This window comes from Micromys minutus, assembly GCF_963924665.1.
Source record: "Micromys minutus genome assembly, chromosome: 24".
Lineage (NCBI taxonomy): Eukaryota > Metazoa > Chordata > Mammalia > Rodentia > Muridae > Micromys > Micromys minutus.
Window position 1 is genome coordinate 42,686,531 of NC_137959.1, and position 60,948 is coordinate 42,747,478.

The 60,948-nt window shown below is 51.2% G+C and overlaps 3 protein-coding genes across 6 annotated transcripts in view; 1 reads left to right on the forward strand and 2 right to left on the reverse strand.

Moving 5' to 3' along the window:
• Positions 1 to 8,587, forward strand: part of GSE1 (Gse1 coiled-coil protein) — a gene marked incomplete at its 5' end in the record, with an annotated part of 329,537 nt that extends 320,950 nt beyond the window's left edge. For 3 of the 4 annotated variants that reach the window (XM_080936776.1, XM_080936778.1, XM_080936779.1), the window contains 7 exons: positions 1 to 57; positions 289 to 559; positions 1,785 to 1,898; positions 2,492 to 2,863; positions 3,746 to 4,012; positions 5,412 to 5,515; positions 5,808 to 8,587. The exon at positions 1 to 57 is cut by the window's left edge and continues 56 nt beyond it. In XM_080936776.1, the coding sequence (XP_080792902.1) occupies positions 1 to 57; positions 289 to 559; positions 1,785 to 1,898; positions 2,492 to 2,863; positions 3,746 to 4,012; positions 5,412 to 5,515; positions 5,808 to 5,942 (1,320 nt within the window). In that variant the 3' untranslated portion in view covers positions 5,943 to 8,587. The remainder of the gene's footprint in view (positions 58 to 288; positions 560 to 1,784; positions 1,899 to 2,491; positions 2,864 to 3,745; positions 4,013 to 5,411; positions 5,516 to 5,807) is intronic. The other variant, XM_080936777.1, reaches the window with a different exon arrangement.
• A 326-nt stretch (positions 8,588 to 8,913) lies between these two features.
• GINS2 (GINS complex subunit 2) lies at positions 8,914 to 18,969 on the reverse strand (the record flags this gene model as incomplete). Its single annotated transcript, XM_080936936.1, has 5 exons — positions 8,914 to 9,039; positions 9,338 to 9,464; positions 12,903 to 13,002; positions 18,680 to 18,794; positions 18,880 to 18,969. 5 exons carry the CDS (start codon positions 18,967 to 18,969, stop codon positions 8,914 to 8,916), a joined length of 558 nt encoding a protein of 185 aa, XP_080793062.1.
• Positions 18,970 to 34,695: 15,726 nt separating this feature from the next.
• Positions 34,696 to 59,347, reverse strand: LOC308436090 (uncharacterized protein C16orf74 homolog). Its single transcript, XM_080936883.1, has 4 exons — positions 59,197 to 59,347; positions 54,260 to 54,305; positions 37,131 to 37,271; positions 34,696 to 35,107 (listed from the first exon to the last, which is right to left on the reverse strand). Exons 1-4 carry the CDS (start codon positions 59,281 to 59,283, stop codon positions 35,049 to 35,051), a joined length of 333 nt encoding a protein of 110 aa, XP_080793009.1. The 5' UTR covers positions 59,284 to 59,347; the 3' UTR covers positions 34,696 to 35,048.
• Between the last annotated feature and the right edge of the window lie 1,601 nt (positions 59,348 to 60,948).

Sequence of the window (60,948 nt, forward strand, 5' to 3'; positions counted from 1 at the left end):
GCACACCTCCGCTGTGTGGCTGAGCAGCCACCCCTCAAACTGGACACGTCCTCCGAGGTAACAAGTCCCTCCTCAACTCTGGCATGTTCTGGGCTGGCTGGGTAGTTGGTTACCACTTTGGGTCTACTTCTTGGCTTCCAAACACTGCAGGCCATTACCTCTCCTCTATGGCCTAGCTCCAAATCGGACTGCATGGACCACGGGACCCCTGAAATAGTGGATGTGGTGTGAAGGGCCATATCGAGCCGACAGTGACTTCACACTCGTTTGTTTTCTTTCCCGATCTAGAAGCTAGAGTTCTTGCAACTTTTTGGCTTGACCACCCAACAGCAGAAGGAGGAGCTGGTGGCTCAGAAGCGCCGGAAGCGGAGGCGAATGCTGAGAGAGAGGAGCCCATCGCCACCTGCCATTCAGTGCAAGCGACAGACGCCTTCCCCCAGACTGGCTCTGTCCACCCGCTACAGCCCCGACGAGATGAACAACAGCCCTAACTTTGAAGAGAAGAGGAAGTTCCTGACCTTCTTCAACCTGACGCACATCAGTGCGGAGAAAAGAAAAGGTAGGGCCTTGCTCTGGCCTGCACACGTAGGACAGGGTGCTTCTGGGTAGCATGATCTACAGAGTTGGCCTCTTGGCTCTGACAGGCTTTTATCCCTTGGTGTTTCTGGCTCACTTGGCTCTGGCACACGTCCTGTTTGGATGTGAAGCCTGGTGTACCTGTATGTACAGCCAGTGACCCTCACAGCCCCACGTCATCCGCCTGCACTTAGAGTGCTCCCAGGACTTTACCCTGGGACTGAGAGGGTGTGCTCAAGAGGTGCATACCACAGGCCCTTCCTGTTGGGGTCACCAGTGATCTCTACTGAGCACTGTTTCTGATGCTAACAGACCCGGAGAGTGAGGGCGTGAGGAGCCTATAGGTGCCAAGCTCATAGTAAGCACAACTTGCCCAAAAAGATGCTTCCAGATCAGTCTGGTACCCTGGGGCCATGTTGGAGAAGAGACTTGGGACTGGAATCCACAGTAGAGAAGACATGGCATAACCAAGGCATGCTGAGGCTACCTTAACCTGCTCAACACCATCTTGGGCTGAGGCGTTGACGCTCCACAGCCGTGCTCCTGTGTGCCTCATGCCCCTTAAGGGCACTGGCTTCTTCTGGAAGACTCCGCAGAAAAACAGTGCCTCCAGCTCTTCGGTTGGTTTGACAAGCTTCTTTATTGGAGGTGGCCGTTTCTTTTTCCATTTTTAACAAGCGTGGTGGAGGTCTCACTTCCCAAGCAAGGGTTAGTGACGGGCTGACTGCCAGCACAAGCCCCTGGACATGTGCCTAGTTTGCAAGACTGATTTTTCACCTGGCTTTGTGTCTAAAGGACGCCGTCGGCACTGAAGCCTCTTAAGTTTCCAAGTTGGCAGGAAGATCTATGGTGTGGAACACTTGTAGGAGCTGCACTCCTTCTTGGGAAATGGCTGTGACCTTAGGCAGGGAGCACACTCCTTCCCTGGTCTCTGCTCTTATGTTGGGACCCTCCCTGGTCTTCAGATCAGGAAACCTGCTGAGAAGGAAATCACCATGGAAACTCCCAGGCAGCTCATGGCTGCAAATGTGGCTGTCTGGAGTCGCCAGGCTACTGTCACCTGCTTCTTCCTGTCTGCACAGCTGGCCGCAGTGCTTGCTTTTGGTGCCTCTTGGTGTGAAGGGTTTGTACCTGCCAGTCACGGTGGCCAGACCCCGCCTTTCCTTCCCTCTCAAAGTGCTGCTAACCTCGGGCTGCTTTCCTCACAGACAAAGAGAAGCTTGTTGAAATGCTCCGTGCCATGAAGCAGAGAGCACTGTCCGCAGCAGTAACAGACTCAGTGACAAACTCTTCGAGGGACAGTCCTACCATCTCCCTGAGTGGTAAGGGAAGGACGCCCTACCCGCCAGCATCCTGTAGCTTGGGGAGGTGGCGCTTGAAGTCTCATCTTTGCAGTGAACTTGACTTACTGGAAACAGGGCTTCTCTCCATCCTGGTTGAGCCGAGCCTTAGGACAGACTGGAAGGTGGGCGTGAAGTTCAGGGGAGGGCACTGACTTCCACCGTGCCGCCCATCAGCTGCAAGCTGTAGCCATCATTTCCCAAGAGGATGCCTGGGCTCTCCAGACCGTCTCCAGCACCTACTTTCTCTCTGCTTCTTTGCTGGTCCACCTGAAGAACGCTGAATCTTCGGGGTCCAGCCTCTTGCTAGCTCATGTCTTCACCTGCTCTCCCTGATCTGGATGAAGTTACTCCTACCTTCTCAGCGCTTCCTCCTCTCTCTCCCCTCCTATCCCTTGGGAGCTGTTCACGGTTGGACTTGCGGCCAAACAGGCCACTCCTCAAACTCTAACCTTGTGCACAGTGTTAACGTAGGGCACACGCGCTGTGCAAATGTAAGCTCTAGACACCAGCAGTGTCTGCATGCCTGTTTTTCCACAGTTCATAATGTTCCCCTCATTTTCTATCTCCCAAAGAACCAGCCACACAACCAGCTCCTCCAGAGACGGATCAGCCTGCCGGGGTCCCCGTCTCCTTGTCAGATGTCCCAAAGCCTGTGGAGACTGGAAGACTGGAACAGCTCCGGCCCCAGGAGCTCTTGAGAGTCCAGGAGCCTGCTCCTACCAGCGGTGAGAAGGCCAGGCTGAGCGAGGCCCCTGGGGGCAAGAAGAACCTGAGCATGCTTCATTACCTCCGGGGCGCTGCGCCCAAGGACATTCCTGTGCCGTTGTCCCACAGCATCAACGGGAAGAGCAAGCCTTGGGAGCCCTTCATGGCAGAAGAGTTTGCACATCAGTTCCACGAGTCCGTGCTGCAGTCCACACAGAAAGCTCTGCAGAAGCATAAAGGTAACAGACCCTATGTCCCATGTCACCTGTTAGTGCCGGGTGACACAGGCCATGTACCCAGTGGTGGGACCTCTTAACCCTTAATTTCTGTGAAGCACTTGAGAGGCAAAGCCTCGGTCGCTTCCAGACTTGTAGCTGCTCAAGAACCTCACACTTGGGATGGTTAGCCAATGACAGTTCAGTAAGGTCAAAGCAAGTGTCCTCTATGCGTGTATGGCGCACAGCATCTTCCTGGGCTCACTTGGAGGTCTGGTTCTTTGCTAAGATACTGTGTGCCTACCATCCAGGGCACAGTGAATGTGGGGACAGAGGGTTCTGCTGCCCTGCTTACCTTGGTGAAGTGTGTCTCTGTGTGTGAACCCAGCAGGGAAAATTGACTTAACATGCCCAGTCTGTCCAAGGGCTTCACACAAAGCTGTGGAAGTTGAGCTCCCAGTGTTTGTCACTGAGTTGACTTTCCTGCTGGGGTCCAGGAAGCAAAAGAGAGGGCTGGGCTGGGTGGTTGGAGGCAGAGACTGCATCCCTGAAGCTTGTAGGCCAGCCAGACTAAACAAAACAGGAAAGCAATAGAGGAAGACATCAGCGTTGACCTCTGACCTCACTGCCTAGCCTGTGAGGGAAAGCTGGAAGAGAGGTGTTAGCTGGTTTGTGAGCTTAGGCCAGACAGAAGCCATCTGCTCCCTGATCCTGCTTAGGGTAGGGGGCTCTTTCAGGTGGCATCTAAAGGATGGATATATCTCTGAGCAGCATTCAGGCGAGGCCACCAGCAGGACTTGAAGCACCTCTGCCCTCAGGAAGCAGGCTGTGCCCCATAGGATAGGAGCTGGGTAGGATAGTCTGTCGCCAAGGGTTACTTTCAGTTGAGCATTTTCTTCTCCCCAGGGAGCTCGGCTTTGCTGTCTGCAGAGCAGAACCACAAAGTCGACACATCCGTCCACTACAACATTCCTGAGCTACAATCCTCCAGCAGGGTCCCCTTGCCCCAGCACAATGGACAGCAGGAGCCCCTAACGGGGAGGAAGGGGCCTCCTATGCAGGAGGTGGACCAGGACTCTGAGGACGACAGTGAGGAGGAAGCTGAGGAAGCCCCCAGGCACCAGTGGCAAGGGATCGAGGCAATTTTTGAAGCTTACCAGGAACACATAGAAGGTAGGGGTTTGTGTAAATGGGAAATCAGCAGATCCAGTCGGTCTTCGCTAGATTTCTGCCAAGTGTCCCTGTGCTAAGACATTCTCTTGCAGGATAAGCCTATGTGTATAGCATGTACTTACTCCCTGCCCTGAGCCCTGTTGGGGTGGGACATGACCGAATGTTGCCTGGTTTCTTCTACATAAAGCTGAGCTCGGGCTGATCTTACCATGCTGTGAGCCCACACTGAAGTTTCTAGGTGTTTTTATCTAAAAGCAGCCTGAGTCACACACCCAGCCATCCCTTGCTCCTCTGCCCTCATACGAGGTCCTAGAGAAACAGTGGCACTAGTTTACAGGATACCACACTCTGGCCCATCTCCCAGTACTTGGATGTTGTTCCACCTTTGACCTAACCCTAGGCTACCTCCTCCTTCCATACCCTAGCTTTCCTTTTTTTTTTTGGCACCTAAGCCATAAATAATGCATGTGAATCCAGGCTCTCCTTGTACTTGTGGGCTCCTCCCACGTGCTGAGGTCATAGGCCTGTGCTGCTGAACCTTCAAAGGCATTTTGAACTTAGCACCAACTGACGAACTTGAAGGTCGCCAGAATGGGGAACACCTACTCGAGGTTGGCTTTCCTCAGAAGGCACCCTCCCCATTTTGGAATTGTTGGATTTACCGTTCACTGTTTCTATACCCATTTTCTGTCCTGTAGAAACGGAACCCAGTAGCATCTCAGGTGGATGGAAATGTTCCCTTCTGGGTATGGGGTCTTTTGAAGGTTGCCAGGACATATCTGTTGTATGGTAGCTCACTTTGGCTTGTTCTTAGCAGCTGTCTGAATTTCAAGATCTTGTCAAACCTTGTGAGGGTTTCCCGTCTCCTACGGTGGACACAACTGTAGCTTTTTCATGTGGTTGTGCCCAGCCCTCCCCACATGACTCAAGACCGGGACAGTTTCTCCAGTCTGCATATTTCTACCCTTGTCATTGCTACTGAGGACTTGGATGGCAAGGCTCCTGTCTTGGTTGTAAAACTTGGGGTAACTTAAAGCTTTGTCCCTCCAGGTTTATTTTACTCTGAGAGGAGTTTCATGCTTTGATTGCTCCACCGTTGGCGAGTGGCTGTCAGGATTGTCCTAGCCTTGCAATGCCAGTCCATTGTCACTGTGGTCATTAACCGAAGCACTCTGTGGTAGTGCCTTGGTGAAACCGGATTAAGGATACTTTGGCCTTTCTCTGCCTCCGCCGCTGACGTAGTTCTTCCAGGTTCTAAACTTGCCTTTTGACTCCAGAGTATCCCCAACTGTACCGAGGTAGCCAGACCTGGAAGTGTGGGTGCAACTGAGAACATGCTGCAAGGTTGAAGACACAGTCTTATACAAAGATGACACATCGCCACCTCTTGTCTTTTCAGAGCAAAACCTGGAGCGGCAGGTGCTACAGACACAGTGCCGGCGGCTGGAGGCTCAGAACTACAGCCTCAGCCTGACTGCAGAACAGCTCTCTCACAGCATGGCGGTGAGTCAGGCATGGGTTTTGTACAGACACCCCCAGGGAGGAGTCTGCTCTTTAGTGCCAGGCTTAGTAACCATTCTTTAATCCCCAGGAGACAGACAGATCTGTGAGTTTGAGGTCAGCCTGGGACATATAGTAAGATCTTGTGTTAGGAAGAGCACAGGTGCGGGGCTGATCAGACCTGGGGTTAAGAATTTGAGTGAGGCAACAGTGCACACTGGTTCTTTAGGAGCAATCTCCAGAGGCCACTCACTGCTCTATGTACAGATGGTTCTGACACGCATCTTCTCCCCAGGAGCTTCGGAGTCAGAAACAGAAGATGGTCTCTGAGCGGGAGCGGCTCCAGGCGGAGCTGGACCACTTGCGGAAGTGCCTTGCCTTGCCCACCATGCACTGGCCTAGGGGCTACTTTAAGGGATACCCGAGGTGACGGTTTCCCTTGCACTAGGCTGAACCTATAGTATAGAAATATTATCTATTTTATTACCTTGAATATTTAATATTTTTCACTGGGAGGTTTGAAGCTTACAAATTGAGAACGTGCCATGCATGAAGCGAAGGGTTCCAGGCTCCAGAGAGGAGATCACCACGACTCTAGTGTCCTCGAGGCACCGTCTCAGCTAAGACTCAGTTCCTCTTTCTGAGGTCGGTGTTATTTCCTCTCCCCCACGTCATCCTTCTCCTCGGACACTGACGCCCACTGTGCATGTGGCTGAAGGAGAGCCAGCTGGTTGTTTCTGGTGTCGCTGTGCCACAAGAGCCCAGCTTGCTGCAGCCCTGGGCGTTAAGCTCTTCCTCCCAGGAGCGGGACTGATGCGCTGGGAAGGCAGGGCGTGTGCAAGCAAAGGGCTTACCATCATCAAAGCTGCAGGCCTTGGGAGCACACAAGCTAGTCGATGCTTCTCCCTGGACAGCTCTTGGGGAAAGAGGCAAACCCACACCCAAAAGTACCTGCTTTTCCTTGGGGAAGATGCGTGGAGCTGCCCACAGAGAGCCTACCCACTGAATTGCTACCGCCGTGTGGTGTTTTCATACAAACGCACGTTTTGAGAGAAAAGTCAAAGGTGCTTCAGCCTTGTACTGTGTATATATTTAAAAAAAAAAAGTTTTGTATGTTTTTATTACTTTAATTATTGTTATAAAAAAGCCTGCCATTTTTAATATGTGGTTTGGGGAATTTTGTTTTTCCTGTTGGGGGTTTCCTTTGTTTTGTTTTTGTTTTTCTGGATTTAAAAAAAAAAAAAAAAACCTTGCTTTTAGTGTTTGTACTGCTGCTGGTCAGAATGTTAAAATGCTGAAGTCCTAGGAGAGCTCGCCTGTGCAGCATCCCACACAGCAGGGCTGGGGGGCACCTAGGGTCGGTCTGCTGTGCAGGGGGCATGATGACCCACGTGCAGCAGGGACTTGGCAAAGCTGTGGGAGCTGAGCTCCTGAGACAGGCACAGCTCTGGCAGAAAGCTCAACTCCTCAGTCAGGACTGACCAACTTGAAAGATCTTCCTGCCGGAGCCTGTGACTGTCTCCATCAGGGAGGGGAGAAGGCCAAGCCTACCCTTGGCCACCAGACTCAATGGCTGTACAGAGCAGCTGGCTGACAGTCTTGTCCCCCATCCCTGCTCCACCCTCACCCCTTGCTCTGCCTGCCAAGAATCTTCTAGTTATTAGCAAACTCAGACAAAGAAGTGCCACCAGTACGGTCAAGCAGTCAACAAAGCACCTTTCTCTGCCCCACAGCCAGTCAGAGATGATGGCCCAAAGGAGAGCGGAGGCCGCATACCCTGGGCCAAAGCATCGCCCGATTTCCCAATTAGACGCTGCTTGCGCTCAGTGCTCCTTTTCCCAGGCAAGTCCACACTGGTGGCTAGACGCTTTTGCTATTCTGCTTGGTGACAGCTTCTGGGAAAGGTAGAACCCATAACTTAAGACACACAGTCTCTTCCATCACCCCACAGGAGTTCCCCTGGCTGAGTACGTGATCCAAAGCAAGCGATGCCCTCCCAGGTCAGTCTGGGGCACAAGCTGAGCCACTGACTAGCAATGCCTATAGCCTTTCCCAATGCCCTTGCCTGCCCTAGAGTTTCTAGGGCCACCTCTAGCATCTCTGCCTGTGGAAACCGAATATCCCCATGCTCATAAGTAAAGTGACAATCAGAACCAGGTACAAGCCAGTAAAGTGGTAGGTGACTGCCACTCAGACCACATATGGCGTTTTTCCCATCCCACAGTCTCAGAGCTGGATGAGGCTAAAAAGAACACAGTAGCCCCCTTCCAGGTACCGCCACCCCGTCCCTGAGCACCCCTCCAGCACTGCCCTGCTACAGATCTGCTCTGGGCTGGACTGTGAAATTAGCATGTACATGAAAACCCAGTCCTTGACCATGTCTTCCCACTCCACCTGCAAGTGATAGCTGCCATCTGTCCTGGGTGACACACACCGAGCTTGTGACAGGTGTCCGATCAGACCCGCCACCATCACAGATGAGTGATCGAGAGAGGGCTGTCAACACTTCAGTACATGGTGATCTTAAAAACATCCAACCGCACCAGACTGTACCACTAGGGCATCAAGAACAAGCCCCACCCTAACAGTGGGGGCCATGGCCAGGCTCAGCACTGAGAGTCTCAGCCAGCTAAGCTGAATTGCAAACTAGATGCCTCCCGCCCCAGCATGGAGACGACCTGCACAGCAGGCCCAGCACCTCTGAGGTGTGCATTAGCCACTTATAGCAGCAGTCTGTACTCTTAAGTATGCAAGCTTTGACTTCACTACTTGCCGTAGCCTGTCCCCACTGTCTGATCCAGTGCTTAGCTTCAACCCTAGAGGCTGCCTTGGCCTGAGGAGGCATCTCACTGGTTTCATACTTGTGTGCCCTATGCCTCGCTGCTGGGGCCTCAGACCCGGGCAGGAGGGAGGACGGGTGCCTCGGTCGCTCTGGGGGGCAGTTTAGATGCTGTGAAATTAAACCCGTCCTAAGTGTACTTGTTTGAATTAACTGTATTGTAATATTATTTGTTGAATGTAGTAATTAGGTATTTATGAATATATTGCTGTAATTTCTGACATCCCAAAAATAAAATCTTCCTAAATCATGTTAAGTCTTTGTGTCAGCACCACCACCAGCCCCAGCTACATACAGTGTTCCACAGGTCAAGCTTGAGGACTTGAGCCGAACTGAGCTGGCCGGAACACTTGCTGTGCTTGGCCTGCAGTCCTTGGGCAGGAGAGCAATAGAGACAGAAAAGAAAAGCTGGCGGCTGCTCCATTCCATGGAGTTGAGCTTGCTGTATGGCTGGCTTCTGACAAAGACAGGTAGCAAGCTCACCGCTCCACAAATGTTCCACACACCCTTTTCCCCACACTCCATGGCACATAGCGAGAGTTTGTAGACCAGAAGCCTCTGGCTAGAAGTCTTGAGACTGGGAGCTCTCGGAGGGCTGGAGGTTTGTGCGCAGTTTGTACATGTGGTTGAGGGCCTGGGTGAGGAAGGCCCCGCTCGTGTTGATCTCCATCAAGGTCAAGTTGTCCAACTGAAACAGAAAAGCAAGTGAGCGGAGGAAATCTTGGCTTTAAGAAAAAGCTAGACTGCTGAACAGTGAGGTGTTTGTTCCTGATACTAAGGGTGAAGCCCAGCCCTGTGGACACTAGACAGGCTCTCACAAGAGCCAAATCCCCCTCCCCACAAGTCCCAATGAGCTACTATTCAAAGCACAGCTTCAAATCCCTGTTTACATGACGGAGCAGGCAGCATGCCCTGACAACTCCCTGGGAAGCAGTGGTGGTGGCTGGCGGGCACTGGGCAGGGACAAGAGAGCCAGCCATGCCTACCTTGGCATGTGCCTCTTGCTGCCGCACAAAACTGTCAGCAGACACCCGGAGCTTGGCCATGCGTGTGTCCCACAGATCTTTGATCAGTGTTCGGATGGTGTCTGCTTTGGGAATGTTGTCAGAAGCACTGAAGATACAGACAGGCAAAAATATATAGGCAATTGGTAAGCTTACTGGAGACAGGCAGAAATGGCTGCTTCAAACAGCAGCACAGGGGCAGGACAGCTCAGCAGTTAGTGCTTTGTGCTCTTCCTAAGGATACTGACCAGTTCCACTGACAACAATCAGGCAATACACAACTGCTTATACTAAGGGATACAGTGCATCCTAGCCTCTGTAGACCCTGAACACACGCAGACAGTCACAGCCACATGCACATAAACAAATCTTTACAAACAAAGCTTGAACAAGTGACTATGACCCTAGTATTCAAAAAGCTGAAGCCGGGAGAATCAGAAGTTCAAGGTTGGGATACATAGACTGTTTGGAAGGGGCTGGGGGATCCTCGCACAGACTTGAGAGAATACTGGAGCTCAGTTCTTTCCTTGGGGAATTGGGATGTCAGCAGGTAAGCTTGGCAGCCATGGACTTTTCATACCAGCCATGGCCAGTGGCTATACAGAATGACAGCGGACAGTAACATACTGAAAGCCAGAAGTGGAAACTATAATCTCAGTATGTGGGAGGCTGAGACAGGAGACTACCTGGAACATGAAGTACCGTGTAAATCTTTTAAACAAGAGCACATTAGGGGCTAGAGCCAGCTCGGCAATTAAGAGCATATGCTCTTGCAAGGACCCAAATCAGTTCCCAGAAACCTACAAGGGGCAGCTTACAACCGCCTGTAATTCCAGCTCCAGGAGATTCAATATCCCCTTGTTTCCTTGGGCACTGCACTTAGACACACATAACCACACAGACACAAACATGTAATTAAAAAGGAATAAAAATATGTCTTTAAATGAACACTAGGAAATTGGACAGAACACTCCTAACTCCCTTCAGGGTAACAACAGCCTGCGCTATATAACTTTAGCTCAACTTGGTACTGAGGCTGGCTCAGATCAGCAGATTCCTGGTTCTTACCAGTGACACAGGCTTACTACCCATCACCACCAGGAAGAGGGCGAGCTCTGAGCTGAGTCCTTCAAGTGGTATTTCTAGTCTCACAAAAGACTGAGAGACAGGACTGCCACTGTGGGGGGCACAAAACCACAAAGCCAAGGAAAGTCTCAAAGCGGGCCCCGTGTCTACAGAGCTTAAGGTCAGCAGTTAATAACACCTTTCCTCCAGGACATATGTGAAACCACCGCCCTTTGAAGGAGTTCACAGGAGACAGAGGTAGACTCACTCATACAGCCTACCGCTAGGTGCTCTGGGTAGAGCTAGAGCCTCCAGTGCCAGTCAGCTCAGGAGCAGACCTGTGGTATAGACTGTGTGCAGTGAGCTGAATTATGAGCACAGCATTTAGACCTTACGCTTTGACATAACACTCGAGATCTTCATCAAGTGAACTACAGAACAAAGGAAAATGGGTCTCTGGCCCAGTAAGACAGCTCAGCATGTGAAGGTGTTTGTGGCTAAACTTAGCCTAAATCCAGGCTCTTGGAACCACACGCCAGGAGAGCACCAACTCCCGAAAGTTGTTCCCAGACCTCCATGTGCAAGTCATGCCAACAGATGCATGCCAAAAAAAACTTTTTAAAATTTTATTTTTATTTTTTTTCCAGGCAGAGTTTCTATGTGTAGCCCTAGCTATCCTGGAACTCGAATCTGACCAGGCTAGCCTCAAGCTCAAAGATACCCTGCCTTTGCCTCCAAATGCTAGGAGATTAAAAGCTCGCACCACCACTGGCTGGCTAAAAAATTTAATGGGTTCCCCAGGCAGATAAATTACACAGTAAGGTTTTGTTTTGGTTTGTGACACGGTCTTGGGAGCTGGAAAGATGGCTCAATGGTTAGGAGCACTGGCTGTTCTTCCAGAGGTCCCAGGTTCAGTTTCCATCACCCACATGGTCATTGCCAGTGACTCCTAGTTCTAGGGGACCCGACTCCCTCACACATGCAGGCAAAATAAAGACAGGGTCTTACTACATAGCCCAAGGTAGCCTGGAACTCCTAAAGTAGACCAAACTGGTACTCAGCGATCCATCTGTCCCTATCTCCCACCTCCTCCCAGTTCTAGGATTAAAAGTGCACTACCACCCCCAACAACACAAGGTTCTTGGTAGAGTGCATAATACATACTTGTCAAAGACAGTCAGTCCTCTGTGCTAGTAGCAACAGCCTGATTCTCGGTCATGCATCAAGATTCTCTCCTTTCACAGCACTGTCCCCCACTCTGCCAGTCTCTCTCAGACCTCTGAGGACACCAGCTCCCTAGGTTTCCCCATAAGCACGGTACCATGGCCCATCATATGCCCACATTGATCCCTAACCCCTCAGGCACAGAGTCACAGTACCTTACAGCTCCTCCTATTGCTGCTCTCTCTACTCCTTGGAACATTCTGCTGTTCTGCTCACCCTTGTACTCCTTAAATGCCTTCTCTGGCTCCTCCAGGCCTTGCTGTATCCTATGGACTCCCAAGGACACTGACTGTGGCGGTTTAAAGACCAGTTCACAGGGTCACATTGTTCTCTTACCCAAATGGGAACTCAGCCCACATGACCGTGTTTACAGCTGACCTACAGCCTCCCACCCCTGAGGGGCACTCGATGGGGCAGTGTCCAGCCGGATACTAAGTAAGTTAGGTCTGAGCATCTGCTTTCACTCAACCCTGCATGAGGCTTGCTGGAGACAGTCCCTGCCCATCTAGTACAGTGGGCATAATGGCACAGTCACAAGAAGACTACGAAACTGTACTGTGGCAAATGCCAGAGCAGAGCTCTGCAGACACTAGGCCAGAAAGACCTGGAGCAAGAGGCCCACTAAAGTCCACTAAAGCTCAGTTCAGGGCCAGTGTAGGTAATATAGCGAGACACTGTATCAAATAAACCCACCAACCTGTTCTACACCAGACAGACCACTGGATCATAAAAATACGAACTGAGAGCAACGGAGAGCAGTGAGAGACGGAGGTGGGGCACCTGCTGTGAGCACTCCTAGATAAAACTAGAAAGGCTAAGGGCTTCAGTCAGGGCAGCACCAGGCAGCCTGGCCACCACATGAATAAACTAGAAGACCGAGTTGATGGACACTCAAACCCAGGGCTTGCCACACACATTTATCTCTATGGCTCAGGTCTACTGCCCACCCCTGTGAGACACAGGGAGCCCATCACTTTCAGGGAAAATTGGGTTAAGTGAAGCTTGTGCACCTAGAGAAAAGGCGGCTGCTAGATTGTCAGCGGCCACACTACCAACCAGTGACAAGTGACAGTCTGGAATATAAGAATCCAAGGAGGATCAAGAAGGAACAGGAGAGAACAAAGACAGCCTGGCCACCCTGCAGACACCTCCTCCAGGTCACCTGTATGACAGACTGGGTGTCTGAGCCACTATGAAATGGGCAGGGAAGGAGGAGGAGGACCATGGAGGGTATGTGCTGTCCCGCATGCTGACTCACTGATTCAGGAGGAGCTTTGTGATCTCCATGTAGTGTGGGCTGGGCACTGGCGTGAATGTCTCCTCCTTCCGCTCCTCATCCCGCATCTGTTCCAATTTCTCTGAAACACAGAGGTGTAAGACAATGTCATTATACAACAAGGCGGGTCCAGCCTATCATTGGATGAGAAGGAAAGGTAGGCCAGGGAAAATCTAAGGAGAAAGGAGAAGCCAGAGAATCAAAATGGAAGACAAAGATAAACCATCTCTGTCCAGGCAGCTCTGAGTAGCCATAAGTACTTACGAATATTTTCTAAGGGATAGAATTCTATAGGTAAATTTATCTTATCTAGGTGGGCAGTTTATATCTTGGTCAGCTGATTGCAAGCTTATTGTGTAGATGGATTGTAGGTTGAGAATTTAACACATAAAAATCTGTCTGACAAATTATTGATTGTTGAGTCATAAGCCAGGCTGTGGGAAATGTGAGCTAAGTTCCCGGCTGGCAGGGAGACAGCTGGGAGAGAACGGCTCGTGGACCACCTGGGTCTGAGAGTACTTGGGGGCAGCGTGGAGCCACTGAGATAGAGATACCCTTGCAGTGCCATGTGGCCCTAATGGTGCCAGCACTAGCGCGGGATAAAAGGTTACCCCATTTTTATTTACCTCAACACAGAGGTTAGTATGTTTCACCATCACAACACAGAGAAAACATTTAAATTTTTGTTTTAGTTTTTCAAGATATGGTTTCTCTGTGCATCCCTTGGCTGTCCTCTGAAACTCAGAAATCCGCCTGCTTTGGCCACCAGAGTGCTGGGATTAAAGGCATGCACCCTTCCTGAGTGAGAAAACATTTTTAATCTTACAATTTGACCAGGTGCTGATATTGCTGTCCACATGGCCAATAAGCATGTGCGTTGCATAAAAACATTCACATCATGGACTAGATGGCTCAAAGTCTTGCAAGCACATCCCAGGAAGAGCTGTCACCCATCAACTTTCTTCTGACCTCTACTCATGCCAGAAGCCAGTTCTCCAAACCTACGTGCTGGAGTCCAGAGCTTGACAGGCGAGTTCTCTCCATTCCCAAGGCTAACACTCCACCATCTATCTCATGCTGCCTAACTGGAGAGCCAACACACCAACTCCTGTGTGCCCCACTGTCCACAAGACTCCCACCTGAACAGCTATCCCACATTCTCAGCAAGGTGGGCTCCAACCATACCCTGGGCCCTCTTGCTGCCCTGCCAACCTCAGAAAAGAGTGACTCTATCCAAGAAGAGCTGAGCCTCTGGCCACAGCTGGGCATGAACCTGAGCTGCAGCTCCTCTTCCCTCCTCCACTCAGAAAGCTACTGCTCCCTTGAAAGCACAGAGGCCATCCACGAGCAGCCTTCCCCAGTTCTTGCAGCACCTCACGCTGGGGAAGAGGTCCAGCACTGAACTGGGCTCCTGCATGGGATTATTTTCTTTTCTACCATATGAATCAGATTACAGAACAGATCTGTTCTATGTCTCCAGCAATCAGAAAGACTACCAAGACCAACCCTCCGGCCAGGATGCGAGACAGTGCGATCCTATCTACAGTTCTGCGGGCTCCTGATGTTTCAACACTCAGCAAGACTTAGGGCTTAAGAATCCTCTGTCCTCTAGCCCAACAAGTCTGCAACAGGAGGCATCTGTTTACCTAAGAAAAAAAAAAAACAAGTCAGGTGCCATAGCGCAGACACCTGTAACCCAAGCAAAAGGGACTGTGGAGGCAGGAGGATCATCAGTTCAAGCCCAGGCTGAGCTACACAGCAAGTAAGCAGCAGCGCCGGCTGCATGAGGCCCTGTCTCCACAAGCCAAAGAGAAACACCTATTGCCAGAAAGATTAGGACAAGAAAATTCTAACTATCTTACTCAAAATAGTACAAAATGAGAAGTAACCTGAGGACTAGAGATGGCTCTGTAGATAAAGTTCTGTCACCAAGCCTGAGGAAGGTAGACACAGTGGAAGGCCAGAACCCGCTCCTCATCAAGTTGTCCTCTGCTCACGCGTGCACCACGGCATGTGTGCAGATACCCAAATACAAGAATAATTTGTAAGACTGGGAAGTAGGGGGCTGGACAGTTGGCTCAGCAGTTAAGAGTACTTGCCTCTCTGTCAGAGGGCCTGGATTTGGGTCCCAGCACTCACAGGGCAGCTCCTAACCCAAGTAACCCCAGTTCCGGGAGTCAGATAGTCTCTTCTGGTCTCTGTTGGCACCATATGCCACGTACGCACCCATACAGACAAAATAAAAAATAAATATTTAAAAACGGGAAGTAACCCAAATACCCACTTGCAGGATGGGTCAATAGATACAGAATATTCATGATGCAAGAGAAAACCTAGGAGAACAAGGTGATGACCACGTGGCCAGAGCCAACTGTAAACCGACAGACACACGGCACACGACAGCATTCCGTTGACCTGAGATCCCAGGACTGACAGGCCTCCTCTGTGTAGCAAAAGCACAGAACTCTGCACACCTTCTCTCTGACCTTTGCCAGCTGAAGCTGGTAAATGAGGTCAGGCTTTGGGGTCTGGAAGTGCCAAAGATGCCCCCCAAGGCACAGGAACTGGGGTCCCAGTTTCAAGACTGACAGCCATCCACCCCTTTACAAATTCCAGCACATCTCTAACTAGTCTGAGAGTGACTAGCTCAAACAGGCGGGCGGTCAAACAATTTGGGAATGAAAAGGCTTATGTGGTTTACTGATCGAAGTCCACCTTGGGAGGAAGTCAGGGCAGGGGCTCAGGCAGCAGCCACAGGGAAAGGCTGCTTATTGGCATGCTCAGCTTGTTTCCTTACACAGCCCAGGACTGCCTGTCCAGGTGGGCTGGCCCCTCCTACATATATCAATTAGCAATCAAGAAAATGCTCCACAAACATGCCCGCAGGCCAATCTAATGGAGGTGATTTCTCAGATGAGGGTCTCTGTTCCCAAGTGTGTCAAATTACCAACGAGTTAGCTGGGACTGAGCTGTAGCTTCTAGGTCTTCTCAGGTGACTCCAGCCGTACTCACTGGGGGGGATTTTCAAATTCTACGTGACGCACATACCCCCTGCCCCACAAAAAAATTAAACACTGTACAGGTCAGGACAAAGACTACACACACTTCTGACTCAAACTCTACAAAAGGCTTTTAACAAAGAGTTGTGCAACCATCAACTCAATTTCAGATCTTCATCCTCCTCGCCCTCTTAAAAGCATAATCCCTCCATCTCCTCCCAAGACCCATTACCTCAGTTGCCCCAGTTATCTGTGCCGACAGTCCTGCCCATTTCTGACAGAATCACTCAATCTCCAGGCTTTTGTGCCTGGCTTTTTAAAGGTTATTTTCAAAGCTCATCCACCTCGTCACATGTATCAGCAGCCCATTCCCTCTGAATACTACTCCACTGTAGGGTGACGGTCCTCGTTTGCTTTTCCGTTGCTATGAAAAGCACCATGACCCTAACTTGGGGAGGAAAGGGTTTATCTGGCCTGGTCACAGTCCGTCATGGACGAACCTGAGGACAGGAGCTCAAGCAGGAGCAGAGACAGGAACCAGAGACAGGAACCACAGAGTAAGGCTGCCTCTGGCTTGCCTGACTTATACTAAGCACCACCTGTCAAAGAGTGGCACCACCCAGTGGGCTGGACCCTCCCATACCAATCATTATCCAAAAGAATGCCTGTCCTAGTCAGGGTTTCTATTCCTGCACAAACATCACGACCAAGAAGCAAGTTGGGGAGGAAAGGGTTTATTCAGTTTACACTTCCACATTGCTGTTCATCGCCAAAGGAAGTCAGGACTTGAACTCAAGCAGGTCAGGAAGCAGGAGCTGATGCAGAGGCCACGGAGGGATGTTGCTTACTGACTTGCTCCCCTAGCCTTGGTCATTCTTATAGATCCCAGATCTACCAGCCCAGGGATGGCACCACCCACAACAGGCTGGGCCCTCCCCACCTTAATCACTAGTTGAGAAAATGCCTTACAAGCTGGATCTCATGGAGGTATTTCTTCAACTGAGGCTCCTTTCTGACAACTCCAGTTTGTGTCACGTTGACACAAAACCAGCCAGTACACTTGACCCCTTGTCAACTTGATACACAAACATATCACTATTAAGCCTCAACCCTTACTTTCTTGTTCATCCCCAAGATCTAAATAACCTTAAGAGTCCCACAATCTTTACAAATTCTTACATATTAAAATTGTAATACCTTTAAAATATCCAGTCACTTTTAAAAAAATCAAAGTCTTTTTACAATTCAAAGTCTCTTAACTGTGGGCTCCACTTCTTCCTTCAAGAGGGAAAAATATCAGGGCACAGTCACAATCAAAAGCAAAATCAATCTCTAACCATCCAATGTCTGGGAATCCACTTACCAACTCTGGGCTCCTCAAGGGTCACTTCTCCAGCTCTGCCCTTTGTAGCGCACACCTTGTCTTCTAGGCTCCAGCTGCCTGTTCCCCACTGCTGCTACTATTCTTGGGGTCATCTCATGGTACTGGCATCTCCAAAACACTGTCAGTCCTGGGGCACTAACTGAAACTCAGGCTGCACCTTCACCAACTGCCTTCCATGGCCTCTCACAGTGCCGAGCTTCAGCTGCTCTCCATGACCCCTTCATTCCTTAAAAACCAGTACCACCTGGGTGACTCTTACACATTACCAAGTCCAGCCACAGCATAAGGAACAACCTTGGCTATCTCTGGAACACAGCCTCTGTGCTCTCAGCAAACACTTCCCAGAAGATTTCACTTCAGTGATGCTGGTCTCTTCTTAATCACCACTAATTTCTTAGCTCCAGCTGACCAGCATCAATAGTCCCAGTAATGCAAAGGTTTTGCTTTAATAGTTCTGGTATCTTGTTAATCACAGCTGATTCATCAGCCCCAGCTAACCCAAACCACAGAATCTTCACAAACAAAACAGCAACAGCCCTGACAAGAGTCTTTAATCTTCCCTCTGAAGTTTCACAAGCCAGGCCTCCATCTTCTGCACTGTTCTCAACATTATCTTCCAAGCTCCTACAGAACATCCCACAGATCAATGTTCCAAAGTCCTTCCACAGTCCTCCCCTGTGTGACAAACATGGTCAGGTTGTCACAGAATACCCCACTATGCTGGTACCAATTTGTCCTAGTAAGGGTTTCTATTCCTGCACAATGCCCCCATAGCCATGCTGACAAGCCAGCCTAATAGAGGCAATTTCTCAGTTGAGGTTCCCTCTTCCCAAGTGATTTCACTCTGTGTCAATTTGGCAAAACTAACTAGCGGGGAGACAAACTATTTTCACACAGTCTTTGTAACAGAATTCCCAATGTGCTAGCTGATATTCAATTAAAAAAAAAAAAAAAAACCTAAGAAAAACAAAAATGCTTAAGGTTGCATCTCTGCTCCCCACCCTCAACCCCATACAGGGTTTCTCTGTGAGTCCTGGCTGTCCTGAAGTTCCTCTGTAGACCAGGCTAACCTCAAACTCAGAGATCTTCCTGCCTCTGCCTCATGAGTGCTGGGACTAAAGTTGTGCAACCTCACTACAGCCCCCTCCCAGCTCTGCTCCATTCTTAAATTAAAGTTTATTATTATCATGTGTGCTCGAGTGCATGGGGAAATCAGAGGATAACCGTGGTTAAATATCTAAAATCCAAATAAGAACTAGAAGTATCACACGCTATACACCAACAAGCCACTAGAACAGCTACGGAGGTCGGCTGTAATGAAACCCGAGTCCGAAGTCCAGGTAAAAGCCCCTCCACCCCGGCCCAGGAATGCTCACCCACATCCATCCACTCTGGAGGTAGAAGACGGCACTTCTGTCTCTGTTTCAGGTTAATGGCCAGCCACAGGGGCACGTCCACGGGTAAGCCGGGGTTGAAGGGCCCCAGGTCCCCCTGTAAGGACAACGCAGACCCCAGGTGGAAAGGAGCGGTGACCCGAGCAAAACCCGGGCCACAACCCCGTACCGCCCTGGCTCACCCCGATCAAGTAGATCTTGTCCAGACTGAAGTTCGGGATGATAGTCACCAGCTCCTTCTCGGCTAAAAACTCCACCTCGGCCGCGTCCATGATGAAGAGTTGGTGTCCCAGGTCCGTCACCACCCCTCCGAGTCTCGGAGGCTGCGCCTCAGCCGCTCCTTTCCCGCCACCGCGCGGGGCCCGCCCCCCAACCGGAAGACGGCCTGCGGCGGCCCTATGAAAATGTTGCTCTCTTCGCAGCCTCCAATTCACCGCTAGTACAATCCCGTGGATTGGTCGGTAGGTCAAGGGCTGTGCGCCGGCCCCGCCCCGAACCATAATGTGGCCCCGCCCTTCCATGGCCCTGTACGTGGGCTCAAAGCTTCCTTAATTCTCGTTCAGCAGTCTGGAGTTACTCCTCTGACGGCCCCGCCCCTGCTTCGTCGCTACCCTCTCTAGGCCCCGACCCTGGCCCGTCCCGTTTTCTTCATTGGTCTCTGGCTCTGTCTCCTGCCGCGACTCCGCCTCTTGCCCGCCTTTCACACTCACGGCCCCGCCCCACTTCCTTTAAATTTGCATGACCCCGCCTCTTGACCCGCCCCTCTTTTATTCGTCCTCTCTCCTCCTGCGCCCGCCCCCTTTCTCTATCCGCCCGCGGGGGAGGCTGTGCACTTACTGCAACTTGCTGTGGCCTGCGGCAAGCGTTCGTCTGCTTCCACTCTTTGAGGGTAGAGGTTTGGGGCCGTGTTTTCACACGCTAAGCACAAATCCAGGAATAAACTCTTGTCCGGGGAGACATGGCTGGCCGGTCCACACAGACGCCATCCTGAGGGAAGGTGTTCTCTTTGGTTTTATAGTCTTTGCCCTTTCTACAGATGGTTAAAAAGCAATGAAAATGCACCTTCCCTATCTGCTCCATTCAGATTCTTCGAGACAGAGCCCAAAATAAGAGCTTTGGCAAGCCAAATGTCAGGCGAGACCACAGGGACAAGTTTGCACAACTATTATTCTTTTATTATTGTTGTTATTGCAATTGCGCAGATGGAACACCAGTCCTCAAAAGTGATAATAAGCACGCCCTCTTGCACTGAACTATGCCTCGAACCTGATGTCATCAAGCCTTCTTTCTGTACAGAGGGTCTTGGTGAGCCAACAGCCCTTGAGTCTTTGCATTAATGCGCAGGGAAATTTTGAATCAGGAGTCTAGTGAGGGCAGCTGAACTATTAATAGGCTCTATAATCAGGGTGACTCCAGCAGGGTGCTAGCAGACGAGGGTAGCTCTGGGGAAGGAGCAGTTATTCTAAGATAAGGGAAAGAGGGGCTGGATCCAAGTTTGAAACCCTCACCATTAGGTGCTGAGGTGAAGTGTAGTCTTAGTATTCCAGAGATGGAAGCAGAAGGATCACCAGTTGGGGACAGTGAGTCATGCAGCATTTGCTATCTCAAAAAAAAGCATGCTCAAGATAGGGGTGTACTCTGTGATAGAGGTGTTACACACACACACGCGCGCGCACACACACACCATGTACACGGCCCTGCTCCAGTGGTTTGAGTGAGAATGGCATCCACAGGCTCTTAGATTTGAATCCTTGGTCCCCAGCCGGTGGAACTGTTTGGGAAGGATTAGGAGGTGTGGCCTTGTTGGAGGAGGTATGTCATTGGGGGTGAGCTTTGAGGTTTCAAAAGCCCATTCCATTCCCAGTTTGTGCTCTCTCTGCTTTAGGCTTGTGGATTGTATGTTAGCTCTCAGCTACTGCCTCAGCATCATGCCTGCCTGCCTGCTGCCATGTTCCTCACCCCAGCCCACCACTGTAATGGTCATGGACTCTAACCCTGTGGAACTGTCAACCCCAAATTAAATGCTTTCTTTTATAATTGGCTTTGTTCACAGGGTCTTATTATGGCAATAGAAAACTAAGACATCTAACCAACACACGCACACACACACACACAGAGAGAGAGAGAGAGAGAGAGAGAGAGAGAGAGAGAGCATAAAGGGTGTGCAGTCTGGGTCTTCTGTAGCCTGGCAGAAAATTTGTTCCATCTCAGCTAAGGCTCCTGACTGAGCTGTATCCTGCTCCCTGCAGGGACCCTGGAAAGCTCCACCAATCCCATGGCCTGGAAACTTGCCTGCTGCTTATCAGTGTTGGAAATTATCTTCTGCAAACCCTTCATCCTCTTCACGGGGTTATGAATCCACACAAATTTATCAAAGGAAACAAGTCAAAGGTCACTGGACGCTGAGTGGCTAGCTACTTCAAGCCTCAGTTTCTTGATCTTCTTTTGAGGATGTAGGGAAGAAGCTTGTGATACGTTCAGAGGAGCCATCAGCCACCTGGACTCTGCCAAAACAGAAGCTGCCTCCCGCTCCTACGGAGTATGTGCCAGCTTGTCTGGGTTTTGATTGACAGGGGAGTGTTTTCTTGACTGGCAAATATTTGTGTTCCCAAGTTGGCTGTGCTTCACTTCCTGGTTTGCACAGTCTAAAAGAGCAAAGGCAGAGTGCAGAGAATGGTGCTAGGAGACAGCAGCTAGCTCTTCCTCTAAGATGGGGGCAGTGTTACTAAATGGCCACTGGGCTTCTGGGGATGGATGATGAGAGTATCTGCACCCTGTGCTCTACCCGGGACAGTGGCAGGATGCCTCACCATGTCTCTCTATGGCAGTGAGTTCATAAGATCCAAAACTCGGGCGTGACCAACTTCTGGCAGCGGATACACTGAGGGAGGAACGGTGGCTAACACACAACCAGGGTGATACTCAACCCAAAGCAACTGCTCCACACTAGGACGAAGATAAAGCCCTAGACACGACGCCTGTTGGGCACATGCGTCCAGTCCGAGCACACGCTGGAGGTGCCCTGTGTGTGAGTGTGTGTGTGTGCACGCGAGTGTGCTTGCATGTTCAGTCTAGTCTTCTTCAGCCCCCACCCTTCCACCCACAGTTGGGTCCATTGTGCACCAAGCTGGGCTGGAGGGAGGGACGTTTAACCCGGTGTAGGTGGGTGCTGTGCAGGATTTCAGTGGGGGTGTCAGACCTACTGGAGGGCTGAGGTAGGACCTTATAAGGTCAAACAAGGAGAGAAGCCCAGTAACTGTCAGGGGAATAAATTCCTGTCAGGATTAGTGGTGACAGGAGCCGACTTTCTGGCACCAGGTTGGGAGGGGAAGGTAGCCAACTCCTGCCATCCATAGCTGAGGTATCTGGGGTTGAAGCTTTCAAGACTCATCTTCCATAACCCTGGGCCATTACCACAATCCCACATGGAGGCAGAGGCAGGAGGATTGTGAGCTGAAAGCTTCCGGGCTACATAGCAGGTCCCAGGCCAACCTGGGCTATGTAGTAAGACCCTATATCAAAAAGTAAAAACAAGAAGCTGGCACAGTGGTGCCCTGCTAATCTCAGCACTGGAAAGGCAGAGGCAGGCACGTCTCTGAGTTCAGGGCCAGCCTCATCTACATAGAAAGAGCCAGGAATATATCATGAGATCCTGCGAAGTCAATTTAAAGAAACAAACAAACAAAAACCAACACCAAAACGGGGGCTGGAGAGATGGCTGAAGTTAAGAGCACTTGATTTTGTAGGTGACCCTGGTTTGATTCCAGGAACCTATTGCCTTCTTCTGACCACCATGGGAACCAGGCACGCGAGTGGTACCCACACAGCAAAGTACCCATGAAAAAATATTTAAAACTAAAAACTAAAAAAATCAAACAAACAAACCTCCTTGATTCCCAGCAGAAGAGATGGCTCCACTGATACAGTGCTCACCATACAACCACCGATACAGTGCTCACCATACAACCACCGATACAGTGCTCACCATACAACCACCGATACAGTGCTCACCATACAACCACTGATACAGTGCTCACCATACAACCACTGATACAGTGCTCACCATAGAATCACCAGCAAGCCAGGTAGAATCGCTAACAGCTTTAACCTAAGCACTTGGGAGGCAGAGGCAGGTGGAACTCTGTGAGTTCAAGGCCAGCCTAGTCTACACAGTGAGTTTCAGGACAGCCAGAGCTACATAGTAGTAAGTCCCTGTCTCTCTCTCTCTCTCTCTCCTTTTTAAAGATTTGTTTTATTTATACAAGTACACTGTCACTGTCTTCAGACACACCAGAAGAGGGCATCGGATCCCATTTCAGATGGTTCTGAGCCACCATGTGGTTGCTGGGAATTGACCTCAGGACCTCTGGAAGAACAGTCAGTGCTCCTAATCACTGAGCCTGTGATATTTAAGGCAAAGTCAGGCCAATGAGAAATGCTCTCTCAAAAGCAAAGGAGCACTTGGGAAGTGACGGCTGAGGTTGTTCTTTAATCTCTACATTTATGCACACATTTACATGCACCTACACACATATAAACACATACACACCACAGAAACAAAAACAAAAATCCCTAAAACATGAGACGTTGAGTGGGGGAAAAGAAAGGAAGGAAGGAAGGAAGGAAGGAAGGAAGGAAGGAAGGAAGGAGAGAACGAATTCCAGACACAGGACTGGAGAGATGGTGCAGTGGTTACGTTCTTCCAAATGACCTGGGTTCCATTCTAGCACCCACATGGTGATTGACAGCCATCACTAGTTCCAGTTCCAGGGGAGCCGACGCCCTCTTCTGGATTCCACGGGCACCAGGCACACATGTGGTACACTGCCATATGTGCAGGCAAAACACTCATGTGCAGAAGATAAAATTATAAAAGTGGCAGCAGCCAGACTCCGAAGTCTGTGTGCTGTGATTCTCTTCAACCATGCATCCACACAGGCAAGGTCCCTAGCAACAGAAAGATTTGTAGTTACCCAGAGGGAGGAAGGAAAGACCAGAGACTGTCTTCATGGTACTTGCTCTCTCTTGGAGGTTCTGGGTGATGGTTACACAGCTCTGTACACTTACTAAAGTCACAGAATTGCACATGTTCAAAGTGCAGTGGTTTTTACTTTTAAGGGGGTTGTGTGTGTGTGTGTGTGTGTGTGTGTGTGTGTGTGTGTTTTCGAGACAGGGTTTTCTTTGTGTAGCCCTGGCTGTCCAGGAACTCACTCTATAGACCAGGCTGGTCTTGAACTCAGAGATCCTTCTGCCTCAGCCTCCCAAGTCCTGGGAGTAAAGGTGTGTGCCATCACACCATCTGATGGATTCCCAGGTTCCCTGCACACTAAGAAACTCCGAGAGCAGCCCCAGCAGCACTCCAGGGATGAACTGACAGGAAGGACAAAAAGAGGAGAGACAGGGGGGCCATCATGGGGAGGAGGGATGGAGAAGGTGGAGTCTGGGAGTTGGGAAGCTTTGTTCTAGTTTCATTTCTGTTGAGAGGAAATAACAAAAGCTGCTTGGGGGAGATGGTTATTCTGGCCCTCAGCTCCAGGTTACAACCCCTTGCTGCAGAGAAGTCAAGGCAGAAATGTAGATGGCTGATCTCATCACATCCACTGTCAAGGGCAGAGAGCAGCCCACGCAGTCTGATGAGTGCCCAGTTGGCCTTCTCCTCTTATACAGACCAAAGCAGGTGTACCCATCCCCAGGGGCGGGGCTTTGGTCTGTAGCTATTCACATCAGTGGAGACAGATTCCCACAGGCCACCTGAATCTGCCCATCTCTCAGTGAGACCGCAACATTGTGTCAAGATGACAATTTGCACAACAACCTCTGGAGCTCAGGACCACCAGACCATCATCAGCTCTGAGAAAAACAAAACCCAAAATACCAGAAATCCTGCCTACCTCAGGAAGCTAGGATGCCCTACAAAGCCAAAGGTTATAGAGGTAGAGACATTGGTGTGATTTTGTACCTAGTTAGTAGACAGGGCCTGGGGAAATGTGGCTCTGTGGCAGAGTACATGGCTAGAATTCCGGGAGCCCCAGGTTCATTACCTGCTACTGCAAAACAGAAAAAGTAAAAAAAAAAGGGGGGGGGGCTCCTGGAGAGATGGCTCGGCAGTTAAGAGACTGCTCTTCCAAAGGTCCTGAGTTCAAATCCCAGCAATCACATGGTGGGATCTGATGCCCTCTGCTGGTGTGTCTGAAGACAGTGACAGTGTACTCACAAATATAAAATAAATAATTCTTAAAAAAATGTGTGTGTGTGTGTGTGTGTGTGTGTGTGTGTTACTGTGGGTGCAGTGCTCACGGAAGCCGGGAGATGGGACTGAATCACTGGGAACTGGAGTTAGCGGTGGTTGTCAGGGGCCTGGTGTGGGTGCTGGGAGCTGAACCTGCATCAGCAGCAGGTGCTAACAGGGACAAATCCCAACAGCCTTTGTTTTGTGTTTTCTTATTCTGAGACTGCAGGTGCACACACCACAGGAAACCCAGTTTACTTTGTTTTTAACTAAAGACTAATAATGGGGAGCTGGCCAGATGGCCCAATGATTAAGAGCCCTGACTGTTCCTTCAGAAGACCTGAGTTCAAATCCTGACAACCACATGGTGGCTCACAACCATCTGTAATGAGATCGAATGTCCTCTTCTGGTGTCCGAAGACAGCTGCACTGTACTCACATAAACAAACAAACAAAAAGTTAAAAAAAAGGGGGGGGGGAGGGCTCATCCTTAACTACATAGCCAGTTTGAAGATAGCCTGCGTTACACCAGACCCAGTCTCAAAAACAAACAGTTGTACATGGTGCTACACAGTTAATCCTAGTTCTCAGGAGGCAGGGGCAGGCAGGTTTCTGAGTTTGAGGCCAGCTGGTCTACAGAGTGAGTTCCAGGACAGCCAGGACAGAGAAACCCTGACCCCAAAATCAAACCAAACTAAATCAAACAAAAATAAACAAAGCCAAAAATAAAACAAAACTAAAAAAAAAAAAAAAGACTTTTCTTATGTAGTTCTGTGTAGGGGTTTGTGCCCATGAGCGCAGTTGTCATGGAGCCCTTAAGAGGCACACAGATGTCCTTTGTCCTGGAGACGGAGCTGCGAGCAATCCTGAGCCTGTTGATATAGGTGCTAAGAACCAAACAAAATTAGAACAGGACATGCTCTCAACCACTGAGCCGCCTCTCCGGCTTCTTTGCTGCATCTTAAGGCTAGCTTGTGCAATTAGGGAGTAAGACTCCATTCCTCATTCACTGAGGGACACTGTAGCTGACTTGGCAGTTTCTAGTATGTCCACTAGAGGGCCAAGAACACCAGAGACCAGTCTTTAAGAATGGAGCTAGCTAAGGTAGTCCACACCTATTACCCCAGCACTCAGCAGGCTGAGACAGGAGGATTAATAGTTCAAGCCACACAGTAAGCCATTATCTTAGAACAAAGGTATCGGGGGGGGGGGGGTCCCACACAAGCCCCTGCTGGGCACATACCACAGGGACACAAGGCTCAACAGAATGCACTCCCAGGGGAAAGCCAGACCAACTTGAGGAGAACAGAAATCGGTGTTGGACGATAATGCCAAGTATAAGATATCCAGAACCACAGTAGCATGAAGGATAAACGAAGAAATAAATAAGGTAGTCAAGATAATCATAATTCTGAATAGGATACAAGGACCTCCTCCTCTGAGAGGTATCTCCTAACTCCTGTCCTGTCATTGTGATTGTTCTTGGGGACTTCCCTCAAAAGAGCTCAGCACCAATGGTTTGAAAGCTGTCAGTCAGCAGTGTGACCGCTTTATATCCTGTGATGAGAGGGGCGCTCTACTCCCCTTGCCTTCCTCCCGCACAGCTCACAACTTCCACAACTCTAACCTAATCTCAAGAAAACTGGGCAGGTCCCCGCTGGGACTTGCTGGGTGTGGCAGCACACACCTGTGATTCCCCAGCTCTGGAGGTACAAGGCAAGGGGATCAGAAGTGCAAAGGCATCCTCAGCTACAGAGCAAGTTTGAGGCCACCCTGAAAGAGATGTTGCCCCGTCTCAAAACAAACAGAACTTGGCACTGGTTATCCACATGGCTTAGGGGGTGGAGGGGCTGTGTGTGACCCAGGAGCCGGGGTTCAATCCCCAGAACCCATCTGATGAGAGCAGCTTCAGTCATGGCTTTCTTTCTTTCTTTCTTTCTTTCTTTCTTTCTTTCTTTCTTTCTTTCTTTCCTTCTTCCTTCCTTCCTTCTTTTCTTTCTCTTTTTCTTTCTTTTTCTGCAGCATTGACCTGTGTCTGCTTGCTGTCTTGTGTCCACAATTTGACAACCGGGCAGAAGCTCTGGCTCCTCTCCAGGTGGTCATACCTCATACCAATTTTCCCAAAGTAACCTGGCTGGTGTTTGCCAGAGTTGGTTGTGGTGATGCATGCCTCTGGCATTTTCTTGGCCTCCTGGCCGCTTGCGGTGATTTCTGCGATTGTGGCTCTTGTCGGAGTTTCCGGGTCTTCCTCAGTCTGTATGATACGGAGGGAAGACTTTTTTTTTTTTTTTTTTTTTTTTTTGACGGTGTCTGAAACCAAGGCTAGCCTGCAACTAAACTCATCCTGTAACGCAGGTCTGCCTCAAACTTGAAGCTTCTGCCTCCCAAGTGCGGAGACCAGAGGCATGAACGGCCATGCCTGGCTGCTGTCTACACTTCTGTAGAAGTTTGAGATGGATGGAGTCAGGGGTGCAACATATTGGTGTGCAGTGAGTACTGGGGGGCAGATGAACGACCATGAAGGCCTAGTCTTTGGGAGCCATGGGCACCTGAAGCCCAGTGCCACGTCTGGAAGAGCCAGAGCACAGAGTGAGCTTCCAGATCTCACCAGGTGGCCGCAGGTATTTCCCATCCACCTGTGGCTGTGAGCAGCCTGGGGGACCCGCCCCGTCCCCGCCCCGTCCCCGCCCCGTCCCCGCCCCGTCCCCGCCCCGCGGCCTGTTCTTGCCTGCAGCTGGCCCGCCTCCTGGTTTTGGCGGGGGAGCCATTGAGACAGCCCCACCGCGCACATTCTGGCTGGGCCAGGCGCTCTCGCATGGCTCCGACATGGTGTGAATACACTCTTGTGTCTTTTCACCATCTGCTGCTGTCATTAAAAAATTACATTTCCATCTGTTTTCACACTCCCCCACCCCATCTCTCTTCCTGCAGGAAAAGGCATGAATCCCAAGTGTTGAGATCAGACCGGTCCTTATTTCCTGTCGCCTGAAAACTGTCCCCAGGCGCACACGAGCGGGAGCTGAGCCTCTGGCCGGCAAGCAGCGGAACCTGTCTGAGTATCTGTTTCCTCTCTAGTAGCCCTTGGCGATGATCTCTGCTCGCCCCAGTGCTGACAGGAGCTGTTCACGATGCCTCTTTAAACTCTCCATTTTAAGCTGGGTAGGATCTTTAATCTCAGCACTCAGGATGCAGAGGCGGGTGGATCTCTGTGAAATTTGAGTCTAGCCTGGTCTACATAGAGTCGCAGGGCAGTCAGGGCTACATAGAGAGACCCTGTATAGGAACAACGAATATGCAAATGTTTTAGGTATATATGTGGGTTTGCTTACATGCACGTCCTGGTGTTCTTAGAGGCCGAATGAGGGCCTCAGATACCCTGGAACTGCAGTTACAGATGGTCGTGTGAGCTGTCAGGTGGGTGCTGAGAATTGAATTATCTGCAAAAAGTGCTCTTAACCTCTGAGCATCTCTCCAGCCCCAGCATTTTGACGTGCGAGCCTCTCTTCAGTCTCTCAGAGCACTAAGATTACAGGCCTGAACTTAGGGACCCAGGAAAAATACTCACTCTGCTTTGTTTTGTTGGTTTGTATGGAGTAGTATCACCCTATAGCCCAGGCTGGTCTTGAACCTACTCAGATACATAGGGAGACATTGTCCCCAAAAGGAGTGTGGGGTGGGGTGGGGACAGGAAAGCTGGCTCAGTAGTTAAGAGCATTGGTGGCTCTCTAAGAGGACTCAAGTTCAGTCCCACAATGGTGGCGCACAGCCAGCTGCAATCCAGTCTCAGGGGATCTGGTGCCCTCTTCTGGCTTCTGCTGGAATTGCATTTATATAGTGCACAAACATACCGTCAAAAACATCCCTATGAATTCAATAGTTGACAAAATTAAAGTTTTTAATTTTGTGAAGTTGGTTCTTTCCTTCCTACTTTATATGGGTTCCAGGGATTGAACCCAGGTTGTCAGGCTTTGCGGAAAACGCTTTTACCGACTGAGCCCTCTCTCCAGCCCCTGCATCTTCAACTTATAATCAATTAAAGGCTCATTTCGAGGCTCTCAATAGGATCTGAGTATGGTGAAGCACAGCTGTAATCTCAGAGGTTGAGAAGTTGAGGCTGAAAGATCAGAGGTTCAAAGCCAGCCTGGGTAACATGAGCCTCTGTCTCAAACACAAAACAAAAATATCAGCAATAATGGTACTTTCGTACTGTCTCAGCACTCAGGAGGCAGAGGCAGGAGGATTAGATTGGGCTACATAGCAAGATTTTGTCCCCCCCCCTAAAAAAAAAGCCAGAAGGTGGCAGCACAAAAGTTTAATCCCAGCACTTGGGAGGAGAGGCAGGCAGACCTCTGAGTTGGAGGCTAGCCTGGTCTACAGAGCAAGTTCCGGGATAGCCAGGGATATACAGAGAAACCCTGTCTCAGAGAGAGGGACAGAAACAAACAGAGACAGAAATAGACAGACAGAGCAGGGGAGGGGGAGAGAGGGCGGGCAGGCTGTTGGTATGCTCAGTGAAGGAGTTAGCATGGGCCAGGCCCTGACTTCCATCCTGTCTTAGTGAGGGTTCCTATTGCCATGAAGAGACACCATGACCACAGCAACTCTTAGAAAGGACATTTAACTGGGGCTGGCTTACAGGTTCAGAGGTTCAGTCCATTCTCATCAAGGCAGGAAGCAGGGCAGTGTGCAGGCAGGCCTGGTGCAGGAAGAGCTGAGAGTTCTACCTCTGTGTCCACAGGAGGAGAGAATGAGACACTGGGCTTGGCTTGAGCATCTGAGACCACTAAGCTCGCTCAGTGACACACTTCCTCCAACAAGGCCACACCTCCTAATAGTGCTGTTCCCTTTGAGCCCGTGGAGACAATTCCCTTTCAAACCACCACACAGCTCTAACAAACAAAGCAATTGCCCAAAGAACAAATGCTGCTCCAGGGCCTCCCAAATCAGGTTCTGCTTTGGGCTAGCTTCTGTGGCGCTCACATTACTGGCATCCTTGGAAAAACAGCCCGTTCCATGGCCGAGAAGCAGCTAGGGGTATGGGAGTCACGCACAAACCCCATCCAGGTGTTGATGCCCCTAGAGAAACATCAGGAAAGTCGCAGCCACAAGCTGGGGCGGGAAGAGGCACATGGATTCCTGCCCTTTCGAGGGAAGGCACTGCCCAGGAGGTCTGCAGCAGAGCCCCCATTCACCATCCCACAGCAATTTCAAAAGGTCCACAGGCCATGAGAATTGTTGCTACCAGAGCCAGTCATATGACTTCTTCTAACTGGTTGTTCATTCTGGGGTTCCTCATGTGTACCCTTAATCACACTCTGCTGGTGGAGAAATCCCCCCCCCCCCCGTGAGTGCAAGTGATTTTCCTAGGTTACTCAGCCCATTCCTTCTCACAGGATATCCTGGCTCTTGTGCCTCCTTGGGCAGAAGCTTGCACAAGACAATTCTGTCCTTGTGTTTCTGAAGGTAAGAGCCCTGGACATGGGAAATGTGCGGTAGAAGCAGCTCAGCCCACTATATTTGAAGGGAGGCACCACCAGGGTAACAGCTTCCAAAATTCTGACTTCTCTAGCTATGCTACCCAGCGAGGAGGCCTCAGGTGGCAGAGCCTAAGATAAAGCTTGAAGTGGATTCCCAGGCCCAGGATCTCCCTGTAAGAGCTGCAGGCAGCTCGCCCTGCCCAGCCCTCCCACCCACTCCCCTGTTCACAGTCCCAGGCCTGTTGCCATGGCACTGAGAGACTGAAGAGAGCTATTAACCAGGGCTAATGGCTGAGCAGGCTGGAGGCCTCAGAGCACTGCAGGTAGATGGGAGAGCCTCAGCCTGCAGACTCAGCCCTGAACTCCAAGGTGCCTTGCACTGCAGAGGGAGAAGGAAGAAACCTATCAGGCCTAGCTCCATGGGGATGAAGGATACTTTGAGGATCTGCCTTGGCCAGTGCACAGCATAAAGGTCAGGATGGGGGCTGGAGAGGTGGCTCAGCGGTTAAAAGCACTAACTTCTCTTCCAGAGATCCTGAGTTCAACTCCCAGCAACCACATGGTTGCCATCTGTAATGAGATCTGATGCCCTCTTCTGGTGTGTGTCTGAAGACAGTGACAGTGTACTTATATAAATAAAAATAAATATATCTTTAAAAACAAAAGGTTAGGATAAACTGGATGGACCAAGCACAGCCCTCGGCTTAAATGCCTACAGTGATGTTGGCTCAAGTTGTTCAAGTCCTCTGTCTGTGACATGAAGTCTTTGAGGATACAGACTACAGAGAAACTGTGGTCCCAAGGCATCACACCTCAATTTCTTGATCTATCCTTCTCCCCTTGGGTGGCAAACCATGAATTTGAACCCACAACCATATGAAGGCTAGGCAAATAGTCTACCACTGAGTTATACCCTAGCCCTTTTATCTGTTTATCTTGTGGTACTGGGACTTGAACCCTGGGCCTCATACATCTTAGGGAAACACTCCAACACTGAGCTAGCTTGCCAGCCTCTGTGTGTGTGTGTGCGTGCATATGTGCATGTATGTGTATATGCATGTGTGTATGTTTATTCATACCATGTATTGTGTGTATATGTATGTATGTATTTGCATGTAGATGCGTATGTCTATGTGTGTGTATTCATGCATGTGTGTATATGTGTATACATGCATGAATATGTGTACTCATGTGTCTATATGTATATGTTTATGTATACATGTGTATGTGCCTATATGCACAGGTACTGACAAGGGTGTCGGACACATGACAAGCAGTGTTTGTGTTGTGTCATTCATGTTACAAAGAGGCTGAACTAACTTGGCTCATGGTCTCTGAAGCTGGAGTACCCGGCCTTCCTGCCGTGTCACCCCACATGAGTGGAGACACCCCATGGGACAGAGCGGGGTAGCAGTAAAGCCCTTCCTCCCTGTGGCCTCCAGAGCAGCAATTCCCAACCTTCCCAGTGCTGCGACTCTTTAACACAGTCCCTCATCCTGTGCCGACCCCAAGCTTACAATTGTTTTTCCTTGCTACCTCATAACTGCAAATTTGCCACTGTTATGAATAGATTATAAATATGTGTTTTCTGATGGTCTTAGGCAACCCTTCTGACTCTCCAAAGAGGTTGTGACCCATGAGTTAAGAAACACTGACCTAGGGGCTCCACCTTCAAGACCACATTTAATTCCACCACCCTCAAAGCCTCTAATCTATCTCCCATGAATCACAGCAGCCAGATTAAATATTCCACACAGGGCCTCATCACCGGCTCACTCCTGGGATCCCGAGGCAAGAGAGCCTGTTGAAGTCCAGCCTGCCGTACCAAGTGACACCCTGTCTCAAAAGCAAACTCTTCACATTTGAGCCTCTAAGGAGTACATGCAAACCTTATGTTGATCTTGACTAGAGTAAGAGCCATCGAGGGGGCGGGGCAAGATGGGACCTGCAAGATGTCTCAGTAGTGGAGATGGAGACCCAGCTCAGTAGTTAGAGCTCTGACTGCTCTTCCAGAGGACCTAAGTTCAGTTCCCAGCACCCACATGGTTACTTACAACCATCTGTAACTCTCGTTCCAAGGGACCCGATGCCCTCTTCTAGCCTCCTTGGGCACCAGGTTTGCACATGGGACACAGCCATAGGCGCAGGCAAAACATTAATATCTATACAACTTTAAAATAATGTTAATAAAGCTCAATAAAGCAAACAAGTAAAAAGAACCAGGTATGGTAGCATACGCCTTTAATCCTAGCACTTAGGAGCTAAAGGCAGATGAATCCCTGAGTCAAAGGCCAGCTTAGCCAAGGCAGCCAGAGCTATACAGAGAAATCCTGTCTCAAAGAAAAAACATCCAAAACCAAAACCAAGAACAACAAAAACACATTTGGCTCAGTACATAAGGCTCACCCAGCTGACCAGGACTTTTGAGTCTCAGATGCACACAGTGGAAGAGAGACCAGAGCTCAGCCCCAAGTTGTCTCTGAGCCCCACAGGGGCACCACAGCTATGCTATATACAGCACCCCAAATAAATACATATAATAACAGGGACCTGTTTGTGGGGTGTTTCCACAGAGGATGGTGTGGGCAGAGGAGGTAGAAAACCATCTTTAATGTGGGCAGAGGAGGTAGAGAACCATCTTTAATGTGGGCAGAGGAGGTAGAGAACCATCTTTAATGTGGGCAGAGGAGGTAGAGAACCATCTTTAATGTGGGCAGAGGAGGTAGAGAACCATCCATAATGTGGACTTCCCCCTCCAAAGGGCAACCCAGACCTGAAGGAGAGAGGACAAAGCCCGTGTCTGCCTTTACTCTGCTCATTCTATACTAACATGGGACCCCAGTTTCTTAGTCTAGGAGACTCCCACATCTTTAGTCCAAGTGGGGCTTGCTTAGGAGTCTGGGTTCTCAGCCCCTGCACTGTGCAGGCAGTCTAGACCCTGGAGGCAAATCCAATAACCTGCTTCCAGAATACAAATAAATGCATCCACACGCTCCTTGTAGAGGCCTGCCTCACAGCACCGCCACACCTCCCCCATCCCGTGTGCTCTTCCACTGTGCCTTGACTATGAGAAGCCAGGGTTATGTGTGTGTGTGTTTATGTGTGTGTGTGTTTACTGGTGTCACTTCTTTCCTTCCACTATGGGAATCTTGAAAATCCAACTCAGGACTCCTGGCTGGGTGGGGTGGCAAGTGACTTTACCAGCTGAGCATCCCCTGGTCAAACGATTTTAACCCAGGCCATTTGCTGCAGCTAAAATATTCAACATGGAGGGCGGAGGATGCGGCCACGGTCATTATACTGTGTGCCTGTGGGAAGTTCTATTCGGGTTGGGCTACTTACACAAGCACCCTCTCATAAGGCCTAGGAAGCCCCGCCACCTCATTGGTGTGCACTAGGCTGACACCCCCTCCCCCTCCAAGGAATGCCCCAAACAACCTCAGTCTTCACCTGCACCAGGCTACACCCACACTACACGGTCTCTGAACATGGGTCAGGTTTCCCCCTCCCATGGATAACCACCAAATTTAGATACTTCCTATTCAGACACATTCTTGGTCCCAGGTAGGAGGGCCAACCCAGCCTGAACCAGTTTGGGGGTCCATGGGCAAGAAAGCAACTTCTAGAGAGAAGCTCTGCTCACTACTTTATGCATAGCTACACAGTTGTTGCATGATTTAAATCAGACGGATTATGAGAACAGGGTGTTGCATAGTAGAAAATGATTAGAGGACTTTAATTTGCCAAACGAAACGAAAACCTAGGGCTGGGGAGATGGCTCAGTGGTTATGGGCACACAGAGTTAGGCTCAGCACCCACTTGGTGGGCTCCCAACCATCTGTAACTCCTGCTCTAGGGGAAATCTATCGCCCTCTTCTGGCCTCTGTCGGTACTGCATGCAGGAGGTACTCCGCCACGCTCGAGTATACACATATATAAGTTACAGAAAACAAACCACCCTCATATGACCCTCAGTAACCCTACCACACTCAGTCTGTCTCACTCCAAGAAAGGACGCCCCAAACAGTAACCGAGCCCCTCCAGGGTCTTCGCCAATAGCGGCTGCCCTTGTGGCACTTTCCTGTCTGCTGCTTATTCTAAGTAACAGTTCTCTGGCTGCTTCCCAATCTCTGTGGGCTTTTTATTTCCACTCCACGGCCACAGCGGGCTCCCAATCTTGACTGCCTGTGATGTCACCCCGCCCCTGATCCTGGTGAGGAAGGCAACTCCCCAAACCCAAAAATCAGGACCCACAAGTCACAAAGGAGCTTTATTTATAAATCTCGCTCAGGATGTAGGTTCCATACCTGTAAAACAACTTGTAAAAAACAGAGGCCCTGCTCTGGCGAGAAGTCCTTGTGATCTGTGGCCTCGAGGGCCGAGGTCCATGGTCACAGTGACCGTAGGGCAGGATGGCCTCCTCTTCACCAAGCCAGGGTCTAGGTTGGTACAGTCATGGAGGCCACAGATGTCTGCTCTGCTGGGGACCAGCGACCTGCTGTGCTCTTCTGGCCATCCCTGTCTTGGTCCAGGGCCCAATTCGCTGTCCCCCATCCAGCTGCTCAGGTAGCCATGCCCCCAACACCCGGGGCTAGGGGCAGCCGGGCAGGGAGCTGCCACACAGGTCTCACCACGTGGTAATTTCTCAGGCTTCAGGCTCCAAGTCTCCATCATCTTGATAAGACCCCAACTCATCCATCCAGACTGGAGAAAGAGAGGGGCAGCATCAGGGAGGGGGCTCTCCTCTGGCAACTTTCTTTCTAGGCCTTACGTTTTTTCACCTCAGGTCACCACCCCAGCCTCCCACAGCTGAGCATCAGAGTCACAGAGGATGAAAGGGATCCCCAGTGCCTCACATTCCCCCAACACCGGGGACCTCTCTGGGGACTGGGGGGGGGGTATCAGAGTCTCCTCAGGTTTATAGATCTGAGGGAGGTGTCATTGTTTGGGTGCTTTCTCAGGACCCCTGGAGATTGTAATAAGTTTTTCCAGCTTGCAGGGCCCTGGTCTACTGTTGTTCCCTGTCTTCACCCCCATAGGCAGTATCAACTGCCATGTGCAAGGGCTGAGGTCCTCGTGAGACCTCTGTCTCCCACTTCTTGTCTTCCCTGCACAGAAGATGACACTGAGGTTCAGGGTCACTCACAGCAGCACCTCTGAGGAGCAGGTGAAATTCAGGCTCAGGAATTTTAGAAGCATAGTGGAGCCAAAAAAAAGTGTGAGTTTCCAGAGACCCTGCAGGCCACCCCTCTGGAACCACCCAGCTCACAGTTGTCCGGGCTTAAAGGGGACGTTTCCCAGGATTCACCAGCCTCCAAAGCATTTAGCTTTGGGTTGAAATGTCACTCCACGAATCTGTGGGGGTAAATAACGACCTTGGGAGCTTTACAGGAGGGGGTTGTGAGGCCTGGAGAGAGATGCATCCTTGTGGCAAAGCAGAGGGCTGTGACGGAGAGAAGCTTACTGGGACCCTGGCTCCTCTCCCACCCCATTGTGCCCCCTCAGGTGAGTCCCTCTCTTTCCCTAGACCCCCCTTCTCTATTTCTAAAGGGGAGCTACAAATAATACCTACAGCCCAGGGCACCAGAACCAGAGCTAACCGAGGCGTGTGAGGGGCTCTGGGAGAGCCGCAAAGGATGATGGTATGGCCAGGCTTGTCCCCAGGGGGGCCCCGCATGCTGGAAGCTTGGCCCTCCATCGGTGATGCTGAGAGATGCCTGCTTCTTTCAGAGGAAGACCTGATGGACTGGCGAGGTCCCTGGTGTGGCTGCCCCTCTGCAGGGATCCAGGGTGGTCCTCTGGGTCTGCCCTCTTGCTGTTCCTTACCTCTCATTGAGACCTATTATTCCTTTTGGACTTGCTTCCTCAGGAGGCAACCCACCCTGACGGGACTCAATGAAATCTCTATACCATTTGTTCACCAGCCTCTGTGAGCCTCGGTTTGCCCATCTGTAGCCGAGGATCTACATTAAGTCTGCTCCCCAGCAGCTGTGTGAAAACCACCCATTTTTCTCAGTACAGACTGCCAGTCACGACCGACCTATCGCTTCCTTCTTCCCTTTGGTCTTGGGGATAAATACAGCCCAGGGCCTTGAGCGCTCCAGCACTGTGCAGGATGCAACCCCTTTCCAGTACTTATTCTGAGACAGGGTCTGGCTAAGTTGCCTGGGCTTATCTTGAGCTTCCTTTGGAGTTCAGACAGCTTTAAACTTGTGATCCTCCTGCGTGACCTTCCCCAGTAGCTGAGATTGAGGACCTGGTCCCACCAGGCCCGGCTCAATGCATTTTTGTTCAGTGCACAAGAGAGCACTCTCTCCTGCTGGCTCAGGGGGCATCAGGAAGAGACAGACAAGATGCCAGTCCACACCCTACCCCGTTATGCCGTCTGGCCAGGAATACTTCATGTCTTCCCTCGCCTCTGGAAGACCCAAGGACAGCCACAGCCTGGCATGGGTCTGCTTCCTGATCTATCCCGTTGTCCAAGCTGCTGCAGCCAACACTATGGAGGATGGGTGATCCCTGATCAGCCCAGACCAACTCATCACCCTCCCAGCAAGAACTGCCAGACATCTCAGCGAGCCACACCTCAATAGTGAGGGGCCCAGAGCAGAAGGGCCATAGAGTTGACCATCTGTTAACAAGCTCAGGGGAAGGTGGGGACCAGTTCAGGCTGTGGCACAGAAGGGGTCCTGGGAGCAGTCTCCTGCATATGGTGTTGCCTTCTCACCTTGCTTGTTGGAATCCCGGGAGAGCCCCACGCCTGTCGGGGTTGGGGGTGTGATGATGATGTTGGGCACGCTCAGGTGCTTGTCATTCAGCACGGGGGCCTCGTCATGGCTGCTGCTGCTGCTGACACACATCTTAAAGCCTGAGGGAGACAGGACAAGACAGAGAGAGCGTCAGCCCCTCTGGCAGAGCCTGCCAAAGTCTCTCAGCCCTTTTGCCTCACTCTGAGAGTGCCCATGCCCCACAATGGGACACAGCCATTCTCTCTGCACAGATGGGGAAACTGAGGCTCAGGAATGGAAAGGTATCCCCAACCTTGTGAAGCTCCATGAGGACCCTGAGCTCTGTCTGTCCCCAGAGGTATGCATGTGAGTAATCGCCCTTGAGTGGCATCTCCTAAGGAGTGTTTTCTAGAGGTTTCTATGCTGGATGCGTGCTTCTCCTTAGAGCCTAGCCTTTGACAGCTCAGCCATGCCCCCAGCCCCTGGGAATATCCTTTGTATGAGGGCTCTTCAGGGAAAGTTCTGGTCCTTTGTGCACACGTGTGAGACAAGGCCTTGCTCCGTGACCCAGGCTGCCCCATTTCAAACGTTCACACAGTCCAGCTGCTCTCCCTGTACCGAGCTACAGTTCTCAGGTAAGTGGCCCCAATCTGCTTGTGGTGGTTTGAATAAAAATGGCTCCCACAGGTTGGTATATTTGAATTCTTGGTCCTCAGTGTCGGTGAAACTCCTTGGGAAGAATTAAGAGGCATGGCCTTATTAGCGGAAGTGTGTTATGGGGTGGGCTCTGAGCTTTCAAAAGCCCATGCTGTTTCTAGTCAGCCCTCTCTCTTCCTCATGCTTACGGATCAGGTGTAAGCTTTTAGCTACTGATTCAGCCAGCGCCATGCTTGCCTGCCCACTGCCATGCTCCCACCACCGTGATGGTCACGGATTCTAACCCTCTGGAACTGTGAACCCCAAAATTAAATGCTTTCTTTTATAAATAAGCTGCCTTGGCCACCATGTTCGGTCACAGCAATAGAAAAGGAAGGAAGACTGCTGTCCTTCGCCCCGCCTCCCTCCCTTCCTGCCTGCCCCCTCCAGCAGCCGCTAGCTTTCATTGGCACCCACCAGCATCCACTGGTACCCAGCGGCAGCCAGAGCATCACCCTTCCTTACCTCTCACACCTTCAGACCCCAGCCTGCTGGCCCACCCTCCCCATTGTGTCTTTTCCTTCTCTCTCTGTGCTTCTCCAATTCCTCTTTGGGTTTCCTGGCTCCCCCATCCCTTCTCTGTGACACAGCAGCCAAGCCTGTGAATCTGATCATACCAGGAATCCCATGACACCACACCCATCTACTTTTGTCTTCTTGCTGGACACTCACAACCTTGCCAGCTAAAGGCTCTGAGAAGTCCTTCGTGAAGAAAAGACTTGGGTTTTTGTTTTTTTCCTCTTTTGCATTTTTGAAGCAAGATCTCATTCTAGCCCAGGCTAAGCAGGAACTTACACAGCAGTCAGGTTGCCCACAAATGCAAAGCGACTCTGTTACCCCAACCTTCCCAGAGCTGGGATTGTAGGCATGAGCCACCACAGACAACATAAAAAGCACTAAGTGCCTGGTGCCCACAGAGGCCAGAAGACAGCATCACATCCCTTAAAATTCAAGATGCAGATGCTTGTGAGCCACTATATGGGTTCTGGGTACCAAACCTGGGTCTTCTGGAAGAGCAACAAGTGTTTTTAACTACTGAGCCATTGTGTCTCCATGCTCAGTAAGGTCCCAAACTGAAGGTGACCTTAGAGTCCAATCTGAAGAGACCAGTTCACATTTAGAACCGAGAATCATGAAGATAATTCTGAAACATGCGGGTCACAGCTATGCTGTCTCTCAGCCCAGTTTCCAGCCTGTATCACACACACACACACACACACACAAACACCTTCAGGGCCATCAGCTCCCAGACTGTAGAGCAGAATAAGGAACTGAGTTTAATTAATCAAAACCTTCAGACACCTTTAAACTTGACGTCCTGTCTTTACCCTAAAGAACACCAGACTTGGGGCCGTGGAGAGCAGATGAAGCCCCGAATGACTGTATTGTTGAAATGAGCACAGCCACGTCAAGGACCCCAGTGCCTCAAACCCACAGAAACGGCAAAGTCTCTCTGGGTCTGAGGAAGGATGTTCACAGCAGCTTCCCTCTCCTAGATGTTTGCAGTCCAGATGTTGCTCCCTCACACCAAAGATCTGGTACCAAGACTAGCTAACCCCGCCTCCTCATACTGTACACAAGAAATGTTCCCGCCGCAGCTGCCCTCCATCAGAGGACACAGAGCCTGACTCCAGCTCTTCCGTCTGTCCTTCCGTCATTCTCACGTGGTCCCAGTCAGCTTCCCGGGACCAAGCAGAATGAGATGGGAGCAACTAAAATTATAAAAACAAAAAAAAAAAAACAAAAAACCACGGAGCCCTGGGATAGAGAGATGGCTCAGTGGTTAGAGCACTGGCTGCTCTTCCAGAGGTCCTGAGTTCAATTCCCAGCAACCACATGGTGGCTCACAGCCATCTGTAATGGGATATGATGCCCTCTTCTGGTGCATCTGAAGACAGCTACAGTGCACTCACATAAAATAAATAAATCTGAAAAAAAAAAAAAAGTCATGGAGTCACTGCTTCTAATTTATCCCAGGGAAGCCATGGCCACTGTCAGGATGTCCCTGAGCTGTGGTGCTTCAGTCCTAGTGGGGAGGGGACTCGGGGGAGGGGACTCAGAGAGGGGAGGGGACGGAGGGATTCATTCTAAATAACAGAATGGTCAGAAGTGACAGTCCTTGTCTTCCCATGGACCACTGGCTGTGTGGGAGGTCAGACACTGTCCTAGGAAGACACCAAGTACTTCAGAGCCTGGAGTTTGCTACAGCCTGGGCTCGTGGGGCAAACCTTGGTCCCAGTACATGGAGGCTGAGGCAGGAGACTAAGGAATCCAAGGTCAAACAAGAAATAAAGTAAGACTGTCTCAAGAAACAAAAGCTAAGCCGAGCGGCACAGGCCTTTAATCCCAGCACTCAGGAGACAGAGGCAGGCAGATGTCTGTGCATTTGAGGTGAGCCTGGTCTACAGAGTGAGTTCCATGTCAGCCAGGGTTATATACAATTTTATCTTGAAACAAACAAACAAACAAACAAACAAAAAGAAGACACACACACAGATACACACACATGTGCACACCTATGCAAGCTCAATTATTTATTTATTCTTAAATAATTATTTGCTTAGTTTATGTATGTGAACACACTGTTTTCATGACACCAGAAGAGGGCATCGGATCCCATTGCAGATGGTTGTGAGCCACCATGTGGTTTCTGGGAATTTAACTCAGGACCTCTTAACTGCTGAGCCATCTCTCCAGCCCAATGCTCAATTATTTGTGTGTCCCAGAAACACAAACAAGCCAATAAAACCCAAAAAGAATTGCTGGAGGCTGTGAACCAGCAGGCCAGGGCCAGGGAGCGCAGGGCAGGGTGGACCCAGGCCACCATCCTTGTCTGGCTTCTGTCTCCCAGCCCTCTCTGCCCGCAGGCCTGAAAATGCCTGGAATGTCAGTCTAAGTAGTTACTGATAGGTCCCGGATGTAGAAGCCTCTCTCATCTTCCTTCAGGGCTGAAGGCACAGTGACTGAGACACCCTGGGCTTCAACAGTGTCCTAGTCCCCAGAAAAAGAGATTATCAGTCTCCACATCAATGCCTTCAACCTGGAGTGAGCCAGGACAACAGGAAGTACAGGAGCCTGTAAACAGGTCACCCATGATAAGACCCAAGCATCCTGTGGGTACCGGCCAGTCACCTCAGCAGTAAGTGAACAGGACAATGACCAGCCAAGAGTCACCTTCACCATGGCTGAAGAACCATATCCCTAAATGGTCATTTTGGTTAAAACCCTGTCCTTCCTATCTATCTATCTATCTATCTATCTATCTATCTATCTATCTATCTATCTATCTAATTTTGAGAGCGATATGTCTCACTACATAACCCTGGATTCCCAAGGTTTCAATCTTCCCGTCTCAGGCCCATCCGTGCTCAGACTGTAGGCCTGCGCCCCCAAGACGTCTTCACAGACAGATCTTGGGATGACACAATCCAACCCATGACAGCACAGGACACTGAGTATCGTCACGTGTCAGCACCACGTCTTCACACCATGTGCACATTGTCACCTGGTCACATGGCAGCGACAGGGAGATGCTGGGCTGGAGAGATGGCTCAGAAGTTTAGGGTATGGACTGGTCTTTCAGGGAGGACCTAGGCTCAGTTCAATTCCCAGCTCCCACATGGCAGATCACAACTGTCTATAGCTCCAGGACCCAAAACCCTCAGAGACATACACACAAGGAGAAAAATGCTAATGCACATACAGACACAAGTGTGTGCACAGACAGACAGACAGACACACACACACACACACACACACACACACACACAAAATGTTGTTGGTGGTGGTGGTGGCGGGTGCATGCCTTTAACCCAGCAGAGGTAAGTAGATCTCTGTGAATTCAAGGCCAGCCTGGTCTACAGAGTGAGTTCCAGAACAGCCAGGGCTACACAGAGAACCCCTGTCTTAAAAAGAGAGTGAGAGGTACTGATCACCCCACAGTGACGGACCCCTCCCCACTAGAGCTCCCTTTCCCCCTCCCCCATTGACTGACACAACAGTGACGAGTCAGTCACGGCTCTGGCCACCAGGGTCACACTCTGGCCACCAGGGACTTAGATTCTAACAGGGTGTGGCTTAAGGACAGAGCCCGAAGCTTAAACTGACAGTTTGACAGTTCATGGGTCCCAGGAGAAAGGCTGGAGGCATGGAGGATGGAGGAGGAGGAAAGGGAGGGAGGGAGAAGGGAAGGGGGAGGAGGGACAGGGAAGAAGAGGGGTTTTAAGAAGGGAATAGAGAGGGAGACTGAGGAGAGATGAGCAGGAAGAAAGGGAGAGACGAGGGCAGGTCCCTGGCCCCTCAGCTCAGCACAGCCTCACAGCATTGCAGCCTCTAGGCAGAAGCATAGCTCTCAGGAGGATTAGGCAACTGTAAAGATTAAAAACAAATGCCAGCCGCCCTGGGGCCAGAGCTGTCATCTTCAATTCCCTGCTGGCCTCGGGCTATTAGAAGCCTGTTTCCAGGGGGACAAGTGAAGCCAGGCACAGACCAGAAACCCAGGCTTGGGGTAGGCCTGGAGCCTGTTGCAGGAGGTGGTCTGGGTCTGTGTCAAGGGCTGGGTGCCCCCCACCTCCAGCCTTGAGCTTTCCTTTTCTGCAATACCCCAGTCTCTATGCTGACCAGACTCCACAGATGGGCTAAGCCGCCCCCAGAGAGGCTGAACTCAGACACGTGAGTCACAGCCTGGTAAGGACGGGCTCAGGGCTAAAATCTGCCCTCTGCTGGCTGTGGCTGGGACAACCCCATAGCCGTCTGTGGGAATTCTCTGAGAGGTTTCTTCTGAAAACCTGTGCTTCCAGTGCCAAGACTGGCCTTAGGGAGTCTCATCCCCCACCCGCAACTGCCACTGCGGGGGTGGCAGGTGTGCCACCACATGCATCTTTCTTCCTTCTGGCTCTTTGGCTCCCTTTCCCTGTCTGTAAAGCTTCCTGGAGATTCAGGGTGGGAACTCCTAAACAAGGGCGACTGTAGAAATGGGTGGCTTGGCTCTCTGAGCTGTGATCTCCCTGGCTATAAACAATAGACCTTATAGAAACCGTACATATGTATGTACGTGGATGAGATGGCCTATAGAAATCCCGCTGGCAAGGGCCTGGGGATACAAAGCTGTTTACCTTCCCCAGACAAGGTTAACAGAGCCTATATCCCCACTGACAGCTCCTGTGGCTCTAACCCTGCTTCCGACCCTGTTTCTCATTCTTGGCCTTAAAGCTTATGCCCATGATCCCACATCTAGCCTCTGCCTAGGACACCCCAGGATCCTAGGTGCAGGGCAAGGTTTGCTCTCAGCATTCCCTGGGCCGCCCCTCTCTCACAAGACTCAAAGTTCTGTCCCTGAGCGGGCATTATGGCTCACGGGTTCCCTCTACTGGTGCTTTATCAAACTGCACCCTGACTATTGGGAGCCGGCCCATTGTCTTCATCTGTGAGCCCAGTACAGCATGAGCCAGTGAAAAAGCTGAGCATCAATCTACCTAGGCAGTGGCCTCAACTGTTTCAGCCTCTGCTTTCTCTCCTGCTGGAGGTACATAATGACCCCACAGAGGGGCTAGACCAGCGGTTCTCGACCCGTGCAAACCCCATAAACAACTAAGACCGTTGAAAAACATAGATATTTGCATTATAGTTCTTGGCAGTAGCAAAATTATAGCTATGAAGTGGCATCGAAATGGTTGCCACTTGATTTATGGTTGGGGTAGGGGGCGGGGCTCACCACGCCATGAGGAACTGTAATAAAGAATTGCAGAAACCACTGGGCTACACTGTCTGTCCTTAACTTCATCTCAGGTCATTTGGGTGAGTACCTTCTAATGCACCTCCCAGGAATACCCATAAGAGGCACCTGGAATGAAGAACCACCTACGTGTCCATCAGGGGCCCTACATTCTCGGAAGACAGCTGGGGTGGGTGCTAGCCGGCAATTTAGCTCACGGAGCTCGCCCGGCATACACAAAGCCTTGGGTTCCATCCCCAGCATCACATAGAAAAGGGGTGTGGCGGTGCACACCTGTACTCAGGACGCCAGAGAACAGGAGTTCAGGCTCAGCACGGCCTTCCCTCTTGTTCATGGCCATAAGCTTGGGGGCGAAGCCTGTCTTCCCTGCCCGTTTATTGCATCAGGCTCCTGTGACCCACTTCTGGGTAAAGGAACAACCCCAGCCCTGGCCCTGGAGGAGCTCTGGCCCCGACAACAGGCATTTATTGTGCACCCATTGTGATCCAGGCCACGCACCAGGCGCTGGGCACAGAACTGAGATCAAAAGGATTTCATAGGTGTTTCTCTGCCTGCCTCCTGAGCCTCCCCTGCCTCCTGCTCCAGGTTCCAGCAACAGAAACCGAGTGAGACATGTTTTTATTTTATTTTTCTATCAGAGATAGCGAGCCAATATTCCACAAAACTCCCCGACCTTGTGCCTGTTTTTCCCAACCCTGGACGTTCCCCAAGCTCTATCACATGCTTCCCCTTTGTGCCAGTTGGGCAATCTTGTCAGGCCCTGCCTCCATCAGAGTAAAAGCACCAAGCTTCCGTCTGGGGTGTGCTCACTTGACACCCTATATTAAAATAACAAAAAACGAAAAAACCCTAAATGGCTGGGGGGTTGGGCTTCTTATTCACCCATTTCTTTGGGGGGCTCTGAGGTCACTCTTCCCAACACGGGAGGCACAAAGGTTACAGGGTCTGCTTAGAAGGAGGACAGACCACATCGCCTAGGAGGGCCACCATGCTTCGACACAGTGTGGTCACATGGGTCTGACGCTGGCTCCTGGAGACACAGGCATGAGTCTGGCTTGGCCACATGAGGGACGAGGTAAAACAACAGACGGTTGGTGGCTTGAGGGGTGATGGGAGCTCAGGAGGCTGTCCAGAGAGGGCCAATCAAAGCAGCAGAAAGGATAGAGAAAGGCACTGGGGCAGGAACTAGGGGCTGAGCAGGCAAAGAATGCTAAGACTCTCTCGCAGCATCTAGCCGCTCATTTTCCTTCAGTGTCTGTCTGTAATTCCAACCACTGGGAAAGCCTAGTGTTACCACAGATGTGGAGACGGCTGACGGCTCCGGTACTGTTACCTCTCCACAGCCGCTTGGGTCCAACAGAGATGGTTTAAAATCTCTTTTCAATTAAGGGAAAAGCTCCTGCTTGCGTCAGGGATCTGTAGCTGGAGCTTGCACTGGGAGGAGCCTGTGAGGAGGGTGCCAGAGAGTTCAAGCTAAGGGCTGACCTCCTGCCTGCACGCCTGGACACCTGTCTGTCCACACCCGGTCCCAACCGCCCTGCGGGGACCTCAGGGAAGGCTGCTGGAGTCTCAGCTGTGGTGAGAGAGCTCTTGGGGTCCAGCCCTGGCCTCATCACTGAGCAGCTCTGGTCCTTTCTCCTGGCCTCCCAACCCTAAACTGGACATAGGAGGGTGACCGTAGGAGCTTAGTCACAGGAAAAAAGCAAAGCTGGACTCATGGCACACGTCTGACATCTCTGGGTCAACAGGGCACACTCGCCGTCCCAGCACCTGGGAGAGTGAGGCAGGAGAATCACCCCGTCTCTCGTCTCAGTTGTTTATTTCTTGGGATAAGGCCCTGTTCTACTTTGCAGTCCTTAAACTCTTGATCCTCCTGCCTCAGCCTCCTGCCTGCTGACAGTGTGTGTACATCACCACATCCCACTCTGTGGGGCTTGTGTTTCTCTGATATCTGGGACATTCTCGTTGTGGGACACATACGCGAACGCACGCACGCACACACACACATACACACACATCAACCGCAATTGGGAATCACAGGGGTAATCTGTATAATCCCAGAATTTGGGAAGCTGAGGCAAGAGGCTGGCTATTGAATTTTAGGCTATCCTAGGCTATGAAGTAAGTTCTATGGAGTAAGAATATGGAGTAAGCTATGTTTCAAGAAAATTGTGTGTGTGTGTGTGTGTGTGTGTGTGTGTGTGTGTGTGTGTGTGTGTGTATGCCATTGTTCTTGGTAATGGCCCAGAATGTGTTCAGGCCCCAGAGCAGGTACCGGATAGCTGTTGGCTTCTGGTCTTTGACACACTATGAAGGTCGGAGCCACAATGTTACACCTGCAACACACACCAGAGCCCATCGCCTCCAGAATACCGGCCACTTGCTGTGTGTTTTGAGGAAGTTTCCTCATCTCTCTGGGAAGGAAACAAGACTCAAGAAGCTTAGGCAGAGGATTGTGAGCTGGAGGAGGCCTGCCTGGAACCAACTCTCATCAAAAATAAAGGAAAATAAAAGAAAAAGAAAGAGTGAAAAAGAAGAAAAGAAAAAAAAAAGCAGAGCTCCTCCTAAGAAGGCATTTTCACATCAGATTGGCTATTTCTGACTGCCATGTGGTGTTTGGGGTTGGGGGGCACCAAGTTCAATTGCCAGGGGTCACTTGACAGGGCTCTGGAACTATCAAGGATGTACATGCACCGAACTGTCACAGAATAGAGAGAGAACATTCTTGTTTCTCTGTGCAGTTGCCACTGGTCTCAAACTATGCCTCTGCCTTGAGTGCTGGCATTAATGTCTGTGCCACCACGCCTGACCAAAAGTATTCTTTTAAAAGGGGGAGTGGAGGGAACGGGCTTGGGAGGGGCAGGCTGGCCAGCCTCCCGATCCTGCCTGTGTGTCTGGACAAATAAACAGCCAGTGTGATGCTCACCTTCTGACTTGATGGCTTCAAGCCAGGGGTCCTCACTAAGTGGCTCCTGCAGGGCATTTGATTCCTGCTACGGGGGTGAGCGCCCTAATTCCTGAGGGCATCAGGTGCTGCTGAGGCTTAGCGTAAGCACTGGAGAGAAGGGTTAAGTCCTAGAGTTGGCAGGGAGCTGGACTTTGCCCCCAGGCATGGGATGGGGCTGGATCGATTGATCAGCACACACTCCTGAGTTTCCAACAGGCTTTCAAGATCATCACACTCATAGATCAGCCTGGGCTGGACCTGCCTGGGCAGGCTCTGTACGGAAGGTTCCAGAAGGAGATCTGGATTAGTCTTCAGGTCTCTATGCTGACCAACCTGGGTAGACTAGAACTTTCTATATAGCTAAAGATGGCCTTGAACTTCTGATCCTCCTGCCTCCACCTGCTTAATGCTGAAATTGTTAATTGACCTACATCCTTAACACCAGTCTTTTTACAGAAAAATATATACATGGATAAACATACACATACATGTATAAACACATACATACACATATAAACACACACATATACATATAATACACCAGGCAGGCCTTGAATTTACAGACCTGTCTGTCTCTGCCTCCTGAGTGCTGCTGGGATTAAAGGCATGAGCCACCACCCGGCCATACATAAATATAGAATACACACACACAAACATGTACAAATGCATATAAACACATACCACACACATAAACACACATATAATATGCATTCTGAGGACTTTGGCTGTGTTGCCAGCTTCGGAAGACATGTACCCCGGTTTACCATTGTGCAGAAATCCCAAGCTTTTTAGCCTAGAGCACTGACTATTTTCTCTGCATACCAGTAGCACACTGTACTAAACCTGTAAGGTCAAATCCACATAGATTATACATGTATAAAACCTACATATACATACATGTATAACTATACATTATTGTTTATGGGGGGGTTAAGAATAGTTGGGACTCAGCACATGACACCAGGCCATCTGCTGGGAAGCCAGGCTGCAACCTGGGCTACAAAGTTCTGAGTGGGGGTACCAACTACCTGAGGTTCTCTTGATCAAAAAAATGGAGGGCAGGAGAAATATGAGATGCTTTATTTAATTTACCTACCCATAGCTCGGTGCACTGGTCTTATTGTCAGGTCTTGGGGCTTAAGTGCCAGCCTAGGCGACTCTTGCTGGCTGGTGCTCTTGAGAGGATTTAATCTGTAGGCCATGGTTAGGGGTAAGGGTGGGGCTGGCTCTCCCTCTTCCTTTCCTCTTGTAGAGCCTTAGAGTCTGGCTTTCAAAGCTAAGAGGCTTAGCTCTGAGGGAGCCTCCCTCTAAAAGCCGAGGAGGGGCCAGGAGGGGCCGTGGCTGGCCAGTACTCTCTCTGGAGGCCACACTACTCTCTCTCCCGTAGTTCTCAACCTTCCTGATGCTGTGGTAACCTCAACCATAAGAGCGTTCTTGTTGCTACTTCACAACTGGAATCTATTCTTATAAATTCTAATGTAAGTGTCTACGTTTTCTGATGGTTTTATGTGTCTCCTCCCCCCAAGGGGTCACAACCTACAGATTGAGAATTGTTGCCTTAGAAGTGGTGACAATGGAGATGTGGCCCCCCTCACCCTCTTCCTTCTGAGCTCCCAGGAGGTCACAGACTGGCTGACCAACTTTGTATAGATGGACTGGGCCCCGCTCTGTCAACAACTTGGGCTGACATTTTTCTTGTCCAGCATGGGCAAGTGCCCTAAGGTTTGTTTAACAAATGGCCACAAACTGTGTGACTGAGACAGTGGGGCTTTATGTCCCACAGCTCTGGAGGCCACCAGCCTGCAATGAAGCTGGTATTGGGGCCAGCGACGCTAGGGAGGCCTAGGGCATCTCCTTTCTGCCTCTCCTGGTTCCAAGTGGCTCCCAGATCTCAGCCTCTGCCACAGCTTCTCATGGTCATCTTCTCCCTCTCTCTGCCCCCACAGGGAAACAGATGCCAACCACTGGCTTTGGAGTGAAGAGAGACCTCCTCAAATCTAGTGTGAGCTCAACAAAGATCCTCGGCTAACACACCTGCAAGGACCAAACTCCCCGACCTCCTGGCCTTTAACATCTCTATCTATAAAATTCCTTCCAGCTTCCAAGGGACTGAGGAGTCCAAGCCTCAATGGCTGGCAATGCCACCATCATGGGGTAGGAATCTGGGTGTGTCTGAGCCCAGAACAGAAGCTAGGACACACTGGGTTGCAGAAGGCTAACTGCCTGTTCTCTGTCTGCTCTGGGGGTGGAGCCCAGACCAGGGTTGTAAACTGGGGCAGACTTTCTTTTACCAGCAAGTACAGTGAGTACCCATTCTCTGCCATTGCTTCGAGGGGACCCTAAGAAGAGACATTTATGGTGATGTGAACATATGGTCCAGGCTGCAGACAAAGGGGGTACAAAGAGAGAAGCTGAGGAGCCCAAAGGGACCCCAACAGTAGAAAGGACTGACTGACACCAGAGCTCCCCTGGGTATGGGAACCTGTATCTCGGGCAGAGGGGCCAGCAGGTGCAAAGACCCTGAGACAGGAGGGATGATGGGAAGCAGGCTGTGGGGGAAGAGCAGGTATAAGAAGCAGGGGTCATTGAGGTGGGTGGCACTGTAGGAGCCAAGGGGTGTCATTGAGAAGTTAGACTCTGGGGTGGGAGGCTGGTGAGGAGCACAGAGGGAGGAGCACTTGCTGTCCTTACAGAGGATCTGGGACATGAGTTTGGTTCCCAGCACCCCCAGCAGACAGCTCACCATCACCTGGACTTCTAGCTCTAGGGGATTAGATGCCCTCTTCTGGCCTCATCTGAGCCCACACATGTACTGAAAATAATCAAGTCTTCTAAAAGGAAATATATTATCTTTTAAAAAGATATTTAACCGTTTCAGTCATGAAGTCGGTTAGTGAGCGAGTTAGGCTGTTAACCAAAAGGTTGGTGGTCTGAGACCACCCAAGGACAACAGCCCTTAGGCTTTTCACAGCTTTTCTAATAAACAATCACCTGAGGTTGATTTGGGAACTGAGAGATTCCCATTCCTACTCAAAAATTCTCAAACCCATGAAAACCCTAAACGTATGTATAAGCCTTACCTTGTCACAGGTTGTTTATGGCCTGGCCTCAAGCAAGAAAAAAAAAAGAAAAAAAAAAAAAAAAAAAAAAAAAAACAGAACCAAAAAAAGAATATTTGTATATTGTATGTGTGCGATTGTTCTGCATGTACATCTGTGCTGACAGAGGTTAGGAGATGGTGTTGGACCTCTGGACCTGGAGTTATGGACCAATTGTGAGCCACTGTGTAAGTAGTAAGGACTCAAAACCAGTAGGAACAAGTTGTTAGAACAAGTACTCTTAAAAAAAAGGTAATTATTTTCTATATGAGCACACTGTCATTGTCTTCAGACACACCAGCAGAGGGCATCAGATCCCCTTACAGATGATTGTGAACCACCATGTGGTTGCTGGGATTTGAACTCAGGACCTCTAGGAAGAACAGTCAGTACTCTTAACCACTGAGCCATCTCTCCAGCCCAAACGTAATTAATTTGTTGGTTGGTTAGTTTTTCAATAGGGCTTCACTGTGTAGCCCAGGCTAGCCCCTAGCTCACCATTCTTCCGTCTCCAGAGACTACCAATCAATCCACAGTGTGGCTGAGCGGAGGATGTCTCTGAGAACTCTGAGCCCAGAGACACACAGAGAGGCATGCTGATGTACGGGAACTGAGTTTGGAATGCGAAGCTGAGCCAGGCTCTGGGCAGCAGGATGCTGGGCCGTGCAGCGTGCAATGTGCACGCTCTGGCAGGGAGCAGAGCTGGTTTGGAGGCCTGAGGTAGCCTGAGCTAGGCGACCTACAAGGAAGATTGACTGGGAACAAGCTGAGCCCCATGGACGGAGAACCTAGGTAGGCCTAGGTTGGGTCCCTTGCCTCTGCTGCCCTGTGAGTGACATCAGCCCCACCCCCACCCCACCCCCACCCACCTCTAGGGGTGAACTGGCCCCAGAGTGATCCAGACTTATTGGAATGAGGTGACTGAAGGGTTGACCAGCTAAGGATCTCCCAGTGACAGCATCCTGGGATGGGGTGGGCTGAGCCCAACAACTGCAACAGAAGCAAAGAGGAAAAGACAAAAGAGCCGCTGATGATAGGGTAACTGGAACAAGACTTCAGGAACAGTTCAAATCCTGCCTGGGCCAAGGCTGTGTGATCCCAGGGAAACTGGACTCCCTCTCTGGGCTTTATCCTCCTTGTCATAGAGACAAATAACTTAATCTATATAGAATTCACAGAAAAGAGCCTTTCCCAGGCTGAGCCGAGTCAAACTTAACAATTTATTGTCATTTGCCATTCTGATTCCTGGGGCTTAATCCAAACAAATCATCATCATCATCACGCCAAGATATCCAATATGACTTACCTAACAAAAGCAACAATATAAAACACAAGGCCATCCTTGGCGATGTAGGGCCTGAAGCTAGCCTGGGCTACATGAGACAGTGTCTCAAGGAAACAAAACAGAACACACAGCGCTACATAGAGCCAAACCTGTTGTTACACTGGAGCTGGCCAGACACAAAACTGAGCCATGACTAGGCCTGTGGGGATAACATAACTCTGCGTGTTGTGTGTGTGTGTGTGAGTGTGTGTGTGAGTGTGTGTGTGTGTGTGTGTGTGTGAGTGTGTGTGTGAGTGTGTGTGTGTGTGTGTGTGAGTGTGTGTGTGTGTGAGTGTGTGTGTGTGTGTGTGTGTGTGAGTGTGTGTGAGTGTGTGTGTGTGTGTGGTGGAGGGAAAGAGGGAGGGAGGGAGCACACAGGCTCCATGGTGGGTGGTGGAGGGGCTGGCAGGTCAGTCAGGTCTTCACACAGTATACAGAGAGGAGTCTCTGGGTCCTCTGTCTGTCAGTCCATGCCCTGAGTCTCTCCCAGGCCTCTGTGGAACTGCTTCCTCACCTTTGGGGACCAAGGCTGAGTGACTTGAGGCTGAACAAGTCGAAGACACCCAAACCGCACAATGAAAACTGCAGGAGGTGCCGCCTCGAAGGGTCCTTTGCAAAGTTCCTGCCCCAGGGGCTCTCGGTACAGTGTGGCTTTTAGGTTCGGTGTGGGAGGGAGGGGTGTCCTGTCGGAGATCAGTCCGTGTATGGGGTTGAACTATTTCAGACATCCTGATATAACCAGGCCAGTCCTCATTGACGGGTGGGAGAAAAATAAAGCAGATCCCATCCTGCTGACCCCGAGTCTACTGCCTTTTCACTAGGGTGACGGCATAGCCCAGACTGGCCTGGGATTCACTGTTTGCCCAGGCTGGCTTCAAACGTGCAGACAGCCTCTTACCTCAGCCTCACAAGTGGTGGGATTACATGTACTTGACATGACTAGTTAGATCATAAGTATCCCATGAGCTCCATGTGTCATGTCCTGGTTCCTAGCCCATGGGGACATTTGTAAAAGACAAGCCCAGTGGGAAGTTATGCCATTTAGGACATGCCCTCGAGGGATATACTAAGACCGTGACCTCTGGCCCAACCTTTCTGATTTCCTATCAGCATCTCTCATTCTTAATACTCCTCACACACAATTACACCTGCTTGTACCCACAGGCCCGAGGTGACCATGGACGGAACAACGTGAGCTACAGTAAACCTTTCCTCTTTGTAAGCTGTTTATCTCAGGTGTTTTGTGGCAGTAACGTGAAGCTCACTGAAAATCCACACTATGAAAGGTCATCTAATCCAAGGACACAGAGGCAGGTGCCACAATGCACTGAGCCTAGAGACTGCAATGCCCAGTGAACACAGTCAGACAAAAGAGTAGTCCGTGTGTATGAGGTGCGAGAATCTCTTAGAAGCCTGGAGTCCACATGCACAAGGCATTAGAGTTGTTGGTAATGTAGAGAGGCAAGATGTCCGGGCAGGGGGCAATGTCCCACAGTGACATTCTATAACAAACTGCACTCACGGGTCATCAGGATGCAGTTTAAGCCTATTCTGCGTGGTTACAGAACAGGGACATCCCAGACATGCTTTGTGCCGGGCATATGAGAGGGGTGAACTCACAGCCATGATGAGCAGAGGACACAGCAACATGACAGGGAGGGTCCCACAGCCATGGTGAGGCTAAGACTCACGGCCACAGCAAGAGAAGAACCTATTCAGGCTTTAAACCCCCTGCCACCAGCTGTCCCTCATTCAGCCACTCCCACACGTGGGCACTCGTTCTCCTGTGAGTCTGGGGTCCCAGAGCCAGCCAGCCACAGTGCAGTAAGGGCTTCTTGCAAGCCTTGAGGTGCTCCTGTTGCTAGCCCTCCAGGTGGAGCTGTCAGTCAGGATGCCCCACACTCCCAGGCCAAGGCACAAGACCTCAGTTGGGCCAATTGGATGCTGTCTTAAATATGCCCCGCCCACACACAAAGTGAAAGCTCAAGAGACATCTTTCCACTTCTTCCCAGCTTTTCCATTGCTCTTGGGGGGCAGGATGGGGAGCTGGAGGGGTGGGGGTGGGGGGTGCTGCGGGTGGGGGGCCTTGGGGTATGCAGAGATTCTGTTTTCCTAGAAGTTCATCTTGTTTATAGTTCATAGTTTTTTGGTTTTTGTTTTGTTTTTGAGATACAGTTTCTCTGTGTAGCCCTGGCTGATCTGGAACTCCTTCTGTAGACCAGGCTGGCCTCGAACTCATAAACCTGCCTGCCTCTGTGTTCCAGGGGTTGGGATTAGAGGTGTCCACCATCACTGTCACGCTCACCTTGTTCATGTTAACTGCAGTCAGTGATGTCAGAGAAAGGGCTGGAAGGCCCAGAGACCAGAAGACAAGAGCTGCACCCCAGGGGCAACCTAAGTGCTGGGAGCCTGGCACTCCGGAACACACACACAACCTGTTATGACCCCACTTTACAGACAAAGAAATCAAGGCCACACGGCTCTGGTCTCCAGAGCTTTGGGCAGGCTGATCTTAGAGGGCAGAAGGATAAGAGAAAGCTGAGGAAAGGAGCCCGGGGTGGGCAGGGAGGGAAACCTGGTGTCTGTTAGGCCAGTGGCTGAGCATGTGGGGTAGTGAGTTTTTGTTTGGCAGCAGCCATTAGAATACGGAGCAGACAGTGAGGTGTGAGGCTGGTATGGCTCTGCAGCCCACGAGAGCTGTGGGGACAGATGGCGCCATCGCCAAGCTGGTTAATGACGAGCAGTTAGGGCCGTGCCTATGGTACCAGCAGGGCTGCCCAGGGCTGGTCTGGACCTTAAGGCTTGGAGGTTACGGTGGGGACCATGCCTGTGCCAGAGGGGCTTTGGGTGTCTTTTACAGGGGCTATGGTGCCTTGGCTTCCCTCTGGACATCAGAACAAAGATCTGGGCCACCTCCACCAACACCTCTCACTGACTCCGTGTCCTTCTTGAGCTTTCCAGTGCAGAACTAGCCAAGCTGACCTTTTGCCTGCGTGATGACAGGCACTCAGAGTGTTCTGGAAGGCAACTCCCAGACTATGCCTGGCTTTCCCTCACCAGGTACCCTTTTCTTCTCTGGGATCTTCCCTCTGAGGAGGAAGTTAAAGCCCTGGGGTACCGACCTCTGGTGAAGGAAGGACTGGAGGAGTTCACGAGGCAAAACGAGCATTTACAGCATCCCTACTCTATACACAGATTGCCTTAAGAGGTGTCTCATCAGTCTAGGCCAGCGCCCCAGACCTCTGGGTCCCCCTGTACAATCTCCTCCCTGGCTTCCCTCTCTTTGCCCTCCCGTGCCCCTTGGTCCCAGACCCCACACCCTGCCTTACCTTTCAGACAGGAGGGCTTCAGCCCCATGACGTCGCCTCTGTGGGCCTGTGAAGAAAGGAGAGTGCTCAGAGAGGGGTGGGGGATGTCACTGTACTGGCCCTTGTGGCCAGGCCCCTACTTGGCCAGCTGGGCACACAACAGGAAGTGGTGCTGAAACAAGCCAGTTGTGAGGTCACAGTGCCTGCTGACCACATCTGGGGTGAATATTGTGCTGCTGGCTGGGAAAGTCTAGCTGGGTCAGGGATAAGGATACAGAAGCAATCATTGTAAGGGCCTCAGAGATGGAGGACCCACAGGCTATGGGGCTGATGAAACCTACCATAGCAGGTAATCTTTCCATTAGAACTCCTGGCCTGCCAAATTTCAAACTTTTTAGTCATTGATTTCACTGTCTACCTGTGGTACTGGGGATTGAACCAGGGACCTTGTACAGAGCAGGCATAGCCGTTGTACCACAGAAATGAACAAAGTAGAAGTCCCAGGAAGTACCCCAAACCAACTAGATTCCCAAGGTCCCTCCTACCAGGTTATGAGTGGTAAGGACTGCTTTGTACCAGGCTCAGCGCCCTGCAGAGAGGCTGCAAGTCATGTAGAGAGCTCAGGGTCCCAGCTTTTAAGAGTTGACACCCATGCTGGGGTGGTCTTTGTTGACACAGTCGCCAGCCATACTCTTGTGAGTCACCCAGTGCACAGTCACAGGTTTTCCAAGTCAGATTCTGGTGCAATTGCTGTTTGGTTAGCACAGGCGGAAAGGTGGCCCCATAGGACACTTGACTCTGCCATGTCAAATTGACAGACTCCACTCCGAAGTGTCTTCCACAGTGGCAGGGCAGGCGGAACAGGGGATCTGAAAACTAGGGCTCTGCCAACAAGTGGGGAGGGTGGTGAAGGAGTAGAGGTAAGCTTGTCTGGCCGGCAGGAAGCCCAGCACTTGGGATACTCAAAAGGAGGATCAGGAGCTCAGGGTCCTCCTAAGCCCAGCTTGTCAATCACCTCAGCAGGCGCCCTTCACAACAGTCTGGCACACCGCAGGGTGCGCACTCCCTTTCTGGAGCTTGGCTCCGCCTGTTCCATCAGTTGGGAGTTGGTCTCAGCCACCCAACAGAGCACAGAACCAACAGTGAGGGTGTTGAGGTCTTTGTCATGCCTGGAATATGCCAGAAAAGAAGTCAAAGTGGTGGGGGCCGGGGGAGGAGAGCCAGCTTTGAGTGGGACCTGCTTTGAGGCTGAGGCTGGGGGACAGAGTTGAGTACACATTTGCAAAGTGTAGGTCCAAACCAAACCAAACTCCCCGGGGCTGGGGAGATGTCTCCGCAGCTAAAGGCCTGCAATGCACGGATGACAAACAGGGTTTAGATCCCCATGGGTCTCAACGCAGGGCTGGGGATCCTCAGAGCTAGCTGAGAAGCACATCCATGAGCTCTAGCTTTGATTGACAGATCCTGACTCAATGAATGAGGCTGAAGAACAATGGACGACCCTTGACATCAACCTCAGGCCTCCACATGCCCATGCATGCATATGTGTATGCACCCCCACCCTCATGCATGCCCACACACATGACAAAAATGGAAAAGGGAAAAGCTTATCTTAGGTGGTACCATGGAGCCATTGTTTTGTGAGGGACAAACTTGTTCACGGGAAATGCACACCGAGCTAGGCACGGTGCTGCACACCTGTGATCCCAGCAATTTAGGATTGTGGAGGCTCAAAGATAAGGAATTCAGGGCTAGCCTCAGCTACATAGGGAGCTTGAGGCCTGACTGGGTCAGGTGAGACCTGGTCTCAAAAGAACTCCCTCCTCCTCCTGACAGTGGGGTCCAGGGTCACCCTGTTCTCAGTTCAGCCGGCAGCAAATGAACAGAGGGAAATGACAGGCTGCTGGTTATTCTGGGAGGGGACCCGGGTGTGAAGTCTCTCACTTGACACCTGTGCAGGGTGAAGAGCTTCCCTTTAGAGTAACTGAGCTCTGTTTCCAGTCCCTTCAGAGCAATGGGCTTGGAGACATAAAACCTCATCACCAAATAGTGGCCAGATCCTCCCCCACTGACAAGCAGGCAGTTAGAAAACCCCACTTTCTCCTGCGGGGTCTACTCCCTCCGGAGCAGGAGTGAGCGAGGGCTCACCCACTGTACTGCACATGACACAGTCAAAACTCTGAGCCTCAGAAAGTGGGCAGTGAGGGCTTCTCTGGGCCTTGGAGACTAATTACATCAGAAGTGACTTTGACACCTGGCTCTCACAGGTTTGCAACACATGGAAAACAATCAGACGTCTTATGATGGCCACCTGCTCATTGAAGGCAGGCTCCGGCCTGTGTCTGGGGGAGACCGGGCTCCAGGGCTAGAGCTGCCGAGGGATGAAGTGTCAGGCTCCAGGCTGAAGGCAGGATGCCTGGGTCCCGTGTGGAAACCGTACATCGTTTGTGATTCAGTATGAATCTGCACTTGGCCTGAGATGGGTCTCTTTTGGTTCCTCCTCTGGAAACTTGGCTACTTTAGTGGTAGTAGTCCTGAGTGTGGTGGTATCAGCTGTCAGGAATTTAAGACTGAATGGCAGGCTGTTGGGCTGGGAGCACCCCTCACCATGGTCTCTGCCCAGTGCCCTCTGCCAAGAGAGCCTGAGTCACAGTGGCACTTCGCCCTACCTCCATAACAAAGCCGTCCTTTAAGAACCAGGTTGGGCAGGAGCAGTCAGAAAGGAGGAGTGTGACTGTTAGGTGTGTGGACCCGAGAGGCTGGGGGAGGCAGGGCAGGGCAACCTGGTCTTTTAGCAGTTTCCCAAGCTCCCACACGGAGCTGCTTCCGGCTGGGCACACCCGCATCTGAGTTTCTTCCTTCTTTAGGAAAGTCACTAGATTTGTGAGGCAGGATTAGAATTCTTTCAATTCCAGCTCCAGCTGAGAATAGGAACTAGCCTTGGGGTACCTCCCTTCAAGGCCTAATGGCCAACCTGAGAGGCTCAGGGAAGCTAAAGAGGCCAACAACCACCAAGACTGCCAACAGGGCGAACCCTGGCTTCCCACCAGCCTTCTGCCTGCTCTGTGCCACTTGGGGATATCCATGCTCCACTTTGTGTAAAAACATCTGCTAAACAATAAAGTCCACAGTGCTACAAAGTGTAACAAAGTATCCAGATGTTTTTCTATAACAGTGAGGACTGAACATGGAGGGGGGTGTGGTGTGAGGAGAAGATGGGTCAGTGGTTAAGAGCATTTATTTCTCTTGCAGAGGACCTGGGTTCTGTTCCCAGCACCCCATGTTAGCTCACAACCACCTGTAACTCCAGCTCCACGGGATCCAAGGCGCTTAAAAGGCACCAAGCATGTATAGGGGATAGACATGTGCCAGCAAAACACTTGTACACATAAAAATAAAAGAATTTTTTTCCCTAAAAGATTAAGAACAGGGACAGGGGGAAGGATAGTGTGACTTTGGTGGCTACTGTTGTGAGATCACGGCTGTGTGGGGCCTGGGAGACTGACACTCGAAGTAGACTTCTCTTGAGTGGGCAATCCTCTATCAGTCTCTATGGTGGGCTTATTTCCCATGATTCTACAGGCCTGGCCTAGCCTCCCCCCACTAATCCCTAAAATGAGAACCATTCCCTGCTGCCTCAGGGCTAACACCTGGATTTATCAACCTTCCTGCCTCAGTTTTCTGCCTTTAAAATGGGGACAAGAGTCGGCTTTGGTTAGAGAGATATTGTGAGTGTGAAGACAGCCCCCACCGGAGCAGGTCTGGCACGGGCCAACTGCTGGCTAAGCACTAACGTCTCAGCGTCCTCAGCCCAGGAGGACGGAGCTGCTTTTTAAGTCTCTCAAGTGACCTACACCTCCCTAGGGGACGCACACTCTGGCCTGGTGTGTGCCCACCAGCTGAGGCCTTCCAGGGACAGATTCGACACAGCTTTCCACGGCCTTGGGGCTGGTGAAGGGATTAAGTCTTTCCATAAATACACAGCCTTTCTCCTGTGCAGAGGGCCAGGACCTCAGGGAGGGGGACTTGGGGGAGGGGGACCACGACAGGACCAGGCTACTTTGTGTTCTGGCTAGGAAAGGGATCTGGATAGGGAAGAGGTCCTCTCTGCTGCTAGCACAACTAGAGAAATGTCTCAGGCTGGAGAGAGACATCAGAGCCTGCCACTCAGGAGAAGCCGTCTGGGACTCAGTTTCCTTATCTGTAAAACAGGGCGTGTTCTAACATTTCTATACTCTCGCCGGAACGACTCCTACGTTGCGCTCCACTGTTCTCTTGGCAAAGGCCATGAGTCCTTCCTGCCCTCAAAGTCCCCGAGGGGACCTGCGGGTCCTCTTTTTAATAAGCGCCCTCCCCAGATCTACCAGGGCCAGCCCTGCCAAGAGAAGTGCCTGCTTCGAGCGTGTCGCCCTTTGCGGTCGCGAAGCTGCTTTGATGTACTGGGCGCCCCTAAGCGAGGCAGCTCATCAATAATACATTCGAAACACTTGGTGGAGGGAAGCGGTTTCTCCCGAGGCTTCCTGCCCCCACCTTGCCGACTGCTCAGCAACCTGACAACCTGGTCTGTGCAAAGAGGGGCCTGAGGCTGCCACGCGCGGGACACGCCCCCAGCCGGTGTCAGACACGCGGCTAGAGGAGGCCCAGCTGATCAGCGAAGTCTGCAGGAAGTTGTGGGACGCCAGGGGCTAAGGGGTCTCCCATCACTCTGGAGTCCCCACCACCTTGGGGTCTCCACAGGCTACCCCTCCCCCGTCTCCACTCCACCCCGTGCTCCCTCCCCTCTTGGGTTCCGCAACCCGGGTCTCCACCGTCTAGGATTCCCCACCTCGGGGTCCCCATCGTCCCAGGTCTCCACGATACTGAGATTCGCTAGTCTTCGGTCCCTCCCTATGTCCCAGATCGCCAAACCCCAGGTCCCCGTGCGTCCTCTGTGGCGCGCACGGCGCACGCACACTCACCGCTTCCTGGGGCGCGCTGGGCGCGGACGCTGGCTGCCGTGAGGGACACCAGGCGACGCGCCTGCAGCCGTGGGCCGCGGGGGTCATGGCCCGGCCTGCTCTCCCTGCAGCGGCGCTGGTCTCGGCCCCCGCCCGGCACCTGGAGGGCGGCGCCGCCCGGGCCGCTCCGCCCCACAGCCCGCCCAGGGCTCAGCCACAGCCCCGGCCGCCGCGCCTTCCTACCCGCCTCCCCCACCCCAGCCACACTCCCCGCACCCGGGAAAGTTTGGGCATCGGCCGGCTGTCCCCGGTTCTGGGGAAGGAAAAGAGGCGCCCGGCTCCGCCTCCTGTGCAGAGACGCAGAGGTAACGCCCCCGGCTCGTTGCTGCAGTTGAGAGGTTCAGGTGGCTTTGTGACCCGCGCGGGCTTCCCCGCTGCTGGGTTCTGGCATTTGACTGGCCACGTGCCTCCGTCTGCCACAACTGGCAAAGGACCTGAGGGTGCAGACTTAGAGGCCTCGGAGGCTGTCGCCTCTCGACTCCCTATATCATGGTTTCTTTTGTATTATTCGAGATAGGGGCTCTTATAGCCCACCCAGGAAGCCCCTGAACCCCCGATTAACGGGTCCCGATCTCCCAAGTGCTGGGATCACAAGCTTGGGCCAATGCTTAGCCATCTTTATTTTTATGTTTTTGATGCCAGGGATATGACATGGCTTCCCCACGCCACTCCTCCATAAGTCCGATAAGTATTCACTACTTAGCCATACACCCACTGACAGAAAAGAGATATCCGAATCACAGCACCAATGAAAGAAAAGAGAAGTCCGGTCGCGAGGAAATCTAATCTCACACGGGGCACCAATGATGTTTTTACAGAAAAGGAGAGAATGTTAGGAAAAAGATGGGGAGGGGGATGTGCTCCATGGAGGTGCGTCGAGGCCTGGGGGCAAAGGGGATGATGCCTCTGGGGGACTCATGTTGGGAATCCCTTCCCCCTGAGGGACCAGCCACACGATGGTATAGTACAGATGGAGTTTACTCAAAACATGGGGGGGGGGGGAGTTAAGAAGGTAATTGAGACATGGTTTTAGCACGGTTAAACAAACCAAAAAAAAAAAAAGAGGGTAGTAGAGGCAGAGAGAGAGGGGGGCAGAGAAGCAGAGGCCTGACATGAGCATGTGGAGAGAGGGGGAAAGAGAATGGGGAGAGGAGGGGTAAGGGGAGGAGACCAAAGAGCAAGAACACAAGAGGCCAAGAGAGAGAGGAGGGGGCAAGCAGCCCCCTTTATAGTGTCAGGTAACTGTGGAGTGGGGTATACCTGGCTATTGCCAGGTAAGTGTGAGGTGGGGTTTACAGAATCCCAACACCCACACCCTTCCAATACCCGGGTGTGGCTTCCAGGCCTGTGCCTTAATGACTCTCTAATGGGACCCTTCTGGAAACCCCACTCACCTGTCAAGATCAAGTCTCTGTTGCAAGCCTGTAGTGAGTGCTCACTCTACAATCCTCGGGTCTCCGCACCCCTGTGCTGTGCTTATTTCCAGATGACTGTAAAGGGAAACTGAGTCCAGGGCAGGAAAGTGGAATTCCTGTGGTAGATACACAGGTACTCCCGCACCTCCTTTGAACCATCACTAAAAAATACAGTGACGTTTCGGACCCTGGCTTTGTTAAGGTGACAGTGATGAACATGGACCAAATATTCTTCAGAATTCCAACAGAAGTGGACTGGTGGGCAGGATAGCCCAGGATAGCCCATGTCCCCCCTTCC

Bases quoted from the DNA above. Each gene is read 5' to 3' on its own strand.
- LOC308436090 (XM_080936883.1), bottom strand. From the start codon at position 59,283: ATGACCCCCGCGGCCCACGGCTGCAGGCGCGTCGCCTGGTGTCCCTCA. The intron at 54,306-59,196 runs GTGAGTGTGCGT...CTTTCTTCACAG, and splicing joins CCAGCGCGCCCCAGGAAGCG to GCCCACAGAGGCGACGTCAT. The intron at 37,272-54,259 runs GTAAGGCAGGGT...TGTCTCCCTCAG, and splicing joins GAAGCCCTCCTGTCTGAAAG to GCTTTAAGATGTGTGTCAGC.